This window comes from Ochotona princeps, chromosome 5 (genome assembly GCF_030435755.1).
Source record: "Ochotona princeps isolate mOchPri1 chromosome 5, mOchPri1.hap1, whole genome shotgun sequence".
Lineage (NCBI taxonomy): Eukaryota > Metazoa > Chordata > Mammalia > Lagomorpha > Ochotonidae > Ochotona > Ochotona princeps.
Window position 1 is genome coordinate 6,180,324 of NC_080836.1, and position 72,089 is coordinate 6,252,412.

The window sequence follows — 72,089 nt, forward strand, 5'->3', positions numbered from 1 at the left end:
GAGAAGCCCCATAACTTGTACAGGAGAATTAACGACATTTCAGGATAATCACGAGCCTCCCTCTTCTAGAGGATGGGAATAGCATGTGTGAGAGTAGACTATCTCAGCTCACAGAGCCCCAGTGTTACAGCCCTTCTATGAGGTCTGTACAGCCCGAGTGTGTGCTCACCCAGGCCCTCATTTTGTTGCCTATGTGGACAGTTACATGTGGAGTTGATGCTGCTCTGGCTGAGATTTTCCTGGGAATCATAAATGTTCTGTTTCTACATTTTCCTGACTCAGGAATCTTGGGATTTGTGCACATATACACACGTATTCCTATGCATGTATGTGTGCTAGTGTGTATAGATGTTTGCCATCGGTCAACCATGTATTTTACCTTGATTATTGTTAAGAGAATTTTGGATTTCTGTGACAGAACTGTGATCCACTCCAAATCATGAATGTTTTTTAGATTCATGTATATATTATTTATTTATATTGGAAAGGTAGATTTACAGAGAGAAGGAGAGACAGAGATAGATGTTCCCTCTGCTGCTTCACTCCCCCAAGTAGCTGCAATGGAGCTTAACCTACCCAAAGTCAGGAGGAAGGAGTTTCTTCCCAGTCTCCCATGGGGGTACAGTTCCAAAGACTTTGGGCCAACCCCTACTTCTTTCCCAGGCCACAAGCAAGAAGCTGGAAGGGAAGGGGAGCAGTTGGGACACAAACTGATGCCCATATACAATACTGTTGTGTGCAAAATAAAGATTATAGGCACTAAGCTACCACACTAGGCCCCCTAATCTGAAATCTTACCTTCTTGAACCTCAGAACTAGGGTTGATACAAATGCCATTTTGAGGATGAGGTAGTAAGGTTGGGCTTTCATTCAACATGAGTGATGTACTTATTAGAAAGACAAGTTTGGGCACAAAGCATTCACCGATAGGAGGCGAAGAGAGAAATTAGAGTTTTCTACAAGCCAAGGGAGCCCAAGATTGGTTGCAAACACCATTGCTATTTCCAGTAGACAAGTGTGATCTGAATCTGTCAGAACCTACAGAAGGAACAGCCCCAGCCGCCAGCACCATGAGAACTACTTCAGCTACCTAGGTTACGGGGACTCTGTCACAACAGCCCTAGAACCCAGGTATTTGCATCGACAGCTGTTTGTGCTGTTCCTATGAGCCTGCATAACCCCTGTTTCAAAAAGGGATAATGTAATTCATTAAACAAGTCTGCTCCTCCCCCAACCATATGCCTCATATTCCCTCTGCCTCTATTCCCAACCCTCCATCACCAGCTGTTGCCGGTCAGGAGACAGAGTTGAATTTGTGGCAGGTTCATTGTTGAATATAGCATCTCAGAGGCCGTTTTTCATGTAACGTTGATGCTATATAAATGAGATTGTAATGCGCTCAATGCAGCATGTGTTGACTTAATCTCTCTGTCAATTCTATTTGCTCTCTTTTCCTAGCAACTGAAGCACAGTTAATTCTTCACTTCTGCAAGACAATAAATCACAAAGCGTTTGGGGAAAGTATTGAAAATGCCCTAGGCCAGCAGTTACTCAGTCATGAGTCTGAGCTCCAGTTTGGCTATTCCATTGTCCCTGTGCAAAATCGATTTACAGCTCGAAGTCTTCTGTCCATTTCTACTGATTGTTCAGACTCAAACAAGAGAAACCATATAAAAAAATGATGCAATGCAAATATGATCATTTAATGAATGTGTTTATACATTTCAATGTTTTTAAAGAGAAATATTTGCTAATAATTTTTGCCTTCTCACTGTGACTGACACTGCCGATTTCCCTTCCTCCTAACTGCAGCTCTTCCCTGGGTTTCTCTGACTCGGTGTGCTCCAGGCTTCATTATGCCACTTTGGTGACTCCTCTGGCCGCATTCACAGGCTTAGCCTCCTCTAGGCAGCTTGCACATTACATACTGATGCTTTATGCTTCGTATTTGCTGTCACTGTTCACAGCCCCAAGTCATCACTTCCGCCCTCAAGCCTTGCAAGTGGTTATGTCCACTCCAGGTCTCCTCCCTGAATTGTTGATGTGCTGCCCACTTCAAATCTTTTTATTATTATTATTCAAGGCATACAAAGATCCCAAATAGAGAATTATGATGTTCTTAACTAAACCTCACATTCTAGCACTTGTGTGTCAGGATACAGAGTCTTTTGTTACCAACGTAAAACTAAGTAGTCTGCTCTTTATTCCTCACATGAATTCCACAAAGTTCCATAGATTTCAGATTCTGTATTGCTGAAGATAGCTTTAGTTACATGTTACAGAAACAGATATTGTTTTAAATTTATTTAAACTTAAAAAAAATCATTTAATATATAGTAGTAAGAAGACAGAGTATCAGTGATGTCCAGGGTTGATTAGGTCAGAGACAATATTCTTCTTTGTGTTATTTTTAACTCATTGCTTTGTCCTTAGACAATCTGTGTTGTTATAATAAGACTGCTGCAACTTCTCAGTTTGACACACAGATTAAGTGAAGCTCATTAGGCAGGAGGCCATTGCTTCTTCAGCATCTCCTTTCAGATGAAAAAAATCACTTTCCAGACAGATCCCACTGACCTCTCCTTTACATACCATTCTCCTAAATTACATTACATGTTATGTGTAAATCAATTACTGGCAAGGGAATTGGAACCATCTTACCCTACAGCACAACCGAGGGGAACTGTGCGGATTTCAGTCTTTATTGCCAACATGATGTTGCATGATAACTTCAAGAAAAGTAGTATTTGAACTATGCTCAAAACTTCTCATTCTTCCATTACAATCCCAAATCACTGAGGTAGACATCCCTGCCACTGGCAGGTGGCATTTTTGCCATCAGGTGTAGTGACTCTGATCATCATACTTCCAAGATACAGTAGGCATCACCCTGCACAAACACATGCAGCATTCAGAAAGGATACAAGTCAGGCAAAGATGGAGCACTAGGGATCCAGCCTGCAGGTGTGGCTTCACTGCCCCAGCCCTGCTCCATCCTTATCATGAGAGATGATGCTGAGAGGGTATGGATGCCCTCACTTCAATTGTAATGTCTAATAATGTTTTCTATGCTAGGCACTTGGCTCTGGCAGGATCATATTAGTAGTGTCGTGTCACAGTGCACCTGAATCCAGTGGAGTCTGGTTCACTCAGTGCACTCTCTTAGAGAAAATGTACAACTTTATGCTTAGCTTGTCAGGAAACCACCTGTCGGTACACAAGGAAGAACTATGAGGAAGACTAAACCAACAAAGCATCACACTTTGATCTGTGCCACAGTGAGGCTTCTCCAACTCCACCCAGGTGACCAGAAAACTCTTGGGTCATAATGGTCCCATTTTGATACCTTGCACTGCTATTTATGAGTGTCAGTGACTCAGAGATCTCTACAGTAAATGGTGCGATAATAGAGTAAATATGACAGAAAAGATGGATTCCATGCAAGGAACTGACCACCGTGTCAGACCCTTCATCACTCTCGCTGCTACTCCTGCTGCTGCAAAGGCCTTTGCACACCTTCAAGGGAATGTGGTGACCACAGGGGATACACCGTGTTCATTAACAACTGTCTCTGGTGTTTCATGGCACCTGTACAAAAGGACACTACAGCAAGCATCTAATGCCTTTAGTGTTGGAGGGCCCCTAGGCCGCATCTGGGTATTGCATAGACTGCCACTCAGGCCAGGCACTCAGCTGGCAGACAGGGCTACCAAATATGCCCTAAATTCCCACCGGTGTGCCAGTATCATTGGGGTTTATAACACAGTCATTCCTGCCTGGAGTGATCCCAGGTGACATTCACATTTGTGAGCAACAAAAGAGCCAGACATGCCCCACTATCACTGTGTGTGTAGGATGAGTAGAGAAGGTGCTTCTTGCATATAGAACTCAGCATTTCCAGGGCCGTTTCTATGTCTGAATGGTTTCAGTCCCCAAGGAAACATTGCTTTTGAAGAGAACAGATGTCATTCCACTATAGGCAGGATGGACACACTGATAGGACTGCAACCCTTAAGTGGGGTCAATCCTACAGCTACACTATCCCGAGAGAAAGCAGGGTGGTGAGAGGTCATTGCACGCTGCTCTTTCTTTTTACCTAGCTTCTTGTCAGCATGTTAAGATGCTAGGTTCCACTTAATATGCCCAGCAATGTCACATAGGGGGTTAGTACTAACTCAAGGTGAAGAAAACAGAACACGAGTAAGTAAGGAGGATATTATTTTAATTCAGATTTAGTTTAGCTAACATTAAGATCTCAATAATTAGATGTAATCATTGAACAAAAGACGTGAAATGCTCATTTAGCACTGGATGTTCAAAATCACATTTGATTATAGATTAGCAAATTAGAAAATCACTCTCAGTTTTTCTTTTTTAGTTCTGTTGTTGCTTCATTTGTTTTTTGCTTCAGAGACAGAGACAAGTTCAGACAGAAAGATAGAGGGTTTCCATCCACTGGCTCACTCCCCAGTGCCTATAATGAGTGAGGCTTGGCTGGAACTGAAGCAAGGAGTGTAGAATTCAACCCAGGCTTCAGTGAAGATGGCAAGAGCTGTAACGGAGCCTTCACTGCCATCTCCTGGCATTTGCATTAAGAGAAAGCCAGAGTCCAGGGCCAAAGCCAGATCCAGGAACCCAATCATTTAGACGTGGGGTGATGACACCACAACCACCATCCTAAACACCTGCTCCCCATTTACAGCTACATGACATTTTTGGTTGATTTCAAGTTTCCTCAAAGAAGTAACTTTTCTGACCTGTGTAGATCTTTCCTGTTCTCTAGTCTGTATCCCAGAAACCCTCTGGATTGTTCCTGGGACCATCTAGCCTGGCGCTTCTTGGGGACTGCTGGACACTAGGTCTGGGCAGCCCAGCAGGTTGTGCATGCGTCTGAGGGTTGATCTTCATCCTGTAATCTGAAACTGAGCAGTGGCGTCTTCTTCCCTCTCAGGTTGGTACCGAAAGTGGGCATTCTTACCCTGCTTTGGGAATTACAGTACCTGAGCAATGCAGAGTGTCCTAACATCCCCTCATAGCTCCACCTGTTTATCATGAAAATGTTCCCCAGAAGAGCCACACTGAGGTCAAAAGTAAGCTCTTAGGGAGTCCCTGAGCCTAAGGAACTCTATCATAAGAAATAAAAAAAATAACATTTAAAAAGCCACCTGGCTGAGCGTCTGTGATGACTCAATAGGCTCATTTTGGAGCAGCTATAGCTGGCATCTCAAATGGACACTGGTTTTCATCCAAGCTTTTCCACTTGAAATCTAGCTCTCTGCTTACAACCTGGGAAAGCAGTGGATGATGACTCAGTCCCTTGGGTCTTGGCGCCCACATTGGAAGGATATGGAGAATGTCTTGGCTTCCTGCTTCAGACCAGCTCATCTGGCTGCTTTGCCAGTTTGGAGAGTGAATCTGCAAATATAAAGCCTCTAGCCTCTCTCTCTTTTTATCCCTCTCTCCTTTGTAAGCATAAGAGAACAAAACAAAAACAAACAACAACAATAAAACACACCACCAGACTCACAGGGAAGATATTGTACGTAAGGAATCCTCACATACCCAGACTCAGAGCAAGTCTTCACACTCAAGCTTTCAACTCTCACTAGCCGATCGATCGCCAATAAGAATCCAGGTCTCCAGATTTCTAGGCGTGCTATAAATTTCAGAATCTATGTTACATCGGTGGGCTGAAACACCCCTTTGAATGTCAGGTAAAAGGATGGCTATATTCTTTGCAATAGCTTTCAAACAGAACCTTTGGTAGCAGAAAAAGGAATGATGCTGCCGATTTACCCAAATCATACGGTTGGTACAGAGAACTGTTGACAAATCTATCTGAATCCAGAGATGAAGAGCAACAGCCGCAGGCTCTTCTTGGTGCATTGACAAGGAGCATTAGAGCTCTTGTGGAAAAATGGTCATGAAATTAAGGAGCAGGGCAAATCAGCATTTTGAATTGTATTTGATATACAGTACATTAATTACTGAGACAAACGTGAGCTGTAGTGTTAGTCATGCTTTATTTGTGACCAAACTCAAGTTCCTAGCAAATGGTGAAGTATGCAGGATAAAATCTATTCCCATTTTATTCTAAAGCTGATTAAAATTTTTACTCACAGAATCAATAGTTCAGTCTTTAAAGAAAATCTCTAAATTGAGACTCTTGGAGGTTTTTAAAGGCTGTGAAAACTAGTTTCAGATATTAGATACAAAAGAGGTGTATGCATTCTCAAATGTAGCTACTCCAAGCCCCATGCAGCTGCTTCTAACAACACCCCGTTTGAGCCTGTGTCTGTAACTTACGCAGAAAGTCTGCCTGGAAGCTGTGTCAATAGGAAACTACAGGGCAGTAGATCTCAGTAAATCACAGCTCCATTAATTTATTTCCAGGTGTCTCCTCTCTTATGAAAGGAGAACAAGGGATGTAAACCCAGAAGAATTCCAAGGGGAAATCCAGGAGTGAATACAGGAAAGCTTTTGGTATTTGTGTAATTTCACTTGATGTTCAATTTTTCCATTTATTGGACTGACAGTCACAATAATTCCCATAGGGTGGCCGTGAGCCATCATTCCTACAGTCAGAGCTTATGCATGACCTGACCCAGTGCCATCAAGGTCTTGGCAAGAAACACAAGTGTAGTCCATTTCTTGATTAGGAAGAATGGGGGCTTCAGAGCCAGAAAGACCTGAAGTTGTGTGAGATTTGCCCTTATTTGCAACTGAAAGTTAGATACATGGTATGTCATGATGAATCTCAGGCTTATCAAGGATAATACGGGTTTCAATTTCTATTTATACTATTTTTCTTAGATTATATCCTAGAACTATGAATCAATGCCATTGATAAAATCAAGCCATGCATCATGATACCTTCATGAACCAATCTTAAACAGAAACTGTCACGTTTTCTCAGAAGCAGAGCTTTAAAGATTTCTATTATTTCATTTTAGGAGAATTGTAGCAAGAATTCTTTAGAAAGAAAACAAAAATACAGTGTCACCCAAGGGAAACTCATCAGTCACTTTTAACCAGAATGCAGATATTATCAGTAAAGATGGTGCTTGAGTTGGCAATCATTGAAGGATCCAGTCTTAACAATAGTATTTATATTCAGAATTCTGCCTTTTTGCAGTGCTTTAAGGAAGAGTTATCCACAGTTTCCTTCTGATGGTGTTACTTTTTAGCTCATGGACCATCTACTACATGTTCTGAGGAAATTGGAATATGTAAAGTAATGAAATAGAACATGCAATAAATTATAATGTGAAAGTAATAAATTAATGTATTACAAATGCATGTTCAATATAATTCATTATTTATCATTTGCTTCTCATTTCATTTAATTATTCTTGCAAAATTGACTTAGAGCTTGCAGCTACAATTAGGAATTGTTCTTACTTCATTGCACTATGTCCATTACAACTAATGCTCCTTTCCCTCTTCTTTTAAAATATTTTTCCTGTATTAACTTTGCAGGTTTTATTTTTTACAATTTTCACTTCAACTTCTTATGGATACTTTTGTCAGGAGCTCTGATAATGCAACCCTTTTATCTTTCATTCTGAGCTCTGATCCATAGTTTATCATGGTCACTACTTACTGCAAATGCATTTGTCGACTGAAGTTCCTGGCCTCTGCCTAGCAAAGGCCTGGTTGTTATACCAGGAGGAGAGTGAGCTAGCAAATGGAAAAACTACCTCTGTCTTCCTCTCTGTTACTCTGCTTTTCAAATAAATAAATAGACACATAAATAATAAAACAATTTTTTTTTTACAAAGAGGGGATGCTCTTTAACGTGGTTCAAGAAGGTACCTGCACCAAAAAGAATTCTGGGAATCAGACTCATGCTAATCACATTGCTCTATATATACGTATCTATGTCACACATACATATAATCACATGGTATGTTTAGTTTTCCCATTATTATAGAGTAATTGTATGTATTTCAGAGTGTATTATAATTTCTTATCTTTTCTGGCATGCTGTCTAACTGCCATGGAATGCTATTTCACTATGGTATTGATTTGCATTTTCTGTACGGTTATTAATGTGGAAAATTATTCCATGTGACTATTGGAAGCGTCTGCCAGGGTTACTGGCCTTTACTAATATTTATTTATTTACCTTTGCTTATGACTTCCTTATATATTTTGGGCATTTGACAATAATTGAATAAATCTTTATAAATGTTTTCTCCCATCCTGTGTCAAGCATGATGGCTCTGTAGTGAAATGTATAAATTAAAAAAAAGAAAAGAAAAAAGAAAAATTCTTGCATCCTACAGCTGGTTGACTCTTCACTCTGCTGGCTGGTTTTTTTCTGTTGTTGTTGTTGTTTTGTTTTGTTTTGTTTTGTTTTTCTGTGAAGAAGCTTCTTAGTTGGATTTGTCCTATATGTGGATTTTTGCGTTTATTACCTGTGCTTTCAGTATTCTGTTTGCATAGAACGCATCCTAAACTATTTCTTCTGTGTTTTATTGTAATGGTTTCAGGGTTTGGGTCCTTACAATTAAGCCTTTGACCTTTCTGAGTTGATTTTTGTATATGTGGGGAACAGGAAGGTGTCAAATTTCTTTGTTCTCTTACTGATGCTGTTTTGCTGGCACCATTCATTAAAGAAATGTTCCATAATTAAATCATTATGACTATGAATATGAATTTCTGAGTTCTTTATTCAGTTCTGTTGATCCAACTGTGTCTTTCTAAGTCACTACTATGTCACTTTGGTTACAATAGCTTAAATGATTCCTTGACATCAAATCTTATAACGCTGCAGCTATGTTCTATTTGCTCAGTGTTGCTTTAGCTAATTAGGTTTCTATATATGTTTTAGGAATTGTCTTAGATTTCTTTGTCATTTTTACAGGGATTGCACTAAAACTATGGATCACTGTAGGGTGTATGAATATTTTAACAATGCTGATATTTTCAATACATGAACATGTATGGACCTGCCTAACTTTAGGTTCTTACATGTTTTATTCATGTTATTCATTGATGCTTGGCAGCTTTCATTTTACAGAGTTCATTCACTTCCTTGGTTGAGTTTATTTCTAGGTATTTTATTGTTATTTTTACTTATATGTTATTGAAAATTGGATTGCTTTCTTGATCCCTTTTTTGGCAATTCTGTTCTTGTATAAAAAGCTACTTATGTATGGATGTTAATTTTGTATCCTATAACTTGATGAATTTTAGTGGATATGGTGGAGTATAGATTTCGCCATATGAAAGAGTATATCATCTGCAATAGAGACAATGTGACTTCAATTTCTATTCTTATGCTCTTTTTTTCTTCGCTTTCCTTATTACTCTGGCTGAAATTTTCGATACCATGTTGAGTGAGAACAGCTGCCAACTCTGACTTGGTCTTGACTTCAGAGAAGGAGATTTCAGCAGTTCCGCATTTGGCAGAGAGTTGTCTATGGGTTGTTATATTTTTATCAATGAGGTACAAAGTGCAATGCAAGTAGCTTCTGGAAAAAGTTAGGATATTGATGTAACATGATCATGCACAATGATATTGATCTTAGTTTGGATTGATGACAGAGATGAAATAGCATAATGGAAGTAAGAAGAACAAATAATGAAAATCAGGGTACCTGGGTCATAATTATTGAATTCTAAAAGTTAGTTGTGCAACAATTAGAGGATTCTAAGACAAAACAAATCACACATATATGACAAAACAAAAGTGCATGACAAGTGTAGTTGACGTATGATAATTATAGACACAATTGAGATAAAATGTCATTTTCAATACTTGTGATCTTTGTGAGATTGGGCAGAACTCCGCCCCTTGCATGGTCTTGGTTACCTGTTTGTGAAGAGATTCATTATAGAGTTGTGAGAATTCACTGAGATGTGCTCTGAAAAACATCTAGCAAAAATACTTATGATTCATTTTTTTGGGTTACTTGACTCAGGTGAGCTGAAGCCTGCTGCTGCTCATTTGGGAGAAAGTGATCAAGATACAGACAGACTGGGAAAACTCTTTTATTGGATGCTTGGAGGGGAAGGGGAGTTTTACCTCTAGGAAGAGGCCACACATGGGAAGAAAAACAGACTGAGAATGTGAAATGTGATATATCTATACGTAAGATATATGATTATACTATAATATACAATATATTAACATATACTTTTCATAGAAGGAAAAGACTTATTCTCTACTACTATGAAGATCATGTAAGTTATACAAGAAAATAACTTTGGTTTAATATAAAAAAATCTGGCAGCTATTAAAAATATATAGAAATTGAAAAGGTGCCTTATAACGTAGTAAGCTCCAACTTGGGAGCTATTAAGTCTCTTATTTTATCAGCTGTTTTCTCTCTTGAATATCCTTCCTTCTAACTTTCGTTTAGTCAATTTATATTAAGATTCAACTAGTACCCCTTGGGCGGGGGGAGCAGGATCTATATTATGTGGTAAACTCATTGCATCTCCATTCCATGTTCTGCTGTTCAGACAAAGATCTGAAGTATACTCCAGGAAGAAAACAGGGAGGATTCTGTTTCATTGTGAGCAAAATAATTAGGTCAGTCGCCAGGGAAAGAGAAAGTTGACTTTGCGAAAGTGGAACTGAAGGTAGCACTCTGCTTTGATCTCCCCCAGCCAGCTAAAACTGAGAAATAGTCAATAGCATCCCATGCTTAATGATAGGCATTTGAGTTTTCCAAAAACAAATCAAACCCTTGGAGTGTACTGAGAATGGTAGTAGGTAAAGTTGTGAAGAATCAGTTTCAATGCTGCACAATTGTGCATGATTGTTCAATACATGCATGATACAACAGTTCTGTACTAAGTACAATGCCAAGCATGTACAAACATATCACAAAATTTTATTAGATATACAAAACTGAGTTTTATGACTGATTCAAATTTATTGAGTGCTGTGAAGTCACTGTACAGGGAAGTGTTTTAGGCAATGAAAGTTAACTTATCCTTTCTGATCATGTATTGGATGGAGTGAAGCAGAAAATAATTCTGATAAGCAAAAGGGCAGCATCTACTCCACCCTTGCAGAGGTGGCTCTTGCCTCACAACCCCTTCATTGAGGGAGGCATATGGTGACAAGTGTGTGGGGAGCAACTTCACAGGGGAGATCCCTGACAGATGCTGCTTCCACCAAATGGCCAAGGTCAGCATGAACAGTCATACATTCAGGGATCTGTGATACGACATGATGAAAATGTCACCTCAAAGCACCTCTTTGACTTACTTAATTTTATATGTAAACACCACTTTCATGGCCTTTCTCTCCCAAATGCCTGAAACTATGTACTCAAGAGAAAAACACCAGATTCCAAATTCCAAAAGAGGGACATTTTTCAAAATGCATGACCAGCACTCCTGAAGTCATCAACAAGAAATGTGTGAACAATTGTCTTGGCTAAGAGGAGCTGAAGGAAAGTGAATGTTGAGCGTGATGCCGTGTCCTGGAAGGGGAACACAAGGAAGCCCGGGGAAGTTGTGGTCAATTAGGCATCTCGGTGATTTTTGGTCCATCTAAAACTTTAGGAACTTGTATATGTATGTAATTAGAGATCAGTGAATATACACATTAATGTATATCTATATATCTGTATTTATATCTATATATAATATATTACTGAATATAAAAGTTTCAATGACTCTTTGCATGCACAAAGTATACACCTGCAGATTCCAAGAACATGGATGGAAAGTATTCAGAAAAAAAAGCATCTGTATTGAATGCTTTCATTCTTTTTTTATTGTCAATAATATCTAAACAATATTGTATACCAAATTCTTCCATAACATTAATATTAACCTAAGTATTCTATGAGATTTACAGGTATCTATGGTATATTGGTGGTGGTACATAGGTGATATGCAAATATCGTATCTATTTATATAAGGGACTTGAGCATCTAATGAGTTTGGGCTCACAAGGGATTCCAGAACCAATGTCCTTTGGGTATTGAGGGATCAATGGACAGAGTCAGCTTATGATGGATGCTATGAAACATAGCAAATCAAGAAAAAGGCTGGAATGGGAATCAGGAAAGGGGAATTTGTTGCAACGTGTTTAAGAAGAGTTTTCAGAAACAGTTTGATATTAGGAGAACTGAGTGTGAAAAAGAAACAAGCATGCCAGTGATGGGGCAGCGGCGCTGAACGTCTTGAGATTCCAACATGCTTGATGTGTTTAAGGACAGCAAGTAGGCATGCTTAGGGAACTTTCATTGGATGAGGTCAAACAGGAAGCTGGGGCCAGGCGATCCCAATCTTTGGAGTTCAGAATAGCAGATTTGCATTTTACTTGGAGAGAAATGGAACAGCATTCCATGCTTTGCCTTTTACAGTCGCAAGGTTTATCTGGCTGTGTCATGGACAGAACAGAAACAGGAGATTTAAGGAACTTAGTACACTGGAGTGAAAGAATGCTCATTGTTACCTGGGCCAGGATGGCATAGATGGTGTTAGTGGGAAGCTATTAGGACTCGTGATGATCTGGTGCAACAAACAGATTAATGGAAAAAGGAAAACAATGATGCTTAGGGCTAGTTTTATAGGTCAGCTGGCTAATCACCCACCTACAAGTTCCAGCATCCCATAAATGTGCTGGTTCATGTCCTAGCTGCTCCACTTCCCATCCATCTCCCTGCTTATGGCCAGAATAAGCAGTGGAGGATGATCCACGGTCTTGCAACTACCCACATTGGAGAACTGGGAGAAGTTCCTGGCTCTTGGGTTTGGATCAGCTCAGCACTACCACTGTGGTCATTTGGTGAATGAATCAGTGGATGGGAAATATTTCTCTGCTTTTCCTTCTCTTTGTAAATCTATCTTCCAAATAAAACTAGAATAAAACTTAAAAATTGAACTCTAAAATTTTCTGAGCAATTGGGTAGATTTGTATGCAAGTTACAACATTGTGCTTATAACTTTGGAGGGCAGAGGAGAAATAAGAGCTGAAATAGACCTTTGCTTAACCCATTTTCTTGGTTCCTCTCTCAGGCATGGATGGTGATTTCACAAAACGGATGTGATTACATTTTATTTAAGGTCATTTCTAATGATAACTACCTCTCCAAATCAAAGGATTAGAGAATAGAGATTTTAAGAAATTGTTACTGCACTAATGTATAAGGAAAAGCAGCAGTCATTGTAGTTCAGAAGCCAAGTGCATGAATGGTTTCCAGGTGTGTCAGAAGTGAGTAAGAGTTAATCAAATAAAATGAGGCACGGCAATCGAAAACTAAGTTCACCTCCTTGATGAAGGTGGTTTGGGGTCATGAGTGGGGAATAAAGGCTTGATTGGATTGGGTTCAAGCGAGTCTGAGTGGCGATAAAATGAAAGTAGCTGGTGTGAACAATGTTCTCTGTGAATTTGGTGATAGAGTTGGTGGAAAATACACGGAATCCAGTTGTGTTTTTTTTATTATTATTATTTTCTTTTCTGTTGGTTACCTAAAAACTTGGTAAGAATGAGAAGTTGTCATCATGGAAGGAAATGAGGGAAACAATACATGGGGACCCAGTCACAAGCACAGGAGTCCGCCTCAAAAGCAGTCCAGGACACTGAGTACAGGAAGAGCTCAGATGGGATGTTAGACTTGGTGACAGGAGACTGAAGAGATTATGATTGCTTCTGTTTCATCAGAAAACAACGAGAAGCAGAGCAGCAGCTGAAAATGAGGACAAAGTAGTGATTTGGTGTTTTTAAGGGGTAAAGAAAAAGAGAAACAGTTGTTTCTGAGAGATACAGAATGAATTGCCTGAACGAGTATAATGGGATTTCTGGACAGAGTTTAGTTCACAGACCGTGGTTTTCTATAGCTTCTAGTGCTTGTTGTTGATGCTGACGAGGGCAGTACAATACAGGGGAATAAACAAAGGCGAAAGATAAGTCCGGCAAATGAAGTGAGAGCAAATACCAACAGGCTTCCTGGAGGAAAGGGTATCCAGCTCAAACCTTAAGTAGCTATTTGCAGTTAAAGTGGACTCAAAATATTAATATTTTCCAATCAGTTTATGTTTTATTCATTCTCTTCCAATCCTTGATAGCTCTATTAAATGTGATTACTACTCGCAATGCTACCATTAATTAAAAGAAATATATGTCAGTCAACTACTACTAAAAGCCATGTAGCTTTTTGAATTGTAATTGTGTCTTCAACCCAATGTGCTGTACTATGATAGACTGAAAAAAAAAAAGGCCAAGGACTTGATGCTGCCTTTTGAAATATGCTTTTTAGTTTTCTTAATTGAGATTTATTTTATTTATCTGAAAGAGGAAGTTTCAGAGAAAGAGAAAGAAAGGGAGGGAAAGACAGAGGAAAATCATTTTTTGTTGGCTCACTTTCCAAACTGCTGCAGCAGCTGGAACTGAGCTAGGCTGAGATCAGGAACCAGGAGCTTCATTCAGGTCTCCCATGAAGCTGCAGGGGCCAAACACCTGGGCCCCCTTCTGCAGCTTTTTCAGGTGAATTAGAAAAAAGTAGAGTGGCTGGAATCCCAATGGGTACCCATAAATGATGCCCGCATAATACTTGGTAGATGAATCCATTATACCACAATGCAGGCCACTTGACTTCAACTTTTTTTTTTTTTTGCTGCATTTCAGACAAAAATAAATGATATACATTTATACAGTACTTGATTCTGAACTTGAGCCTCTGATGATGCAAACAGTTAGAAGAGGCAAAAGCATACATTGAAGGTCCTGGTGTAGTATTCTTAGATGTACATGCAAACAGACAGCGAGAGCCTCAGGAGATCACGTTTGACAGAAGAATGAGCTAGAGAGATACCTTATCACTACAAAGCTGTGCCTTCAGATCACTCAGACAGGTGAGGCTATTTAACCTTCTAACAATTCTGCGTCTCTTGGCACACCTTTAAATATCATCTTTATTAGCAATTCCTACAAGCTCTCCATCTAGGATGTTGGTATTCTCTTGTGGCATATCTTGAGCCCAAATGGTCATCATCAGTCATTTACTAGCCTCAGCTTTGTTTACATACTGCTCCAGTAAGCACAATATTCTCACATGGATTTAATGCGAGCTTTTGTAAGGGGTTATTATGCAATGTGTGACTTCTAACCTTCTCTCTGCCCTGTTGCACCTAATGAGAACTCATTCGACCAGAATTTACTGAGCACTTGCTACATGCCTGGAACCATGACATGTGCCTTGCATTTGCTGCATCCTATGATGCATTAGCCAGAGTCCATGTTGAATTGGATGAGCTCAGATCAGCCCTCTGATAAGGGATGCAGGCATCCGGAAGGGTTGCCAAACACATTTTGCCACAAATCCTCCCCTAAGTCTTTTGTTCAAAATGAGTATTATGTCTTCTGTCCTGATCTCACAGCTCAAGAGAAGCAGATAGTCCCTATTGCCCTCTCAAGGTGATATAGGCAAAGACTTAGCAATGAAATCTCTCTGATCCTTTTCAGGAGAGCCTGGATCAGGCTGTGTCACACAAAACTGCTGTGAGTTAACACAAGTAAGATATTTGTGTATGTGCAGCACTGTGTGGGAGGGGCTAGGCTGTGGTCCAGCCCATGAGTCCTCTTCCTAGGGCAGCCCATTGCAGTGAGCATCCTGTCTAGCCATCTGCTCCAGCTACCTGCTTGTAGTTAGGTCTTCTGATTGTTGTGCTAAAAGAGACTCCAAGATACATTGACTCATATTTCTATCTTCACATATTCCTCTTACATATATTTATATTTTCATAAAAATATGCAGAGGATTAAAAATCAGCTGAAGTGATTTTATATCAGCTCTATTTTTTTTAATGTCATTACATTTCAATAATGAAAATCTACATATCCAAGAGTATAAAGATCATTTAGTCACATATCCTGTATGGCTAAAGCTATCTTTGAGACATTCATTTCCAGCAAGAGCTGTCCTCCAGGGCACAAGTTAGCAGGAGGCTGCAATTGGGAACAGAGCTGGAATTCAACCTAAACATAGTCTAATATGAGATATGGGAATCCCAAGCAGCATGTCAGTCACTAACCCAGACACACACTCTCCAAGGATTTTGATGTGAGCATATAATGATGAAAAGGTTAAGGCAAAATTCTTGATCTACTCAGATTGTGGTTTTATGTACCGCATCACTAAATAATACAAGCTTTATAGGAAATAGAATTAAAATGACTATTTTTGACACAGTAGTATCTTGAAACCTATGAATACCCTTCTCATTAGACATTGAACTGAGGTTTTTAAGAACTCCTCATATAGTTGTAAAGTCATGGAAGTCAAAACTAAATTCGTAATGCTATACAGATATTCTCTTTACCAAGCATAGTTTAGAGTTCTTCTAGCCCCTGCTTAAAAATATGTAATCCCAATATAAGAGTCCATTATAAGTTTCCTTATTTTAACTACAAGGGATATTAATAGATTCAGTGCTCATGTGACAGATCTTGGGATTGCCTTACCTGTGGAGTCAGAAGCTCTGCTTGTTCTACTGTGCACTAATTGCAGCTGCCTTAACTATCTGCACGCTCATGGTTTGGGGTCATATTGACAGTCTCTAAAGCTGAAAAGGTATCTGTGTGGTATGTGCATGTCCATGTCTACAGGGAACAAATGGCATTCTTTGTTTGGAGGCTGTTCTAGTCACTTGCTTTGGCAATGCAATGAGGAGAGAAGTCCAGCGGTGTTATAGCCAGGAACCAAACTCCCTGGGTGCTAATCCTTTCTTCCCCATTGGGCACAGAAGGAACAACAACAAAATGGAACTCTGGAATCACAGTTTGTGCACAAGGCTTTGTCAACAGACAAGGCTGAAAAACACCACTTAGCCCAGAAGCTGAGCTGAACCCTCTTAATACTATCAGGATCTCATGTTCTGCAAAAAAGAAGGGCCTTGAGATAAGTTTGGATCTGCAGACAAATATCATTTGACAGAAAGCAAGCTGAGAGTGGATTTATCAGCCTATCCAAGTCATTGAATATCACATTCCATGCAGAGGAAGAGGCTAGGACAAAATTAGTATCAGCTACATAATCCAACAACATTATACCCCCAAAATGAGAGAGGAATCAACACCTCATCTGAAAAAGAGAGAGAGAGAGAGACAGAAACTGTTACTAGAAAATGGGTTCAGAGAGAATGACTAATGAAACCTTTCAAGGTGGGAAAGAAGAACACTGAACACTGAACAGTAATTTGAACTCAGATGTAAATAAATGACACCAATACAGATGAGTTTAGGTAAATGCAGAAGGCAACACCACTGCATGATTATGTCTGCAACTAATCTCCTCTCCTACAGAATTCAACTTTGTGTGAAATATTAATTATGCATTGTGAGTATGGACATACGGATATGATAAAATAAACATGGATTTCATGGTGATTATAGCACAAAGAGAAGGGAATGCCAATTAATCAGTGTTAACCTGCATCAAATTATTGTAATTTGGCATGTTAATTGTATTCTATGGGGAGTCATTGCTCTGATAAAATAACTTAAAATATCAGGCAGGAAGGCCTGGAGCAGCAGCCTAGTGGCTAAAATCCTCGACCTGCACATCCCAGGATCCCATACGGACACTGATTCTAAATTCAGCATCAGCGCTTCTCATCCAGCTTCCTGCTTGTGGCCTGGAAAAGCAGTCACGGACATTCAAAGCCATGGCACCCTGCACCCGTGTGGGAGACACAGAAGAAGCTCCTGGCTCCTTGCTTAGCATCGGTTGAGCTACGGTAATTGAGGCCACTTGGGGAGTGAATCAGCAGATGGAAGATTTTCTTCTCTGTCTCTCCATCTCTGTGTAAATCTGAATTTCCAATAAAAAAGAAATCTTTAAAAAATGAGTCATATAAGACAAAGATTTCTGCAACAATATAGAGAAAAGGGAACATAGGTAACAATCAAAGAATGGAAGATCAAAAAGACATGAAACATGACACAGGTAAACAGCAAAGCAGTAACTATAATTCAGTAACTGAATGAAACAAAATTGATTAAATACTGGAAGAGCAGACATTAACAGAACATTTAAACAAAAATTTAACTTTATTTTTACTGAAGACAAGAAATATTGCATATTATAGAAAAGTCAATTCCACCAAGATATAACATTTAGAAATATGAATATGTATGGCAAGTAGTTAAAAGAATGAGTGATAAAAACAAGACAGATTTGAAATGGAGAAATGGAGACTCAGTCACAGTCCTCATTTTTAATAGTAGTTAGGAAACAGCCAAGAATATCAAGACAGAGAAGCTCTGAAATACCCATAAACTAATTGAACTTATTGGATAGCAACAGAAACCTCCACTCAACAGTGCCAGAATATATCTTTCATCTTAGGAGCAGTATCAGCATACTATGTGTTGGGACTTACAGTACATCTTTGAATATGGTTTAGAAATTATGCAATACAAAATATGTTCTACAATGATGGGGAAATTAAAAATTGGTGAATTAATAAAATGTGGAAATTAAGCTATATTTTTTATTGGTATGTCAGATACACAGAGAGGAGAGACAAAATGGAAGACCCTCTGTCAACTGGTTCACTCATAATTGGCTGCAATGGCTAGAGCTGCACCAATTTGATGCCAGGAGCTTCCTCCAGGTCTCTCAGGTGGGTGCAGGGTCCCAAGGTTTTTGGTTGTCCTAGATCGCTTTACTAGGCCACAGACAGTGAGCTGGATGGGAAGTGGGGCTGCTGGGATTAGAACTGGTACCCATATGAGGTTCCAGCATGAGCAAGGTGAGGACTTTTCCTGCTAGTATATCACAAAAGGCCCATCAATCTTCTTTTTACATATGAACTGTTTATTTGAAAGTGAGAGTGAGATATCTTTCATCCATTGGTCCACACCCCAAATGATCACGATTTTCAGGAATGGGCCAGACCAAAAAGGTAGGTTCTAGGAACTCTATCCAACTCTACATGTGTGGGAAGGGGCTTAAGTCATTGGGCTGTCATCCATTACCTTCTGAGGTGTTTGGTCAGAAAACCAAGTTGCCAGATGTCTAAGAGTTTGATATGGGTAGCACTATCTCAGGTATTGGTTTAATCAACTGTACCACAACACTGGCCCATAGGGAATCTATTTTTAAACACTCATTGGAGCAAGAATAAAATCACAAGGAAATCACAAAATGTCTTAAAATATTAGAGGGAAAACACAGCATAACATTTATGAGACGTAGCTAATATTCATAAAGGAAATTTAGGTATTTATGCTATAAAAGAACTCAGTCACAGAATTTTCCAGCAAGAGTCTAAAAGAAAGCTAGGTTTGTGGTTCCTCAATTTAAGCCACTACTTGGGACACTCTGATTGTACTTGGAGTGCAGTTTTAATCTTAGTTGTTCTGCCTTTTATGTAGCTTGTCTTTGAAAGCAATGAACTATGGCTCAAGTGCCTGGATCCTTCGGACCAATGTAGGAGAGTGGACATCATTCATAGATCACAGATTCTGATTGGTGTGCCCATTCCTAGCAGTCATGGCTATCTGGAAGTTAGCTGGCACTGGGGACTAATTCTGTCAAGTCAAATCACAGGACCACCTAAAGAGTGCATAAACCGGGACAGAGAGACCTGGGAGGGGAAAAAGTGGGTTCCCCCTTCTTGGGTCACTATTCCCATGGGAGGGCATGAAAACTAGGATGGGGGCTGGGATGGCTAGATAGAGAGGCACTCAACAACATCTGTGAGGGCTGGATGGTTGAGTTGGTTAGGTAGAACTAAGCTTTAATACCCATTGACAAGTACCAGAGCCAAATGGGATGGGGGACAGACTGGTCTACTGCTATACATACTGGCAAACCAGGGTAGGGGGAGGGCCTGGTGGGGGTTATTGTGGGTCGCCCCGACTAGGCTGCAGCTCTCATTGGTTGATGTAAGGGCCAAGTATGTGCTAGGCAGAACCAGACTGGACTGCAACACCCATTGGTTCCAGTGCAACTCGGGACCGAAAACAGAACCAACCCAGCAATAACAACCACCAGCTGATCGGGGTGATGGACTGTGCCGGGCCCTGTGCTTGCTAGAACATACAAGAAACTAATCTGGGAATACCTCAAAGTATCTTTGGAGATCTCCCCAATCGAACTGCTGGACTCAGAACTCTAACCAAGAAAAGACAGAAGACAGAACAGGACAATCATTCATCTCAGCTATATGTTGGCAGCGAAATATGGGGCAAACGGAGACTTTATAATGGACCATATCAATCAGCAGATGACCTCATCGAGCGAAACTGGCAACGATTCATAGCTGGAGAACTATTAACACCACTTGAGCACATATCTCGGAGCATGCCCCACATCCGGGACTTGGGGTGGGCGGGAAACCGGGTGGGGCTTCTCCCTCAATATCCCCCTTTACCTCAGATACATGATGGAAACAATATTGACATAATAGCATTACCCACTTTCCTATCCCCCTGAACCTTTTTTTTTCTTTTCTTTTTTTTCTTCTTTTTCCGTTGACTGTAATTACCTATGTAAAGATTGTCAACAACAATACAATAAAATAGATTAAAAAAAAGCAATATGTATTTGTGTATGTATTCTATTTAGAATTTCAGTAAGAAATGCTTTGCATTAGCAAAAGTCCAGGCTGATGGATTCTCATGTTCAAAAAACAAAACTGTTATCGTTTCTAAACACTTTTAAAACCTAGAAGAGTAGGTAGTCTTTCTGGACTTATTCCTTAGACTAATGTTGTTTTGACACCAAAACTTTGACAAATTCATCACAATAAAACTACAGTGCATCCCTCTGAGAAACACAGATATATTCTCCGAAGAATACCAGCAAACTACGTTTGAAACCTTAAAAGCTCTTTAAAAAGTATGTATTTAACAAAATAAGATATGTCTCAGTAATGTAGTTTTAGTTAAAATGGAAGTCAATCAATATGGTCTTATTGACAAGAAGAGAAAAGGAGAGGAGAGGAGAGGAGAGGAGAGGAGAGGAGAGGAGAGGAGAGGAGAGGAGAGGAGAGGTGAAGGGGGAGAGGAGAGGCGAGGGGAGGGGAGGGGAGGGGAGGGGAGGGGAGGAGAGGAGAAGAGAGGTGAAGAGGGAGAGGGGAAGAGGAGAGGGAAGAGAGGAAAGGCGAGCCAAGGCAAGGAAGTGAGGGGAGGGGAAGGACAGGAGGAGAGGAAGCAGAAGGAGGGGAATATAACATGTGTTCTGTTACGAGGAAACAATGTATACCTATGACAAAAGACATTTATTTAAAAGCCTGTACCGAACAGTAGGCTTCACTTATACTCTGAACGCTCTTCTTCATGAGATCAGCAACAGGTCAAGTACAGCTGTCCCTGCAATTTTTATTTTACAATTGTGCTATATGGTTGGCTCATGGCAACTAGATAAAAGAAATAAGACATGTAGTTTGTGAGGGAGGTTTAAAGGTGATCTCTGCAGTGGGAGAGGTTTTCACAAAGGATATCTGCAGGGCCCAGCGGCGTGGCCTAGTGGCTAAAGTCCTCACCTTGAATGCCCGGGGATCCCATATGGGTGCCGGTTCTAATCCCGGTAGCTCCACTTCCCATCCAGCTCCCTGCTTGTGGTCTGGGAAAGCAGTCGTGGACGGCCCAGAGGTTCCAGGTTCCCGGCATCAGATTGGCGTGCACCGGCCCGTTGCGGCTCACTTGGGGAGTGAAACATCGGATGGAAGATCTTCCTCTCTGTCTCTCCTCCTCTCTGTATATCTGGCTTTCCAATAATAATGAATCTTAAAAAAAAAAACAAAGGATATTTGCAGTAATCCATGAACCCACATGCAAAGCCTGTGAAAGCTTATAAATGAACACATGCCTCAGGACACAATACTGAAGTAAATTTCAATTTTATTTCTTTAACTTATCATGGGCATCAGGGAAATTACATTCAGTTAAATTTACAACAACAGGTAAGGAACACAATTTTTAAATTAATTGCTTTCTATTTAGTTTTGATGATGTTTTCATGGTTGATCTGGGTGGGAGGGTTGAGCATTAAGGGAAATTCAGTGAGACCATTTTTTCCAAATTTTGCTTTTTCTTCCTCCTGCCTCTTTCTCTCTCAAGCACACACATACACACATAACTTTTAATAGGCAAACACATGCAAGAATTCTTATAAATGGACCAGAAAACTGGATTGTTATATGACAAAATACAATTTATCTTAAAAATACAAGAATAATTCAAAATAAAATATAGATTACTGATGAAGAAACAAATATGGTCATCTCATCCATACAGAGAACATGTTTGACAAAATCTGCCTCACTTTCATTAAACAGAAGAATTCATAAAGCTATACATATTATCTACCTCAAAATGAAATTCATTTATATATGAAAAAAAAAAAAAAACAGAATAACATCAACCTCAATACCAAGAAGTTAGAAACTCTCCTGATTAGGAACAAGAAAAGAACAGTCAACTTCGATTTTTATTTAACACTTTCCTAAAAATTATAAAGAGAAAAATTCAGAAAGGAAATAAGGAAAAGATTTCCCAATAGCAAAGAAAAAAATGTATCTTAATTTGTAGATGTTGTGATCTTTACACAAAACATTGTAAAGATTCCAGGGAAAAAAATTAGACCTAAAAATATCTTGCAGCGGATCCACTTCTGATCCAGCTCCCTGGTTATGACCTGGGAAAGCAGGTGAGATTGGCTCTAGTCCTGGGAACTTACACATGTGGGAGACCCAGAAGGACTCTTGGTTCCTGACTTCAGATTAGCTCAGCTCTGGCCGGTGCAGCCAGATGGTGAGTGGATCAGCAGATGGAAGATCTTGTTTCTTTGTCTCTACTCTCCCCCTATAAAATCTGTCAAATAAAAATAAATGAATCTTTAAAAAAATGAACATGGTAAAATAAGAATTTAAAAGATTATCTTTGAAATAGTACACTAAAACATAAATTCCTCAGGCTTAATGATTATCTAACCTTTGTATACTGAGCATGACAACTATACTGAAAAGAACTGGGTAAAGAAGATTCAAATAAAAAGACATCCTATATGCATCGTGAAAATCATGAAACTGTTGTGATGATAAGGCTCTCCAAAGCAATTTAATGAAATCCTCATAAAAAAAATCTACTTTTTTTTCCTTTTCTGTTTTTTTTTCCAACATGGGAAATTCAAACCTAACATTTATGGAATTGCAAGAGATTTTGATTAGTTAAACAATTTTGATGAAGAAGGAGGAGAAATTGTACCCAATTTCAAAAGTAACACTCAGATTTCATAGTCAAAACAAGGTACAGCTGGTACAGAACAGACCAACGAAGTAGAACCAAGATTCCAACTTTCTTACCTGTCTACTTATCAGCAATGTTTCAAGATTGTCAAGCTATTTCCTTGAAAATAAAATAGCTCTTTAAGCAAATGAAGTCATAAACTGGGTATTTACTGGCTGAAGAATGAAGTTGAAGCCTCATATCATGTGTGGAATTAAAGTCTAAGTTAAATAAAATGCTAAATTTAAAAGCTGAAACTATAGAAAATGTTAGAGGAAAACCTTCAAGATTTTCAATACGACTGAATTTTTAGCTGTGATATTCAAATGAGAAGCAACCCAAGAAAAACAGATTTCGAAGCAGTTGTAAAACTTTTATTGAAAATCACTAACAAAAAAGTTAAAAGGAAACCCCAAGTTTGGGGAGGGGTGGGGAGAATCCCAGTACCTATGAAACTGTGTCACATAATACAGTGTAACTAATGACTAAATTTTAAAAATTAATTAATTAATTAATTAAAAAAGGAAACCCCAAGCATGAGAAAATATATTTTCAATTAAAAATTAATTGGCAGCTAATATTGAGAATATAAAAATAATTACTACTGATCCACAAATAAAATAAATAATTCCATTTTAAAATGCACAATTACAATGACATTTTCCCAAGAAATATGTACTGATCTCCATTAAGTGTGTCAACAATAATCTTCTTAATTGCCAGGGAAGCATGAATTAAATACCACAGTAGAATGCCACGTCAGTCCCACTAGGTTGAACAGAGTCAAAATCATGGAAAACAATAGGTATTGCCAATGACAGGGACCGGTCAGAAAACATGGCCGTTACTGGTAGAAATGTCAAAATGTGCGGCCACTGTGGTACTGTTTGACCACAAATAGCTAAGGCCTGAAAATGGTAAATGGCTATTTAAATGGAATGAATTTCCTTTTAGGAATAAAAAGAGAGTTCTGGAATTTGATACTAGGGAGGGTTGCGCATATTCAAAACCACTGAGTATCTTATATTTAAAATGGCAAATCTGGATCCAGTGTGTTGACTCAGCTGGCTAATCTTCCACTTCCAAGTGCCAACATTCCCTATGGGCGCTGGTTCAAGTGCCAGCTATTCTGCTTCCAATCCAGCTTCCAGCTTAAGGCCTGGGGAGCATCAGGGCATGACCCAAGTCATTTGAACATTGCATCAGTGTAAATATGCCTTTCCATTTGAAGAAATAAGTAAATATTTTTTTAATTAATTATTTTGCATTATGTGACAGTTTCATAGGTTCTGGGAATCCCCCCACCCCTCCCCCTCCCCTCCTCCCTGGTGGATTTCTCCACCTTGATGCAGTATTACAGTTCAAATTCAATCAAGATTCTTTCCTTGCAAATGTATACCAAGCATAGAGTCCAGCTACTTATTGTCCAGATGGGTTGAACAGTTTCTTGGGGAGACCATTTCTGGTCCGAAGTTAGAGCTGGTAGAATATCATCCCAGTCAATTAAGAGTCCCAATATAACATCAACAGCAATTTGCAATATTATGGAATTGACATGGTTTTGAGTAACCAGTATGTTAAAAAAAAAAAAAAAAGTCCTAACCACAATCTATGATTAGCTCATTGACATTTCAATTTTAGTTTATATTCAGGACCTGCTGCTATATACCTTAAAATGGCTAACAACCTGTATCCATTGCAATAAGATAACGCAATATAATCTATAAACCAATAATTAATGTCAGAATACTTAAGATCTACATTGAAAAACTGTAAAACCTACTATACCCTCAATATGCTATGTTAACCTGTAATGGGGAGGGAGTGCAGGGAAATCTTTCAGGACCATAAAAAGAGTGAGAAAAAAAGTACAATATAGCCTATCAAGTAAATATTTTTTAAATGGTGAATTTATGGTATGTGACCATTTATTAAAAAGAAGTAATGCAGATGTTAGGCGTAGGCCCTTGGCACAATGGTTGGAATACCATTTAGAACAACAGCATCTCAAGTTTGATTCCTGGCTGTGATCCCAATGCTAGCTTTGTCATGCACTCCCTGCAAGGTAACAGGTGGCTGGGGCCTTACTAGTCACCCTCAGAAATACCAAGGATAAGTTCTTATACCCTGACTTAGGTGTGGCACAACCCTAGCTGGTGAGAGAATCAGTGGGTGTGGGATCGTTGTTTCAAATTTCAGGTTAAACAAAAATGGGGAAATAGTATTTTAAAAATTGAAGACAACAAAACAATAAATAAGTTTCTGACCATTATTACCAAAAAAATAAGCAATAATCTATCAAATAATATATCAGAAAGAAAACATAGGTACTGAGTAGAGAGATAAAATAATAAAAAAAAAAGAGTTACTGAAAAAACTCTTAAGAATGAAAAGTTGTCAGTTACCTCGACTGGCATCTTCTAGACAGGACAACGCTTCTCAATGAAAAGAAACATTTATTTTTTGTCCTGCATGGTTAAAATTCAGTAGACATTGTTTCCCCGAAAGAGAGCCCTGTTATTGAGGTCACTAAGTCAGGATTAAGGGGACATCAATGACATTCTAAAGTCCTGATGTCACCAAGCCTGTTGCCAGGCCAACACAGGGAGAAAACTTGGAGACTGAGGGATGGTGGCTGAAGGCCTAGTGAGGCGTGAGGATCCAGGTAAGACAGCTAGGGAAAGCCCAATAATTACTGTATTTGGGAAAGTAACCACTTGGGCCAATACACGAGTAGAAGTTGAAACTTCCCACCTCACAAGGGCTGAGCTACAAATCGCAGTGAGCCACAGGGTCTTCTACTGAATCCTACCATCACATCACATGGCTGAATCTTACTATCATATCACAAGGGCTAAAGCACATGGTCTTCTGTTCTGAAAGGGCTGCTATTGATCTCCTTTGTGGGTCTTCCTCTTTGCTGTCCTCAAGTCATTAAAAGTCAATATCCTGGAACTGCTAGGAAAGGAAGTCACAGCTAGCACTTCAAGTACAACTCTCCTGGATGTGTGGTATTGGCAGCACCATCAACCAATGCAAAGCTTCACCACCACTATGTGCCTGTCTCACAGGTTGATGATGAAATCCTGGAAGAACTTCTGATGCCTGAGTCCAAGTCCCTAACAGTGGCTCTTCAGACTCCTCCTCAGCCAAAATAGCAAATGCAGCCAGAGTTTGAATCGGTAGGCTTACTCCTGATGCCTCAGTTTCAGACATCTTGAGTACCCGGGTAGTCCTTTGAGATGACTAATTAAAGACTCTCCAAGGAGAGTCACTTAGAAGAAGGTGGTCATGTGGGATGGCAGCAAGGTGATGTCAGAGAAGGAACAGTTTTTCATAGTGAGGGAGGAGGGAGTGGCTCCTATAGGCTGGATAAGAAAGAGACTGCTTCTCATTGGCTTTGAGGTAGTGAAAGCATTACACAGCAAGAACATTTGCTGAGGGTCTTCTGGGTATGTTGAAGTCTCCACAATGAGAGCAGTGATTGGCATAGAACACCATGACAGGGGCAGGAAATGTCTAAAGCTGTATGGCGGTGGGAAGCGGTGAAGAAGATGGTGGCAACTGACATGGGTTTAACAGGATTCTCCATGTAGATCAAGGAGTAACTGAATTAACAGAAAACATGCACAGGGAAGAAATAGGACAATAGGTTTTATAAGTTGAATAATGAAAATCTTGTTGTGATAACCTAGCAATCTCAAATAGATTTTGGCATCACAGAGAATAGGGGTACCATAATTAGTTAATACGTAAGACTGGCTTTGGGGCTATGTGTATCTAAATACCTAAACTACTTTCGAAGAGACTCTTGGTAGAAATATGGGTGTCAAACATGATCTAGTGAAGCTTCAGGAAGAAATGGAGGAAGGCTACTGAGCTGGGATTTTGCAGAATGGATATGAACTATGAACATATGTGTACAGAAAAATTAACTATCATCTTATAAATGTGTGCAGATTCTGACCCCATAATTGGTAGATATTTGAGCTTTAAAGATGCCTCTGCTAAGATCTCTGATGGAATTGAAGAGCACATTATTCAAAAGCAAGAGAACCTTGTTACAAAACTGAGAAGGACAGAGCTCAGTTAAACTTTCATTTCCATTGAAAGTAGACTTTGTGATGAATAATGAACAAAGGGGGTTTCTAGTGTGAGAGGAGAGGTACATTAAAGAATTGTTGAGCAAGAAGGAACTAGAAGTTAACGATCTGAAAAGCTCTCAGCCTGTCCATATAGGAAAAAATAATAAAGCGAGAAATTGTGTTCTCTAAAAATATCACCAGAACTAGACCATTTTGTATTAGATCTTACAGCTATGTAATTTATGGGCTTAATCGGCCATCTCACCAGGAGTGGTGACACAGCCAATTTGACAGTAAGGGGCAGGGAGGAAATGAATTGAAAACAATGTTGTTTTGGGGGTCTTACAAGATGATCATTAGAACGCATACCATCATTCACTAAGGGCTACGGATGACCTCAAAGGTGGTTCAAAGGTCAGCAGGGCAGACCCAGCCATAATGGACCCAGAAGACTTACGTCTGACTGTCTTGGGTTGAGGCCACTGCATGAGAAAGGGCTGTGAAGTCATGGCTGCCCCTCCATCGATGCTTGAGTACACACAAAGGCACATCTTCAGACAGTAAGGTGGGTCAGTGGTTTTGACTGGCCAGCATGGGGGCATGGTGGGGAACAGAAAGGAGTGCTAATGACCAGGGTAGTATTTGCTAAGTGATGAAAATATTTTGGAATTATATAGCATCAATAGTTGAACAATTTTTGTAACTTCACTAAAAACTGAAAACTTGCATATATTTTTAAAGAGTGAGCTTTATGACATGTGAATATATTCTAAGCAAAAATAAAATAAAAGCAAAGAATTTATAGTTTCAAAGTCCATGGAGCTTGTATCTCTTCTCCATAGACTTCTGCATGGTTTCAGCAAGAGGCGTGGCACCCAGCAAATAGACAGGGCTGTTTCTCCTATGTCAAATGAGAATATCTTCTTGGGAATATCCAAAACAGATTGGAGGCCTCACCTTGCAACTGTCCCATTTTGCAAAATCCTAGAGACTCCAAATGACATGCAATAATATATTAGAAATTCTCACCCAGGAAAGACTACTCTTCATGATGTTTCTAAAAACTGATTTATGTTACTTAAGTCCGCACTGCAGTTCCAAATCCCCATCAGTATTGGATCTTTACATGGAGATAATGTAGCAAGAACTTTGGCCACCTCCTGTCAAGCATTTTGACCCATGCATACGTGTGGTGCCTTAGATGAATCATTGGAACTGAGTGGAGCAAGTATCCAATTATGTATGTGGTTTCTGCACTCACAAAAGGTTTCCTTAACCCATACAAGTCAGGAACATTTTACCCTTTCCCTGCTAATAAGTCTTTGTCTCTATCTCTTTCACTCTCTCTCTCTCTCACTTTCCCTTTCCCCCTCATTTTGTCTTTTCCTCCTCTGTTTCTCATGACTTTACTCTAAATTAACTCAATATCTTTCTTGTTACCAGGTGCCTCTCTCCCTGCAGATAGCTAGACAGGAAATTCAAGTCTTTCTTATGCATTGGACATATTAACTGCAGATTAATTATGAATCTTTCAGAATTCTATACAGAGTTGTACAGATATTTTAATGAAACTTTGGCTTTTCAGCTTTGTAGGATAAAGCTCTTTCAGGGAAAAACTCAGTGACCCGTCATAATGAACAGAGTATCCGTAGTCCTTATTGGTTTTAAATTCACCCTTGAAATCTGGCTGGGGTCTAAGCTTCCAGACTCACTGAATGGAATCTCATTCAATAAATAGAATGAGAAATGTGAATGACAAAGGCAACAGAGAGATAAATTTTTTTAAAAATAAGTCCAAAATTTCAGAACTGAAAACATCAACAAAATTTAAAAAAATGAAAGATGTAATAAGAAAATAGGTTAAGAGAAATTTTTTATCTTGAAGATATGAAATAACACATTTAGACAAAAATGGAAAATAATGAAAAGGTATGAAACAAGCCTATAAAATTTGTGATGTCAATAAATGAACAAATATTCATGTTGTGGGGCATCTGAAGCAGAAGAGAAAGACATTAAAGGGATGTATAGGAACTGTGCAGTAGAGACTATTTTATCCAGATGTGAAAATGCAATACAGTATGCATCTCTATTTCCAAATCGAAAGTGGACTCCTAATGAAACTCTTAAATATGTCTTGACAGTAAGATGCTGGATTGTCTTCCATTGTCCATGCCTGCAATGCCAGGATACACTTAAATAGCAGGATGATGGAGTTAGGACTGTCTATGAAGAATTATACTGGTGTAGTATGTAGGGGAAATCATCACAGGGTAGGAGGAGAGAAACCCCAGAGCCTATGGAACTTAATCATAAAATAATAAAATATATAAGAACCCATGTAGTGAGTAATAGCTGGGAACTTTTAAAGTCAATAAAGAGATAGGGATGTCCAGAAATAAGTGGGCCAAGGACCCATGCAAACTGTCAGATGAGACCTTCTCAGAGCAACATTTGTGCTCCAGTTGATGATGCTCTCACTTGGGATGCCAATTTTACTCTCATCTCCTTTATTTCCCAAGCAAATCCCTACTAATTCTCTTGAAAAGGCAGTGGAATTCGGTCTATGTGTTTGGGCACTTTCTAACACTGTGAGGAACCAATAGGGAATTTCTGGTTCCTGATTTGCCTTGTTTTAGACATGGCTATTGTATTCATTGTGAAAATGAATCTGCCAAATGTTTCTCCCTTTGTCTTCTTGATTTGTACCTTTCAAATAAAATGAATAAATAAATGAACACTTCTTTAAAAATTAAGGCCTTCTCCAACACTTGTAACAATCAGTCAAAAAAGAGATATTACAACTGACACACAGAAATACAAAAAATCATAAGAAACCACTAAAAACAAATATGTTTTAAAAATGGGAAAGCCATTATGTGTTGGATAAATTTCTGGATAGATATATCTTATTCAGATTCACTTAAGAACATACTGAAAAGTCTAAGCAAACCACTGACAAGTAACTAGATTTAAGCAGTAATTATTTTTATTATCCTATCACAGAGCTAGGACCTGATGCCTTTAAAACTGAATTACCTGAGAAATTTAAGAAGAAAAATAATGTCAATATTTCTCCCAACTCATTCAAGAAACTTAAGAATGGAACTCTATAAAGCTTTTTATGAAAGATCAATATTAGTCTGATAACAAAATCAAAGATATAACCCTCCCCACAAAAACTAGACAACTGTAGCCTTAGTGAACAGAGATGCACAAATAGTTCAAAGCAAGTTGAGGAACATATTAAAAAGTTCATAAACCATGCTGTAATTGGATATATTTATTATCGGGATACAGGATGATAAATTATGTTGTCAAATGAATATACATATGTAGGTAGATACTATCTTCACTCCTACTACACATGAAATCAATTGAAGATGAATGCTAGACTGAAATGTAAGACTTGAAACCCTCAAAGCACTGGAAGGAAATGGAAAAAACACTTCAGGGCAGTACGGGCAGTAAGAACAGGTAACAAAACCAAACCAACAAAGCAGCTTCTGCACATAAAAGAAAAATTAAGTCTAAAAGATCTAATAGAATGGCAAAAAATATTTTAAAAATAGCTGCCTTACAATCGCTTTGTTACAGAATATAATAAGAACTCAAAAACAGAAAAAACCTCAGGGACAGTGTAAAAGCAACTAATCTACTGACAAAATGGATTAAGAATTTAATTTGAGAGTTCCCCAAAACAGCAATGAAAGTAAATATTAAATATATTAAACAAATTATCTCAATATTACTAGCCTTCTGGGAAAAGCAAATCAAAACCACAGCAGGATATCACCTCTCCTATTTAAGATGGCTATTACCCAAAGGAAGATAACAAACCTAGCTAGTATTGTGGAGAAAGGGGAACACATATTAAATCAGTATGGCCTCTCTGGGAGGAGCTATGGCAGTTTCTATCAATCAAGGAATAGTACTGCCATGTAATTCAGTAATTTCACACTAGCCTAGATGTGGAATCAGCCTATATGATGAATGGATAACAAAAACACAGTGTATATGCACATCTGAGTACTATTAGTATTCAGTCATAGAAAGAAAAAATGGGATCTTGTCATTTGCAGCAACAAGACGGAGCCAGAAATCATCATGTTAAGTGAAATAAGCCAGACATGGAGAGACAAATGGCACATGTTCTTCATCACGTGTGTAAGCCAAGAAATCTCAGTCTGAAGGAAGAAACTGATAACTGGAATCTGGGAGAATGGTTACAAGATGGGTAGAGGTAGTTTAGAAACCAAATTGGTGCTAAATGGAAGGAATAAGTTACTAGTCCAATATAGTACGATGTTTACAGTCTACAATACCTGTTATGTATTTTGTAAGCTGATAGACTGAGTGCTACCTCAGGGCCTCAAACATAAAGTAATATAAAAGGGGAAATGTTGTATGCTTATTCAGTCAGTGCACCTTGCCTCCACATATTGCAGTGTCACACTGTGGCCCTTGAATCTGTGTATGCTATTGTTAATAAAATTATGTTAAAAATTGGGAATAATATAAGAATATTTCAATTTTTCATTTAATGTAAATTGCTGACTTTCTGTTTATAATAGTATCACAACATTACACAAGTTGAGCAATTTCTGGTCTGCATTTTAAATACTCTACCCATAACTGTTCTCCATTTTGTCCTAGATAATTTTGAAAACAGAGAAACACAAGCAAAAGCAGACTCCAGCAACAATGGAAATTACAATAAGATGTACTGTGTGAGTGTATATATGTAGGAGTGTGAATTTCAAATTAGTGTTCCCTGAAAAATAACTAACACTCCAGAAATAAGCTCAGTATTTCTAATACATCAAGTAGGAATTCAGGAAAATTAGCAACCGCTGAGGAAAATTTAATCAGATGTCCAAAATATGGCCTTGAAGGTTCCCTAAAATTGCTCCAAAAAATCTTATGAATGACTAGTATAAAAAGCTTCCAAATGAGGATATCAAAGGTCAAAAATATTATCTGTAACTTAACAGAGCAATGTCAGCTTCTATGGAAGGACTAAGAAAGTGACCCACATCTGATGAAACCCTTCCAGTAACAGTGTGGCTGTTCCATGAAAGCTGATGAACTGTTTTAGTCTTTTAGGAGCCAGTACAGATTAGGAACAAATTTAAGTAAAACACCTATTTCTGTTCATTTGCACTTGCATTTTATTTATTTATTATTTATTTATTTATTTATTTATTTAAATAATCTCACTTAGTTGATTAGGGTATAAAGGGTCAAGGGCTACAGGAAAGTGGGTAATACCATTGTTTCCGCACTAATATTATGTTTTTCCCTGTATCTGGGGTCAGAGGAGAAAAAAAGGCAAAAACCCCACCGAGACTCCTACCCGTCCTACGTCCCCAATGTGAGGCATGCTCTGAGTTTCCTGCTCAAGCAGTTTTGATAGTTCAGCAGTTCTGAATTGCTGCCAATCTCGCTGTTCCAATTGCGATGAAACCTGTTCAGAATCCACTGGCTGACATAGTCTCTTCATGGTTGAGGTTCTGAGATCAGCAGTTCAGTTGGAGGGATCTCCAAAGAAACTTCATCTGATATGATCCCAAACCTGATTATTGTGTGAGTTTGCCAATATAGGGTCTGGCACAGTCTGTCGCCCCAGTCAACTTATGCAAATACTGGTTGTTGCAATTGCTGGGTCAGTTCTGTTTCCAGCCCTGTCTTCCAAGTGAACCAATGGGTGTTGTGGTCCAGCTCGATCCTACCCACTTCATACACGGTCCTCACACAAACCAGTGGGAACTGAAGCCTAGTTGGGGCAACTCCACATAACCCCCACCAGGCCTGCTCTCTACCCAGGTTTCCATGCATGTCAGCATGTACTGCAGGCTTGTTCACTCTGTCCCACATCCCATTTGGCTCTCAAACATGTCAGTGGGCATTGAAGCCTAGTTCAACCCACTAACCTACTATTCAGCCCACACATATACTAGCAGGTACCTTTCTGTCTAACCAACCCTGTCCCTGCCCTGGTTTTCATGTTGTCCAGTGGGAGTGGTTACCCATGAGGGAGGTGCCCACTATCTCCCTACTAGGCCACTCCAACTTCCTGATTATGCACTCTCCAGGTGGTTTTGGCATTTAACTTAACACAATTAGCCCTCAGTGCCAGCCTCTGCCATCTGATGATGTGGCAAAGCCCGACCAATCTTTACCCACTCTAATTTTTGCTTGTACCAATCAGAACAGTCAGCCCAATCTGCCCTTCCCCAATCTAACTCACATGAGGCCCACAGGTGTTATGGCCCTGCCTGGTCTGGTCTGACCCATACCAAATCATGCTGTCCAATGGGAGTGGTTATCCAGCAGGGGAACCCACTTTCCCCTGTCGGCTTTGCCTCCTCCTCCATGGTTCTCACGTGTGCTGTTTGGGCACTGCAACCATACCTGGTACAGCTCACCTCACCTTGGCATTCCTTAATGTGCACTGGTATGTGTTGTGACTGAAACTGGCCTAACCCACACTCTGTTCCGGTGCTCAGATTCGTCAGCAGGTGTTGTGAATGGCTTCAGCCTGGTCTGCCCTGCCCCCACACCTATGCCATATGTACAATGGTGGGTATCATCCTTTAGCCTAGTCTGGGTTGCTCCATATCATGGTTCTTGCGCTCACCTCTAGGGGCTGTGTTCCAACAGAGGAGGTTCCCAACCTCCTCCTTCAGAGCCTCTCCCATGCCAGGTCTTGCACATACTGGTTTTTCCATGGGCCAGCCCTTTTGGTTGGCCTGCCATCCATTCAAGTTCTTGGTGTTAGCTATTTCACCCCAACCAAGGCTTGTCCATACCAAGACACTGCTCACACATGGCTCAGTAGGGGCAGAACCCAGTCTAGTCCATCCTACATCTACCCAGGTTCTGCAGAGTGCCAAATGGTGCTGGCGTCTAGCTCAGCTTGGTGTGCCCAGCACCAGTTCACATTTGTGCCTAGGGAGATTGCAGTCATATGAAGACCAGAATGCAGCCCCTCACTCCATCTCTCTCCCATGGGAATCCCAAAACAACAAGGGTATTCTCTCACAGCTTCCCAACCGAGTCTATTCCCAGCCCTAGATTGTGCGCATGGCAGTGGGTGCTCTGACTCAGTTGGCTTAGCCCCTCACCTGTCTCAGCCTTTGCCTTTGATGCTGTGCTGTAGTATCCCTGCTTCATGAAGACCAGTTGGGGTAAGAGCCTAGGTCAGAATGACATGTTCCATCCTGATTTCTTTTTTTGTGAGATGAAGTTTGCTTGGCCCTGCCCAGTCTTCCCCCTTCCAGTTGCAGCTTGGCCCACCCCACATCCTATTTCAGGATGCACCTTCGGGTGGTGCTGCCTTCACCTGCCCAGACTGCCATCGGTTCCTCCACCCGTAAGTGATGGCAGATGCCATGGTCGCTCCTAGCTTAGCCCATTGCCATCCCAGCTCACGAACTAACCTGTGGGACTTGTATTTCCACAGGGTTGGGCCCACACTTCCCCCACAGAGTTTCCCCCAGACCAAGTTCTCTCGCATGCTGGTTAGTGTCTTGACCTTGCCAAATATGACCAGTCCACTACATCACCTCCCAGTAAAGTAATGATACCTAACCCTGTCAGAGAGGCCCTCCCATCCATAGCTTTGGTGTGAACTGGTATGTGGCAGTCAATGATGCTCTATGCTAACAGCCCATCTTAGGATTCCTAATTTGGCTAGTGAATCAGTCTGGTCCAAATAGATATTATGGACACTCCCCTCCAAATCATCAGGTCTCAGTCCCCATGCTTGCCCAAAAGTTTCATGAACCTGTTACTAGGAATCACCCAGAATCTCTTACCTGCACTAAAACTGGCCTTATTCATGGGTGTCCCTAAGCAGCAGTTTCATATCCTAAAAACCCAAGAGCTCGCTGCTGGGCAGCCAGCAGGCAGAGCATAGTACCATTTGGTGCACTGGCTGCCCAAAACCAAGGATTCAGTCACTGCCTTTCAGCAGTGGCTTTGGCCTGAGCCCACAGCATTTGATCCGGACTGGCAGGGGCACCCCCCACAGCTGCCACACTGCAGGGAGCTGCAAGCTGCCCCCAACCCCAAGGCCTGGACCCCTCCCAGACTCGGCCTGCTGCAAGGTATTAGCAGCAGGGTGGAGCTAGGACTTTAATCCAGTTCCCAAGTTCCCCTCATGGTGTACTAACCCTGAGGAAAGATTCCTCTTGGGCCTGGAGTAAGCCAAGGACTCAATCACTGTTTTTCAGCAGTGGCTTTGGCCTGAGTCCCCAACCTTGGATACGGCCCAGCAAGGGCACCCTCCCCCACAGCCACTACACTGTAGGGAGCTGCAAGCTACCCCTGTAGTTATATTTCAACATAGTTTGTAGAGATGGGAAACACATCTTATGTGTGCCTTGTAATTCACATGAAAGCATGTACACACACATGCATAGTTTTCTTTCAGCATAAAGATATTGACAGATTTATAAAATGTATCAGCCTTGCACTGTTAATCTCAGCAATACATTTTTACTTCATTTATTTTTTCACTGAATGGTAGCTCTGGCCACTATTAAGGATCTGTCAGCATTTCCATCATGACTATTTTCATGAATACTGGAGTACAAGTGCCAAATACATAATTACAGTTTATAGACAGTGGTAGCTTTGTCTTCCTTTTGAATCCACCTCTTTTTGATGCATCTTCATAAGGAATATTCTGGGGTGGCAGAGCCTACATGATAAGAAGCATCATATAAAATAAAAGAGCTCAGGAGATGTAGACATTGGGCGCAATGCTAAACTCAACCATGGGAATTGACTTGGTAACATTCAGTGCAGTTGTAGTAATCTTGAGAGGTAATTATCTCCAAGAAGCATGTCCTTTAGCAATTGCATAATGATTAGTATTTTAAAATATGTTTTCACTTGAACATGTCAGATATTTTAGTTTCAAATTATAAGCATTTATGATAACATGGTGGCAATTGGGGTTTAGGGATTTTTATCAGATCAGAAGTCCATAGCTAAGGTTTCTGACTTTCTGGAAGGGTCATCTTCCAAGATGGATGATCAAATATTTTTTAAGCAGTATTACTCTCATCTAGATGGCAAGTTTCAGTGTGTTTAGCAACCATTTAATACCTAAGGCATTTTTGGAAGTGTGCTTTGTGCAGTGAGAGGTGGTGACAGGATTCCAGTTCAGCAATGTGGACTAGAACGGGTTAGACATGCATTCTGAATGTGAAGTCAGTCAGACTGCATGAATGGAGATCTGTAGTCACAAACAAGACATACAAGTGTGTCCAACATGGCAGGGTGCAATGAAAAGAAATATCTCATTTATGCAAAAATGTGGTATAGCATTCATTCAAACCACTACAGACAAATCTGTTCCACAGATACCAGAAAAGTCCATAACTGACCAGAGAGAAGAGACAGCTCTCAGTGTAGTTCATGGAGGCTTATGAAGTTGCTTCATCCACATCACTCAGAAATTTCTGATGGTTTTAAAAGCATTGTGCCCGAGATACAAATAATGACTGAACATGTATTTCTTATTATACCACTGTAGAGCTGAAAACAAAATGGAGTAAATGTGTCTCATTGCTAACTGCAATACTTTTAGCTCTTGTAACGTCTGCTTTGCTTGCTTTGCTGAGAAACTGAGAACTTGCAGGCCAAGTAGCCTATGTGACCATTAACACTGATGGGCCCCAAGTTCCAGGATTCAAGGCCCAAGTCTGGTTATCTTACAGATGCTGCAAGGCCCAAGACTGGTTGTCTCACAGGTGGCTACAAGTAAGTAAGTGGTGACTATCTTAATTATTGGATCTGAGTAGAGCCAGGCATGGGCTGTCCAGCTAAGATAGGCAGGGAATGTATTACATTCTCTCACTCACCTTGCCAAGTTATTGTAAAGTGTCTCTTTTCAAGCTATTGTCAACTGCCCCTATAGAAACCCTGTGAATGTGCTGTTTGGTCTACAATCTGGTAAGGGATGTCTGTCCTGGCTGGCCAGCTGGTCAGTCAGTTGCTTTGTCTCTCATTTATAATAAAACTTTGGCTGTAACTGTCACTGGTGAATGTAATATTCTGTTTTAGTGGTCAAGTGGATGCAACATCAAAGTATCACCTCCAGTTTTTCTTAACTTTCCTTCAGAAGTGGATCCTTGAAAATCCCACTCCAATTCAGCAAACATGTCTCAGTACCAGAGATCAAACAAGCTACCCCAGGCATTTCAACTTTGCAGACCTTTTGGAAAAGCAACAAAACAAGAGAAAATTCTGTTCAATGCACTGTCTGCTCCCTGACACCTCTTTGCACTTGGCACTGCAAGCTATGCTCTGTGTGTTTTCCTTCATGCAAAAAGGACACCCAGAGCCTCTTGGCTCTAGGTGACCTTGCTCCTTTCTCATCCATCCCTCCCCAGCACACCAGTTCCTACTTCTCTTCTTGCCTTATCTTTAGGTACCAATCCTTTCTGGAAACCTTCACACACCCAACTCCTTTTGCCAAATGTGGGCATGTGGTCCCTCTCAGATGTTCTCAAGCTCTCTTTGTCTCATCAGGTGTTTACTATGCAAAGACCAGGTGTTAGGATTCTGTAAGTAAACAAAATGTGTGACCTTAGGGTCTATCTCATTAGATCCCAGCATTACATGTATCTCATTGGGATGCACTGTAGTTGGCACTTGACTCAGTTCCTGAACATATGTAGACGTTTAAACCCCAATTTCATAAGCTGTTGTGTGAGGGAAACAATGTGTTCATGATGGCCAGTATATAAGGTTATCAGGAGATGCTCCAGATACAGATGTGCCCACAGATGCTGCTCCCAAGAGGGTCAGTTGTATGCAGATGTGTCAGATCCAGCCACTCTGAATTCCCTGCTCCACTCTGATCTGCTTTCTGCAGCTGCTTGGCCATTGGCACGTGGCATTTCAGCAGATGCCAAATCAACAGGTCTGTCCTGTCTTATACTTGACATTGCTCAAACTATAAACCAACATGAAATTTTTCTTTTGTAAATTTTGTCTAGTGGGGTTGCCTAATGGTGCTGAAGATTAAGCCAGTGCTTGAATTGCTGATATATCATTTTGTAGTGCTGGTTTAAGTCCCGGTGCCCCACTTCCAATTTCTCCTAAAGTGCCTAGAAAGGCGATGCAGGATGACCCAAGTGCTCAGGTCCCTATTACCTATATGAGAGATCAGGATGGATTTCCTGGCTTCAACCAACCCTGCTCTGGCTGTTGCAGTTGTTTGGGCAGTCAATCACCATATGGAAGATACTTGTCTCTCTACTTCCTTGACTCCCTCTAGCCACACTGCCTTTCAAATAAATATTTGAACAGTAAAGCTAAGGGGTTGGAGTTTTGACATACTGAGTATGTACATCAGTTTAAGTTGTGAGCTTTCCTTCAGATCAAATTCCTGGTAATGTCTCTGGGATGATTTCCTCTATATGTCATAGGAGAAGGATCATGTATTTGGGTTCCTAAATCTACACCGGAAGACCCAAATGAAGTCACTGGATTCTGAATTTCGACCAGCCTATCTTCAGCCATTATAGTTATTTGGGATATAACTAGCAGATGGAAGATCTCTTTCATGTTTCTCTGTCTCTCTTTCTGATTCTGCATTTCAAGATAATGCATAAGTTTAAAAAATAACAATAAAATACCTTAGATAATGCTTTATAATGGTGAAAATCTTGCTAATATAAATTGAAAATAATTTACCCTCTTTGTCTGCCTTTCCAATAAAAGTGTGGCAGAGTGAACTATCCCACCTCAATTACACATCTTAGCAGATTGTGAACTGGTTATGCAGTAAATTGAACACTGCAGGTACCTGCATAGCCCTCAAAGTTAAAAAAATAAAGCAACAATTCGTACCCATTTACACGAGCAGAGGGAATAGAAACTGTTGGTAACAATAGTTGGCAAGGACTTTTACGTCTGAAAAAGCTTGACATAGGATGCAAGGAGCGACCAGCGAGGATCAGCCCTACTTGCTTCCTGTACAGCTCCTCAGTGCCCCTCACACAGCATGCATCACCTCACCTCCTCAGTGCCCCTCACACAGCATGTATCACCTCACCTCCTCAGTGCCCCTCACACAGCATGTATCACCTCACCTCCTCAGTGCCCCTCACACAGCATGCATCACCTCACCTCCTCAGTGCCCCTCACACAGTATGCATCACCTCACGTCCTCAGTGCCCCTCACACAGTATGTATCACCTCACCTCCTCAGTGCCCCTCACACAGCATATATCACCTCACCTCCTCAGTGCCCCTCACACAGTATGTATCACCTCACTTCCCCAAGACCCCTCACACAGCATGTATCACCTCACGTCCTCAGTGCCCCTCACACAGCATGCATCACCTCACCTCCCCCAGGAGTTCAAGGCCCTGTTGCTTTAAGTTCTGCAAAATGGGCAGCCATTTCTCCTGACACTCAGACTGCAACTTCTATGGCTTTTCTGATTCACCACAAGATAAAATATATGTTCTTTTTCCTATTATCTATTTATTACTGGTTTATTTCATAGACTACTGTAGTTGAGTCTTCAGAGGGTGAAGAACACACTGAAAACTTTCCTGTAACATCAGCCATCCAATTATATTCAAGGTTTATTCCAAGTTCACAAATAGTTTTGTGTACAGCGTAGCCATTCAGTAAATTCTTACTGGAGCAGCTTATTGGTGAAGAATGATCACTTACTTTATTATTCATTTTGGTTTGTTTGTTTGTTTGCTGTGGCTTCATCTCTCAACATCTTGTATGAAAAACTTTATCTAATGGGTTGAAATAATTTGTGGTGCAAATGTGTTTGCTATCTTTCTGTAAAAACTGGAAAGCAGCTGCTGGGACTGTACTGATTCCTCTTAACTACCCTTTACCTCAGACTACTATTTTCTTCAGTGAAAATGTACACTTCAATACATTAGAGTTTAGGGGCGGCTTTGTGGCACAGGGGGTTAAGCTGCATCCTGCAACCGCAGCAACCAAAATGAGCACTAGTTCATGTCTTGACTGCTCTGCTTCTGCTACAGCTGTCTGCTAACATGCCTGGAATAGTAGTGGGCCTCGACCCAAGATGTTGGCACGCTGCTATTCAAACAAGAGCTAAGAGACTGGATGGAGTTTCAGGTTTCTGACTTCAGCTTAGCCCAACCCTGATCACTGTAGTCATTTAGGGAATAAACCAGGGGGTAGAAGCTCTCTTGCATGCATCCTCTCTGTCTTTCTCCCTTTCATTCAAATTAATGAATAGATCTGGGGGAAAACAGGATTTGAACCTTCATATTAAAAGGTTTGCGAATAGGTCCTAAAATCACTGTCACCTTGAGCCATCCATCACCTTGAGCCAGGACAGAGTCCCAGCTTGGCCAATCTAAAGCTAGCCCTCTCCTGGTCTTGGTTGGATTCTGTGACTCTGGAAGGTTCCTGAGAATGCTTGGACCTTGTTCTCCTCAATGGTGAAGCAGGAGTAGTGCCTGGACCTCACAGGGTGCTGTGAACATGCTGAGACCAATGGATGTGAGATGTCTGCTATAGCAGCCTGACAGAGAGGAACCTGTGAGGGTGAGTTCCTTCCTTCCAGGAGAGTGAATTTCCTTGTATGAAAGTTTTGGTCAAAGAAGTATTAGGGGGCCCTGTGGCGTGGCCTAACGGCTAAAGTCCTCGCCTTGAATGCGTTGGGATCCCACATGGGCCCTGGTTCTAATCCCGGCAGCTCCATTTCTTATCCAGCTCCTTGCTTGTGGCCAGGGAAAGCAGTTGAGGACGTCCCAATGCATTGGGACCCTGCACCCACGTGGGAGACCCGGAAGAGGTTCCTGGTTCCCGGCATTGGATCGGCGCACACCGGCCGTTGCAGCTCACTTGGGGAGTGAATCATCGGACGGAAGATCTTCCTCTCTGTCTTTCCTCCTCTCTGTATATCTGACTTTGTAATAAAATAAATAAATCTTAAAAAAAAGAAGTATTAGGATATCAAATTCATGTGAGCCTGTGAAAGGGAGGCATTTAAGGGAGATCTGAGATCTCCCCTTATCTCAGCCTTAATTATTCAAATGACAGAGCTAGAATAACTGGAGGTAAATGCATCATTTTTAAAAATCACCTGCTACATCCACAGAAGCTCTTTCACTTGCTCCAGGCCTGTAATTAAGCCTTGTCTGGATAAGCAGCAGGAGTGTAATGGAGCTCTAAGAGGCAGAAGGTGAGATGCAGGCGGGACCGAGTCCCAGCTTTCTTCAGAGTGAATGATTGCTCACGTCTGAGAGCAGACAGAGCTCCAGAAAGGGCTTGCATTGGAGACATGTTACGATTTCTTTTTAACTACACAAATAACGTCAATGTGCTCCTTATTCTAAAATGGTTGGAAAAATTGCTGTATGGTTAGTCTTTATGAAATAGTTGAGCTCCGTTTAATAAAGAAATAAAGTGCTGAGGATCCATTCCTTCTAATTCATGTGTAACTGAAGCAAGGTCTAGCGCGCAGGATCCGAAGCACACACATTTTGGTTCATTTGTCCTTACTGCCATGGTCATTAAAGCAATGTGGAGAGGGGTAAACTCATAACTGTTATGAACTGTTTAAAGACACAAGATGATTTAAAAAGGTCTGCAGTCGTATAAGCACATCACCAAACAGTTAAACCCTTGTTTACTGTTTCTATAAACTCACCATCAATACAAGGATATTGCATGCAAAGCAAATCCTTGCTGGAGGGTAGATAATGGGACCTCATTTCCACTTCAGGAATGTGGCCTAAGATAAACAGGGCCATTTTTTCAATTATCCTTTGAGTAAAATTAGAAACATTTATTTGTATAGTGTCTTAATGAATAGGAGTCAATATCCTGTCATTTAAACATTTTAGATCAATCAAATGAAGAAGTGTTTCTGCTCTGAAACTCTTCTAAAAATGTTTCCACCAAATCACTATTGGACCCTGCTCCACCTTACGGAAAGCGTGGCATGATTACATCATCATGTGTTCCTCTCTGCTGATTTGATGTGAAGATCATCACAATAGTTGTCACCTAAAGATCAAACAGCACAGGCCACATGTGCTAGTTGTTGTGTATGTCTTATTCCTGCCCTGTTCCCGATCGCTCTAGATAATCATAGAAGTTCATGCTTCTTCAAACACCTGACAGACACCGACGAAGCAGTTAAGAGGCTAGGGATGCATTTTGCAGGTTTATTGGTGAAGGAATATATGCATGAAGAATTTACAGGCAGTAATTACAGTATTTTGCAAGTTCGTTGTGGCTGCGTTAATTCATCCTTATTCTAAGGTAAGAAAGTGCAAGTAATGAATCTGCCATTTGGGCACCATAGACTGAGAAAAAAATGAAGACACAGAGTTTCAGCCCAAGCCTTCCAGATGTAAGTGGCTTCTGTGCCACACTGTGCCGCAGCTGTGTCTTCCACCAGGCATGCCAGGCTGGACTGCAAAAGCTCAAAGCCATGAAGGGTTACTCCTGAGATCTGGGGCAACAGATCTTTCATCTGCTTCTAAATTTTATTGAGGTATGTTTTCGCGGAGTTGCGGTTTTTATTTGTAGTATTTGTGTTAACTACCATTTTCCTTACAGCAGTTACGCTTCGTATTTAAGGTTCTATTGATGGGAGTTTGAAAATTCTGAGGATTACATAGCAACATTGAGTTTTGAGACTCAGTCCTGTTTAACACAAGTGAATATCTTCTCCAATAACTGCACACAGAAGAGAAATTAAAATTGGTGCATCCAAAGTAAATGCTTAACTATGAAATCCAGCTTAAATAATCACATTTTCGAAGATTTACTACATTGGAGGGGAACATATCCCAAGTTAATTTATATGTTTTGGCGTCTCATAGCACTTCAACTATTAGCAACTCCTAGCACACCTACTTACCAGTGAAATGACTTTAGGACAATTTATCCTTCCCTGCTTCAATTGCTTGTATTATGAAACAGGGACAAAAATATGTTTTGCCGATTAGGTAAGGAAGAAAGATCGTCTAGGTGTGATGGATAGGGAGATAGTAACTAGACGACAATTTTTGTCTCTGACCTCTTGTTTTTATGTATGCAGTGTGAGTTTTTGCTTAATCTTACAGAAGTATATCACCTGGGATTATAACCGTACATAAGCATCGGCATGAACGTGGCAGAACTTGTGTGAAAGAGTCACACACAAACCCTATGTAACTGTCACAGCATCATTAGTGATCAGTCCCGCACTTGGCCTTTCTAAACTCTGTCTCTCTAACCCAGCAATTCCTGTCCCATTCGGGACTCTGATGAATCTCACACTTCGCTGCAGGATGATGGAATGGGGGCAGCACCTGCTGCTACAGGAGAGAAGTGTTCAGTCATGAATGGCCAACAAGAACTTGTCCCAGACTGGTTCTTACCTAGCTATCCATAGTAACTTAAGACAAGGCTACTCCCTCCCTGCCATGGAGAAGGGTTCACACATCTATTCATCAAGAGTGGGAAGAAAACTTCATGTCTAGGTTTTTCAACTCATGCATTCCAGTACCAGTTGCCAAGACTGTGAGAAACACAGTGATGCAGCTATGTCACTCATGGGGTGCCTGTGCCAGCTAAGAACCCCCTGGGGAGAAGAATACTGAATGGGTAAACTTGCCCAGGATCCCTGGAGTTATATCTGAACCTCAGGCACAGCTTTACACATGGGGAAGTTAGGAGTAGAAGTAAGCATCCCAGCAAATTGGGAATCAAAGCTGGCAGCTCATGCCTTGCTTTAGAATCTTTTCTTTTTTCTGGTAGATTAATGGCCACTGAGCATTGTTTTATTTTTTTTTTAAAGATTTATTCATTTTATTACAGCCAGATATACACAGATGAGGAGAGACAGAGAGGAAGATCTTCCGTCCGATGATTCACTCCCCAAGTGAGCTGCAACGGGCCAGTGCGCGTCGATCCAATCCCGGGAACCAGGAACCTCTTCCGGGTCTCCCACGCGGGTGCAGTGTCCCAAAGCTCTGGGCCATCCTCGACTGCTTTCCCAGGCCACAAGCAGGGAGCTGGATGGGAAGTGGAGCTGCCGGGATTAGAACCGGTGCCCATATGGGATTCTGGGGCTTTCAAGGTGAGGACTTTAGCCGCTAGGCCACGGCGCCGGGCCCCACTGAGCATTGTTTTAAACCACACTTGGACTAAGATATTAGATTCGCTTCCCAAGGCTATAAGCACATGATTATTTGGATGCTTTTATTAAAGGTTTAAAGGTAAAGTATCTCTAACCGTCATGCACTTAATAGACTCAGTCATACAAACTTAAGACTTTTTTCTCCATAATTTTATTAGTTTTATGAATTCAAACAAAAACATCTCCATTGCACCTTCCACTTAAAACCTAGGTTAGGATATTATTATTTATACTTGATAATAATAAAATGTTGAGCAGCCACCTTTTAGAAGCACACACTCACACAAACATAAGCCTAGATGACTCTAGATAATGTTCTTTTGCTTGAGTGTTGCTTAATAGCATAAAAGACCATTTCATTATCTCTGTGGATCACATAGTGTTGCTTTTCTGGTGCTGTTGTAGTTTTAATATGTCATTCCAAATTCATGTGTTACAAATGGAAACCCCAACACAGCAATATTGGGAGGATGTTCCTGATGCGAAGTGTCTGGGGGACAGGGCATCCACTCTCATGGGCTGCTGTTCCCTGTAGAAGAAACTTGTGTATTGTAGACCCTCGCTCTTCTAACCCTCCCTTTGCCTTCCATCTGCCTTCCTTCACACAGACTCAGCACCTTCATCTTGGACTCTTTCTGCCTCAGACACCATAAGGAACATATTTCTGTTCTCCATAAATGATCCAGGCTGTATTTTGTTAAAACAGACCAAACCGGTCCAAGACAGATGTATTGTGACTTATTTAAGCATTCTTTCACTGATGAACATCCAGACACATCATTGCTTGTTTTTTTTTTTTTTTTTTTTTTGGACAAGACTGACTACCCTGCAACATATTTTGTCATAAATATATATTTTTTAATAAGATTTTATTGTTATTGGAAAGCCGGATATACAGAGAGGAGGAGAGACAAAGAGGAAGATCTTCCATCCGATGTTTGACTCCCCAAGTGAGCCGCAACGGGCCGGTACGTGCCAATCCGATGCTGGGAACCAGGAACCTCTTCCAGGTCTCCCACATGGGTGCAGGGTCCCAAAGCTTTGGGCCGTCCTCAACTGCTTTCCCAGGCCACAAGCAGGGAGCTGGATGGGAAGTGGAGCTGCCGGGATTAGAACCGGTGCCCATATGGGATCACGGGGCTTTCAAGGCGAGGACTTTAGCTGCTAGGCCACGCCGTCGGGCCCCATAAATATATTTTTGCACATATACATGCATTCTGTGGGAGTTGTTGCATGAAGTTGTTACTAGCTGAGGGGTATCTACAGATTACCTATCAAATATGACCCCACATTAAAGTGCACATAGCCTCTTGCTATCATCAGCTATGGATGCTTTGTTTAAAGCTGTCAAGTTGAGAAGCTGAAGTGGCACCTTTTGTTAATCAGCCCTTGCCTTTCCCCAGTTGCTGGTGAGACTCAATATATTTTTAATGCTATGACAGCCAGGGAAATGGCTTCAATTCTAAGTGAGGTTTCCTCACTTTATGCCCACAGTTTTGAGCTCAGTGAGACAAGTGTAAAGCTAGAAATATGCTTGGGAGAAATTAAGGGCATTGTATAGTTGGTGTGTGTGTGTGCCTGTAGAACATTTGGAGATATCTTAAAGAATGTGGAGAACACAGTAATAGAAGACAAAAGGAAGAGTGCTTTGGATAGCACAGCCAATCGGGGCGAGGTGGCTCATGCAGAATTGCCAGTGTGTTAGCCAGTGTGGAGTTCCTAATGCGACAGCCAGCCTTCTCATTCTGGGGCGGAGAGAGAGAGAGAGAGAGAGAGACACCTTGCAAAGCAGGATTGCCTCTGTACATGTGATGTGCTGTTTATGAAATAGCAGTCTATACTGTATTTTCATGGCTTCTCCTATGTCTACTCTTTATCAACACAGTGAGCTCCAAATGACCTTTACGCCAAAGCGTCATGTTATGGGATGACCGACTCTGATCTCCTACGGTCATATTCTGTTAAAGCATATTTGCAACTTAACTTCTCCCTAACAGCTGTGAAGAGTTTCTAGGAAGAGAATCCCCATGTCTGCATGTGTGAGTGCACACAAACCAAATATTTTATTAAAGTCACTGATTTATGAAATATTTGACCTACTTCTACCCAACAGTTTGAATATAATTATATAATACTGAAGGTCAAAGCATTAAGAAATAGATGACACTGTACATCCTAAATCAATTAAACAACAATGGAAAAGAAAGGGATTTGAAATTTACAAAAGAATGTAGATGTTGCAACTGACAGAAAAGCAGACTTTTCCAGGTACCAGGGGTGAAGACACAAAGAATGACGTGGCTAGTTTGTTAGGGGCAAAGTAAGAAAAGCAGCACTAAGAATTGACCAAGATGATGATATTTGAAGGCCCTACTTTGAATTTCAACAATTCCCCATCAAAACTGCAAACTATTAATATGAATAGTCTGCTATTACACTAGTGCTTTCATGCATGCTTTGTTCCTGTGGCTTTAGGACATAGAATTACAAACGTAAAAGAAAAGATGGACTTTTCAAACACACATGCGCGCACACACACACACACACAGGCTAAGAAATGAAAAGTGCCAACAGTTTTTTTTTATTAATTATTTGCATTACGTGACAGTTTCATAAGCTCTGGGAATCCCCCCACGCCACCCCACGCCCCTCCCCCTGGTGGATTCCTTCACTTGATGCAGTATTACAGTTCAAATTCAATCAAGATTCTTTCCTTGCAAACGTATACCAAGCATAGAGTCCAGCTACTTATTGTCCAGATGGGTTGAACAGCTTTTTGGAGAGACCATTTCTGGTCCGAATTTACAGCTGGTAGAATATCATCCCAGTCAATTAAGAGTCCCAATATAACATCAACAGCAATTTAAAACATTATGGAATTGACATGGTTTTGCGTAACCAGTATGTTAAAAAAAAAAAAAAAAAAAAAACAAGTTCTTAACCACAACCTATGATTTGCTCATTGACATTTCAATTTTAGTTTGTATACAGGACCGGCTGCTGTATACCTTAAAATGGCTATAAAGTACTATTCAGCTGTCTCGTGTCTATTTCATTTTAGTATTTAGCCATTTGTTGTGTTGAAGTATAATTTTGCTGATCTTGGCAGATTTTAGGACAATCTATACTGGCTTGTAACTCTAACAAGACATTTGTCAACAATTAAGGTGCAGAACATTTTTTGGGGGGGTGTGCAGGAAAATCCCCAACACCATGGTGAGGAGTGACTAATCTTCGTGTCCCACCCAGCGAGGCATGAGCCAATCCACACCAGCTCTTTCCTGTCAGATTCCAAGCTCTACTTTCTGTTGTTTGTCTAATTATTTTAGTTTTTTTAGTTTGTATGATTGTTTGCTATGAGGGGTTTTCGGAGCCATCCTGATGGTCATTGCAAGGGAGGGTGGGGGTCCAGAGGTGGAGCCAGGTTCAGACCAGAGAAAGCTCTCCTCCCTAGTCCCGAAGGACGTTTGTTGTTCTTCTGTTTCTGCAGACCACTCATGGCTTCTGGTTGTCTTTCCGATGACGTTAGTTTCTGCACGGTAGTGTTTGGATTTCTTCCATCCCCTGCGGAAGCTCCAGTTGGGGGTGGGTGACCTCAGAGTACTCGGCCTCTGAGGGCATCCAATTCCCTGTGGCCTCCTTGGCAGTTGGGATATAGTCCTTGTTGCTCGTATTAATAGTTTGTGGTGAAGGTCTGGGAGTCTTCATGGTTGGGATCCCTGCTTTCTCCTTGCCACCTGCTCCACCCTGGAGTGCCCCCCTGCTCCACGCACATGACCTCCTGTTAAGAGGTTGTCAGGATCGCACCCGATTCCCCCCTCATGCATTGGTATAGTAGATTTACTATTGTTTAGTGCCGCTTTGAGTCTGTTGTCTATGAATTACCAGATTTGATCTTGATAGGCCATATTGTACTTTTTCCTCACTCTTTTTATGGTCTTGAAAGGCTTCCCTGCACTCCCCCCCCCATTACGGATTAACATAGCATATTGAGGGTATAGTAGGTTTTACAGTTTTTCGATGTAGATCTTAAGTATTCTGACATTAATTGTTGGTTTATAGATTATATCGCATTATCTTATTGCATTGGATACAGGTTGTTAGAGATTGCAATAATATTACAATATACAGGTACTATCTTCCAGGTTGTCATCTTTTCATCTCAAATTAAGGCAAACCTGTGGTATTTAACCTTTTGGGATTGGTTCATTTCTCTTAGCATGATGGATTCCAGTCGGGCCCATTTGTCCACAAAGAAATGCATTTCGTTTTTTTTTTTTTAATAGCTGAGTAGTATTCCATGGAGTAGATGAACCATAGCTTCCTTATCCAGTCTTCTATTGATGGGCATTTTGGTTGCTTCCAGGTTTTTGTGATTGCAGATTGTGCTGTTATGAACATAGGTGTGCCTGTTGGTTTCTTGTGTAGGAGATATTTTGGATATATCCCTAGGAGTGCTATTGCTGGATCATATGGTATGTTGATTTTCAGTTGCTTGAGTATTCGCCAAACTGATTCCCATAGAGGCTGTACCAGTCTTCAGTCCCAGCAGCAGTGGAGAAGGGTTCCCTTTTCCCCACATCCTCGCCAACAAGTGTTGGTGGCATTATGTATGTGTTCCATCCTTACTGGAGTTAGGTGGTACCTCATTGTTGTCTTCATTTGGATTTCCCTTATTGCCAGGGAACTTGAGCATTTTTTCATATGCTTGTTTGCCATTTGGGTTTGTTCCTTTGTGAAATGTCTGCCCATTTCCCATGCCCATTTCTTGAGTGGCTTGTTTGTTTTGACATTTTGGTTGTTTTGCAGTTCTTTGTATATTCTGGAAATTAGCCCTCTGTCACCTATGTCGTGCGCGAAGATCTTCTCCCATTCTGTGGGTTGCTTTTTTACTTTGTTGATTGTTTCTCTAGCTGTACAGAAGCTTCTTAGTTTGATGAGGTCCCACTTGTTTATTTTGGTCTTGATTTCTACTGCTTTTGGAGTCTTTTTTAGGAAGTGAGGGCCTACTCCTAAATGTTGCAGTGTGTTTCCAACATTTTCTTCCAAAAGTTTGAAGGTTTCTGGATGTAGGTTTAGGTCTTTTATCCATTTAGATTTGATCTTAGTGTATGGTGAGAGATGTGGGCCTATCTTTTTGTTTCTGCAGGCTATCAACCAATTGTCCCAACAGCATTTATTGAACAGACCTTTCCATTTGCTTGGATTGTTGTCTGTCTTTTTGCCAAAAATTAATTGACTGTATCTGTGTGGGTTCCCGTCTGGTGTTTCTATTCTGCTCCATTGATCTTCCTCTCTATCTTTGTGCCAGTACCAGGCTGTTTTGATAACCACTGCCCTATAGTATGTCCAGAGATCTGGAACTGTGATTCCCACTACTAACTTCCTGTTCTTCAGGATGGTTCTGGCTATTCGTGGTTTTTTGTGTTTCCAGATGAACCTTTGGATCATTGTTTCCAGTTCCATGAAGAATGTTTTGGGCAATTTGATTGGAATTGCGTTGAATGTATATATTGCTTTTGGCAATATAGACATTTTAATGATATTGATTTTACCTATCCAGGAGCATGGGATGTTACTCCATCTCTTGAGGTCTTCTTCAATTTCTTTTTTAAGTGGTTTGTAGTTTTCCTCAAATAGGTCTCCTATATTTTTGGTTAGGTTAGTTCCCAGATACTTCATACTTTTCTCTGTTATTTTGAATGGTATTTTGCTGGTTAGATCTTTTTCCAACTTGGGGCTGTTTGCATATGCTATGGCTGTTGATTTTTGTTCATTAATTTTGTACCCTGCCACTCTACCAAACTCTCGTATGAGTTCTAGGAGTCTTTGTGTTGAGCCTCTTGGCTCTTCCATATAAAGAATCATGTCATCTGCATATAGTGAAAGCTTGACTTCTTCATTTCCAATTTGGATTCCTTTGATTTTTTTTTTCTTGTCTTATGGCCTCAGCAAGTACCTCTAGGAGGACTATGTTGAATAGCAGTGGAGAAAGCAGACATCCCTGTCTTGTTCCAGATGTTAGTGGGAAGGGTTTCAGTTTTTCTCCATTCAGTATGATGCTGGCGTTGGGTTTTTCATATATTGCTTTGATTATGTTGTGGATTTTTCCATCTATGCCTACCTTGGTTAGGGTTTTTAGCAGGAAGTGGTGATGGACTTTGTCGAAAGCTTTTTCTGCGTCTATTGATACTATCATGTGATTCTTGTTTTTCAGTTTTTGGATGTGGTGTATCACTTTTATGGATTTCCTTATGTTGAACCACCCCTGCATTCCAGGGATGAATCCTACTTGATCCGGATGAATGATGTGTCAGATGATTTTTTGAATTCTGTTGGCTAGGATTTTGTTGAGTATCTTAGCATCAATGTTCATCATAGAGATAGGTCTATAGTTTACTTTCTCTGTAGGATCTCTGTCCGGTTTTGGGATTAAGGTAATGTTGGCTTCATAGAATGAGTTTGGAAGGGTTGCTTCCTTTTCTATTGTATTGAAGAGTTTGTAGAGGATTGGGGTTAGTTCTGTGCGGAATGTTTTGTAGAATTCTGTAGTGAAGCCATCTGGACCTGGGCTTTTCTTTGTTGGGAGGACTTTAATCACTGATTCAATCTCTGCTTCAGTTATGGGTTTGTTCAGGTCGTTTGTTGCCTCTGGGCTGTTTTGGCAGGTTGTGTGAGTCTAAGAACTTTTCATTTCTTGGTGGTCTTCTGATTTGTTGGAGTATAGTGCTTTGTAGTAATTTCTGATTATGTTCTTAATGGTTGTAATATCTGTTGTTATGTTGCCTTTTTCATCTTTGATGCTGTTAATTCTTGCTTTCTCTTGTTTTTTCTTTGTCGGTCAGGCCAGTGGGGTATCTATTTTGTTTATCTTTTCAAAAAACCAGCTTTTTGATTCATTGATTTTGTGTATTTTTTTTTTTATTTCTATCTGGTTGATTCCCTCACTTGTTTTGATGATTTCTTGTTTCCTGTTGTGTGTGGGGCTCATCTGCTGCTGCTTTTCCAATTCCTGGAGGTGTGTGTTTAGTTCCTGTATTTGTCGCCTCTCTTGGGCCTTGACATGAGCTCCAATTGCGATGAATTTGCCCCGTAGCACTGCTTTGGCAGTGTCCCCCAAGTTTTGGAATGTTGTGTCAGAGTTTTCATTGGTTTCCATAAATTTTTTGATCTCATCTTTAATTTCTTCCCTGACCCATTGTTCATTCAATAGCATATTTTTCAACCTCCAAGAGTTTCTGTATTTCCTTGGGCATTTTGAATTGCTGATTTCCAATTTCATTCCGTGGTGGTCTGAGAGGGTACATGGTATGATTCCTATCTTTTTGAAGTTATTTAGGTTTGCTTTGTGTCCTATCATGTGGTCGATCCTGGAGAAGGTGCCATGCACTGCTGAAAAAAATGTATAATCTGTGGTCTTAGGATAAAAAGTTCTATAAATGTCTACCAAGTCTAGTTGTTCTAATGTTTGCATTAGCTCTGTTGTTTCTTTGTTGAGTTTTTGTTTTGTTGATCTGTCTATAGTTGTTAGCGGAGTGTTAAGATCGCCCACTATTATTGTGTGTATATCTATGTCTCCCCTTAAGTCTGTAAGTAATTGCTTCACGTAGCTAGGTGCTTTGGTATTAAGTGCATATATGTTCACGATTGTAATTACTTCCTGATGGATCAATCCCTTCACCAATATATAATGTCCTTCTCTGTCCTTTTTGATTTCTGTAAGCTTGAAGTCTAGGTCATCTGAAATTAGGATAGCTACACCAGCCTTTTTTTCTTGTCCATTGGCATGAAATGTCTTTTTCCATCCCTTCACTTTGAATGTCTTAGAGGCTTTTCTGGTTAGATGTGTCTCTTGTAGGCAACAGCTAGTTGGGTGCTGTTTGGTGATCCATTCTGTTAATCTATGTCTTTTGATTGGTGAGTTTAGGCCATTTGTGTTTAGAGACAATATTGAGAGGTTGTGATTTTGGGCTGCCATGAGTGTGGGTAGGTGTGCAAGTATGTATTCGTGACTATTAGAGTTTCTGATTGGTTGACTTTCCTTGTATGGATTTTAGTGGGGAGGTCTTCCCATTTGCCATCTTTGATTTTGGTTTTCATTTTTTTTTCTGGGTTTAGCACCTTCCTGAGGAGATTTTCCAGAGCTGGTTTCGTGTTGGTGTATTCTTCGAGTTTCTCTTTACTGTTGAAGTATTTGATTTCATTCTCAAATACAAATGAGAGCTTTGCTGGGTACATTATTCTTGGTTGGCAGTTGTTTTGTTTCAGGATTTGATAGATTTTACCCCATTCTCTCCTTGCTTGGAGCGTTTCTTCTGATAGGTCAGCTATAATCCTGATTTGCCTTCCTCTGAAAGTAATCTTGTCCTTTTTTCTTACTTGTATTAGAATAGTTTCCTTGTATTCACTTGAAGGCAGCTTGAGGACCACATGTCTGGGTGACGATCTGTTTGGATCGAGCCTGCTGGGGGTTCTTTGTCCTTCCTGGATTTGTGCTGGATTTATATTTCCAGTGTTCTGGAAGTTCTCCTGTATTATCTCATTGAGCACCCATTGCAAGCCTGTCTCCTTTTCCACTCCTTCGGGAAGGCCTATTATTCTAATATTTGATTTTTTGAGGTTGTCTTTCATTTCCTGTATGGACCTATTGGCTTTCTCTAGATTTGTCTCCAACTGTTTGATGAGCTGCTGCCTTTCATTCTGATTGTCTTCCAATTCTGATATTCTGTCCTCTGCTGTGTTCATTCTGTTGGTTAGGCTTTCAATTTTGTGCTGTATATCGAGGATTCCCTTTTTTATTTGATTTATTTCTGCAGTGACATGGTTTTCGAATACCTTGGACTCTTCCCAGCGCTTCTCACTGTCTCTGATGAATTTCGTCACTAGTTTCTTAAATTCCCTATCTGGTATTTCCTCTATGTCTTCATCTTGCATCTCAGATATTGAGATTAGTTTTTGGTTGTGTTGGGAGGGAGTGCTTGATCTTTCTTCTGGGTCATTGCTTTTTCTGATACTTCTCCTCATTGTGTTTTGCCTCCTGTTGTTTTGGGATTTTAGCGTCTGACTTGTTTGTCCACAGCCTTTGCCCTCAATCCCCTGAAGCCTGCCTCCCAACTGCTCAGCAGCTCCCAGAGAGTGCAGAGGGAGCCACAGCGGCACCATGGGACTGGGGCTCGGAAATCCCCACACCAGCTCCGAACAGTGGAACGGCTGCTACAGAATCCAGTGGATCCTACCGCTGGGCTCAGTCTGAGCTCCAGAGGCCGGGCGACACTTGGCAGAAACCCACAACCTGGGCAGAAGAGCAAACCAGTAGGGGGCACGGCTGTGTACCCTCCAGAGCCCTGTGCCCTCCAGGGCTCTACTTCCACCATTGAGAAAGTGCAACTGAGAAAGTAGCTTCTCTCAGGCAGAATCCCCTGCTGGGCCCAGCAGGAAAGGCCAAACCAGAGCCGGCTCAGCAGAATAGGCCAGACACATTCTCCCAGCAGGATTCCGCCCAGAAAAGCCTGCCTGAGGTGGCGGGAGGTGGTGCAGTACCTCTCAGAGGAGTAGCACTTCTGAGTGGGAATTCCGGAGCAGCACTTTTGAGTGGGAAATCCGGAGAACAGAGTCCGGCATTGAGGCCCATGGAAATCTCCAACACAGCTCGGGGTTGGGGATCCCAAGCCCCGAACAGCAGAGGCCCCCGCGGAGACGAAAGTCCTCAGTGGGGCAACACCCCGAGACTGTAGAGAAAGTTAAGCTGCGCAAGTCTCCTGCGCTGCACCACTGGGGGACCAGCAGGAGCTCTACGCCCCGGCTCCCACACAAGTTGGAGTGTTCAGTTCTCGCACAGCCTCAGACTGGGAGAATTCTGGGGGAGAGGGGACACTGAGCAGGGTCAGTCTCAGTATGGTTCTCTCAGGGAGCGAAAAGCCCAAAAATCGAGGGGCTTTTTTTCACCCCTGGCGCACTCCACCTCTCTGGGTTCCTGTGCGTCCAGGCGTCACTGGTGCTAGTGCCACGGGGGCCCGTGTTGCTCGGAGCGCCAAGCAGTCTCACAGCTTTGGTTGCTGGAAGTTCCGCCAAGAGGGGAGGGGCCGCTGCTGCTGGTAGGGGCCTTCACAAAAGGCAACTGATCCCACTGTCTCCGGCTGCCCTGGGTCCTCTGGGCTTCCCGCTGATGCGCCCCTTTCCCGGGATGACTCACATGTTTTAACCGGGTCTTTGTGTTTCCTGCGTTCCTTCTCTGGATTTCTTCTGAGTTATGTGTTTCTTCTTGGATGCTCGATGTCCAGGGAGCTTCTGGCACTCCTTCCTGTGGTTCTTTGGTCAGCAGATCTCTCTCCAGCCGCGCCCTGTCTCTCTTTCAGCACTTCCCTTTCTATGCCCGTCCTCCCAGGTGGGCCATCTTTTTTCTCTCTGTGCCAACAGTTTTGTAACAACTCGTCCTTTCTCAATTTTTAAACCCAAGGTTTCCATGTAAATTAAGTAGGTAATGAGAGCGTGTCTTACCAGCATACTTGGGGTTCCTCTCAATACTCCCTCCAGTCACAGCCTGTATCCCACTGTTCCTTTCATTACTAGTCTGCTGTTCTGACTTAGAAATTTTTTATAGGAGCTTTGCACACTCAGAAAGACTGGAAAAAGGAATAGGTCAAGTTAACTCTAGCAGATGATATGTGCAAAAAGGAGTCTTAGCAGAAGGGTGCCAGGCTCTGAGAGGCAGCAAGAGTTGAAATAATAGATGGCAGAGTTTAAAGCTTCCTGAATAGGCTTTCACGCTCTCCATTAAAAGGGTGGTATTGTGGTGAGACACATCAGATGGAGGTTGAGGAGGCAACCTTAGACTAAATGTGGAAGGAGAATGGAGACCGTCACTCAATGGTTGGTAATTCTGTGCCGTACCATCGCTGAAAACATATTACAAGAAATATTTGACTTGATTTTATGGAAGTGAAAATGAAGAGCACAGACAGATCTATCCTCCATCCAATTACTCAATCTGTACTAGACTTGTATTGGCTGATTTGAGAAGGAAAAGTGATGAATCAGGGAGTTTTCATGCACCTAAACTTTTCACAAACTCTGCACAGGACTCCCTTGCGAACTAGCTCCCTGCATGCTGCCATATTTGCATTCCTAGGAAACAGTGCAGTGCTTACTACAGATGGAGCGGAGGGGGCTAAAAGAACAGAGGCTTCCTGTGTATGCATGGATGGGGAGAGTGTGGTTAAGTTACAAAGTGTCATCAATTGTTTTCGTAAAAATTTGTAGCGCAGTAACCTAGCAGCAAAAGTCCTTGCCTTGCACCTGCCAGGATCCCATACGGGCACAGGTTCCAGTACTGGTAGCCCCACTTCCCATCCATCTTCCTGACTGTGGCCCGGAGGGCTATTGAGGACAGCCCAAGGACTTGGGACCCTACACCCCTGTGGAAGGTTTAGCAGAAGCTCCTGGCTCCTTACTTCAGATCGGCTGAGCTCCAGGCATTGTGGCCACTTAGTGAGTGAATAAGTGTATGGAGTATCTTCCTTTTCTTCTCTGTTCTTCTCTGTATATCTGACTTCCCAATAAAAATAAATAATTTTTTTAAATTTTTATTAATATTTAGCAGTATGTGACAGTTTAATAGGCTCTGGGAATCCCACCACCTTTCCCCCTCCCCTCCGCCCTGGTGGATTCCTCCACCTTGGTGCAGCATTACAGTTCAAATTCAATCAAGATTCTTTCCTTGCAAACATATACCAAACATAGAGTCCAGCTACTTATTGTCCAGATGGGTTGAACAGTTTCTTGGGGAGACCATTTCTGGTCCGAAGTCAGAGCTGGTATAATATCCTCACTGTCAATTAAGAGTCCCAATATAACATCAACAGCAATTTGCAATATTATGGAATTGACATGGTTTTGAGTAACCAGTATATTAAAAAACAAAACAAAAAAAACCAAAAACCAACAAACAAACAAACAAACAAAAAAACAAGTCCTAACCACAACCTATGATTAGCTCATTGACATCTCAATTTTAGTTTGTATACAGGACCGGACCGGCTGCTATATACCTTGAAAAGGCTGTAGGGTACCATTCAGCTGTCTCGTGTCTATTTCATTTTAGTATTTAGCCATTTGTTGTGTTGAAGTATAATTTTGTTGATCTTGGCAGATTTTGGGGTAATCTAGACTGGCTTGTAACTCTAACAAGACATTTGTCAACATTTAAGGTGCAGAACATTTTTTTTTGGGGGGGGGTGTGCAGGAAAATCCCCAACACCATGGTGAGGAGTGACTAATCTTTGTGTCCCACCCAGCAAGGCATGAGCCAATCCATGCCAGCTCTTTCCTGTCATATTTCAAGCTCTACTTTCTGTTGTTTGTCTATTTATTTCAGGTTTTTTTTTTTTTAGTTCGTATGATTGTTTGTTTGCTCTGAGGGGTTTTCGAAGCGATCCCGATGGTCACTGCGAGGGAGGGTGGATGTCCAGAGGTGGAGCCAGGCTCGGACCAGAGAAAGCTCTCCTCCCTGGTCCCGAAGGACAAAAAATAAATAATTTTTTAATGTCACTTATTACTGATCCTGGACATACAGTGGAACATAGCAAGAAATGCAAATTTCTGGAAAGACACTGAATTCATTTAATCACCTGCTGCATGTAAAAACATATTTGGTGTTTCATAGAACTGTAATGAAGTCAAAGGCATCACACATGATGAGGAAAGTTGTGTTGCACATTAGGTATAAGAGAGAGAAGAACTGGACAGGCAGTACAGAAGATCAAACAGACTGAGTATGTGTAGGGATATAAATAGACATTGGGGTATATAGTTCAGTTGTAGCCCAAGTTTTTTAGGATTCACTCATTTGTAAAGCAGAGGGACAGAGACAGAGGACAAAACAGAGAAGGAAAGAGATCTTCTATCCATCAGATCTTGCCCCAAATGGCTACAACATCTGGGACTGAATGAGGCCAAAGCCTGGACAAAGCTCTGTTTGAGTCTCCCATATGAATGGCATGGGCCAAAGGGATTACAACATCACATTTTGTTTTCCCAGGCATCTTAGAAGGGAGGTGGATTGGAATCCAAGCAGTTAGGACACAAACTAGCTCTGATGTGGAATGCCAGCTTCACAAGCAATGGTTTTGCCCCCCTGTGCCAGAACACTGTTCCGCAGGAGACCGTTTTCATGTGATGTTAACTTGATGGCATGCAGTGATGATGATACAGGAACCAGGGCACTAGATATCAAGCACAGACATCCCACAAGGAGTCAGAGAGGTGGCGGTGTTCTCGAGTGTTTCTGTGTAGATTTTGAAATGTCACTTATTCATTTATATGTGCATGCCACAGCACTGAATGCTCTTGTTGGTGAATGAACCCGAGATTGTACTCAAGGAGTTTTTGCCAAATGAATGCTAGGTGTCTTAAGAAGTGTGAAAGAAAGACAGATTCAGACTGTATAAGGCCTGCAAAATTAATTTGGCCTGCCCTTGCCAAAGCAACCACAGGTGGGACCTGCAATTCAGAAAATCTATCCTAGGTTAATTTTAATTTGATAATTCTGTAAGACATAAAAATGATGTAGTGATATCCAAGTGTCCTTTGGCAAAAACAAACAAACAAAACAGTTCCTCACTCTGCAGAATATAAATATTTAGAAGGATGGAGGAGATATGCATTGATATGATTGAGAGTCCATTGATTTTAGCAGGATCCTCATGCAGAGTTGAAACAGATGGAGTTGGGGAAGAAAAAGGGTTGGCGAGAAATGTAGACATTAGGGAATGCAAGTAAGGATGTTTGTATTAGAAGTAAAACACTCATCTAAGAAAATAGTAGGAACCTAGCCTAGTGGAGTGTGGTAAGACCCGCAGATGGGCTGTTCCCGCCTCACCCCCAGGGACAGGCTGCTGCTGAGCGCAGTGATCATGCAGCAATTTCCTTCCTTTTTGAGTCTGTTTCTCTGTGAGATCAATCAGCTCTCAAATCCTTCCTGGCCTGAGTCACTTCATGGTTGCATCTGTCTTGTTTACATATGGTTGAAACACACAGAAAGAAGGAACGTCCCTGGGCCAAGACACCACCTTTAGCCAATCCTTTCACCTGGATGAATTACATTGCTGCATAGAAGCTGATTAAAAAGGTGAAAAAGCACGTGTAAAAGCAGGTGATCCCAGCAACCTGTGATTCTATAGGCTGGATAACAGAGGAGCAATCAAGTCCCATCACAGAACCCTCATGGGGATTCCTTTCTAAGCAAATGAAGCCAGCCCAAGTCATCAGACCATTAAGCTCCATTTTAAAGTGAGAAAATACACAAGTAATCATTTGAAAATATAATTACAAGGTGAATAAGTAAGGCTGCGTGCGTGTGTGTGTTACATTGCCCTTTTCAGAACAAATGTCTGTAGGAAACTGCTTCTGTGGAAGGAATTTTGTTCTGCAGAGGAAACTTCCTAACAAATGTGTTGAAATTTAGATGAAAAATAAACCAGTAAAAGTGTGTCTATCTATATAAGAAAGTACCCGAGATCAAAAGGTAACACGGATCTCATCTACTGTGCCCACACACTGTATTTGGTTCTCAAAGGTGACATATCTGGTTGTTCAGCTTATTAATGCAGATTGCACTGAAAAAAATAGATCTTTTTTTTAAAAGCTATTATGAAGTGCCCATGAAGTGATGCCAACCTGGGAAGCAGGTTGACTGAGCCTTCTCACTGACGGCATGCGGTCAAGGTTAATAGGACGGGTACCGTGTGGGTGTGCAGGTGGGCATACAGCAGGTAACAGGCAGCCTGCAGCGGATTCTGGCACACTGTGAGTGAGCGGCTGCAGAGTCCAGCTTCTGTTTTCACTGGTCCCATCATAATGTGTGCAAAGACAAAGCAGTGAGATCCATGCACTGCCATCTGTGATCCTGCCTCTCAAGTATGTTCGTACGAGACACAGGACAGCAGTCCCTGGGGAAAACCAATTATTTCATAGAAGCCTGCGTCTCCTTTCCAGATAACTTTGTCTTGGGAATTCCTCTTGCCCCTCTGAAAGAAAAAGATACCATTCTTTAAAACATGGGGGTGAGCAAGGCCCGGCACAATGGCCTAAAGTCCTCACCTTGAATGCACCCCGGGATCCCCATATGGGCGCCGGTTCTAATCCCGATAGCTCCACTTCCCATCCAGCTCCCTGCTTGTGGCCTGTGATAGCAGTCAAGGATGGCCCAATGCCGTGGGAACCTGCATCCAAGTAGGAGACACAGAAGAAGCCCCTGGCTCCTTGCTTAGGATCAGCTCAGCTCCAGCAGTTGCGGCCACTTCGAGAGTGAATCACTGGACAGAAAATCTTCCCCTCTGTCTCTTCTCCTCTCTGTATATCTGACTTTGCAATAGAAATAAGTAAATCTTTAACAAAAGAAAAGATGAAGGTGAGCAAATCATCAGTATTTTCCTCAGACATTGTAAGACGTAGACATGATTCTACAACTCAGACTTAACTCAAACATTTTTAGGAATATTTGAAAGCAGACAATTAAACATTTGTTAAAGTAAAAGTATATGGTTTGTATGAATTTTTTCCCTTTGGGTCCAAAAGCACCAATTGGTGAAAAGGTTCTTCCTAGCTATATGCATGTGGATATTTGAATGCCAAACATCCATTCATTCACTGATTCATTGTATCAATAGTTATTGAATGATGAAATACAACAAAGAACCAACAAATTCTTAATATTGTTAAGTTTGTATATAATAGATGATTGCCATTTCAGTGTTTTAATCATTTAAACGTTTTCTACACAGTCCTGTGCACATATATGCACTCCCTGTTTTCATCAGTGTTGTTTCTTGAAAAGGTAGAGTGAAAGATAAAGAACTTCCAGCTGCTACTTAACTCCCCTATGGCTAACCTTGCTAAGCATGAGTTGAGTTGAAGCCAGGAGGAAGGAGCTCCATCAGGGTCTCCCAGGTAAGCGACAGGGACCTGGGTGCTTGGGCCAGCTTCTGCTGATTTCCCAAGTGCATTAGCAGGAAGCTGGACTACCGATAGAACATCGGTGCTCAAATCAATACCCCATGTCACAAATGGGCAGCTTAACCTGCTGTGTCACAATGCTGGCCTAGAATAGGGTTCTCATACCAAGAATTGTTAATGTGCCAGTTGCTCCAATTCCCATCCATCTTTCTACTTTCACCCTTGGAAAGCAGTGAAGGATGACCCAAGTCCTTAGGACCCTGTACTCATTTGGAAGATCCAGAAGAAGATCCAGAAGAAGCTCCTCGCTCCTGGTTTTGAATAGCCTCAGCTCTGGCTGAAGTGGCCATTTGGGGAGTGAGCCATCAGATGCATGGTTTTTTCTGTCTCTATTTCTCTCCATAAATATAATCTGCTTTCCCAATAAAAATAAATACATCCTTTTTTAAAAAAAGAAAGAAAATTATGTCCCAAGGTGATAGCGCAGTGGCTAAATCCCTCCCTTTCATGTGTCAGGTTACGTGGCATTGGTTTGTATTGCAGCTGCTGCCCTTCCTTTCCAGATCCCTGCCAGTGGGCTGGGAAAGCAGTGGATGATGGCTCAAGGTCTTGTTTGCTACACCCTAGAGGGAGACTCAGGAAAGTTTGCTGGCTCCTGGCTTCAGATCAACTCAGTGCTGATAGTTGATCTGTGCTTGGGAAGTGAACAAGCGGAAAGAAGATCTTTGTCTGTTCAGTTACGTTGCCAATAAAAATGAACAAATGTTTTTAAAGATTTTAAAAGTGCTTCCACTTCCATCAAGTTGCATTCCTACATAAAAAGCCCATTGCTGAAGTAAATAAACAACAGGATCCTTGATATAACGCATACTTTATTTCTTTCAAATTAGAGCAATATAGGTGGATAAATACTAGATTTCAAGATGATGTTCTTTTTTTAAAACTTATTTTATATTTATTGGAAAGTCCAACATACAGAGAGGAAGAAAGACGCAGAGGAAGATCTTCGTTAGATGATTCACCCACGAAGCGGCCACAATAGCTGGAGCTTGAGCTGATCCGAAGTCAAGAGCAAAGGGCTTCTTCTGGGTCTCCCACATGGGTGCAGGGTCCCAAGCTTTGGGCCATCCTCCACTCCCTTCCTGGGCCGTAGGCAGGAAGCTGTTTGAGACACAGAGCTGCTAGGATTAGAACCAGCACCCATATAGGATGCTGGTACATGCAAGGCTAGGTCTTTTTATCTGCTAGGCTACCAGACTGAGCCCTCAAGATGATATTCTTGAAAGAATGTGATGCTATTTTGAGATAATTTACATTATAGACAAACCATGAAGCCCAGAAATAGGAACATTAAAGTTTATCCAAGTAATGAAAATGGATGCTTAATGAACATGGATGAAGTCAGAAGGGGCTATTGCCAATTATTAATTTAATGAAAAATAAAATGTTTGAACTAAAGCTTATGTGCAAAGCTGAGGACATGAAGTTACTTCTGTATTGTCATTTGTCCTAAGGAGCAATAACAATACAATCCAGGGTCCAAGAAACAGGAGCTGATGCAGTGTGGAACAGGAAAGCAGAACTGAGCTTTCGGTCAGGGACCTTATTGTTCATCTCCTTCTCATCGTACTAAGATCCGGGCATAAAGAAATGAATTTCTTTCCTGGTGGCCTCATTCACAGTTGTGGCCCTAAGAATTCTGCAGATGAAGATGAGCCACATGGAAACTGAGTCAGCTCATAGGAAACAGAGCACAAGAAACTGAGAAGTAAATAACACAAAACTTGGCCGTTCTGCTGCTGTTTTCTCAGGTGCATTAGCAAGGAGATAGATGGGAAGTGGAGTGACTGAGGCTGGCATGGGTTCCCATATGGGTTGCCCGCATCGTAGGCAGCTGCTTAACTTCCAGCGCAATGCCATTGGGGCTGGACTCTAGAGAATCTTTCAAATTCACACTTCCCAACTATTCCTGTGTCCATGGAGTCAGTGTCCAGAGCATGCGTATGGCTTGGCTGTCTTCTGCAACCTGGCATCACCTTGAAGGTTGGGCATGTCGCTTCTGTACCTTGGCATCACCTTGAAGGTTGGGCATGCTGCTTCTGTAACCTGGCATCACCTTGAAGGTTGGGCATGCTGCTTCTGTACCCTGGCATCGCCTTGAAGGTTGGGCATGTCGCTTCTGTACCCTGGCATCGCCTTGAAGGTTAAGGTGTGGCTTCTGTACCCTGGCATCACCTTGAAGGTTGGGAATGCCGATGCTGCTCCCACTGTTTTGCTGCCTGTTTCACGATCAGTCATTAAAGAGGAACTCAGTAATGTCAGCTGTCCTGTCTGCTCTCAAACAGGATGCACCTGCTGGCCATGGGGAAAGGACCTGGGAACAGGTTGATCGTCTTCCTTTCTGTTAGCTCCCAGCATTATAGATGTGCAGATTGTCATGAACTGAAGCCTCGGCAGTGGTCACTGTGACTTCAGCCACGTTAAAAAGGTGGGAATGATGTCATACCCCTTTCTTTGGGGCCATGGAGTTGAGTTTTCTTCTCCTTCAAATCTGGAAAGATTATTTTCCCTGCTCTTTTTCTCAAAAAAAAAAAAAAAAAAAAAAAGAAAAGAAAAGAAAAGAAAAGAAAAAGAAAGAAAAGAAAGAAACAAACAAGCTCTCATTTTTGATTTAAGGATCCAGATTCCAGATTGGCAGTTTACTGCATCAATCAATTTGCTAATTTACATTTTAATGGTTGATAAGTCTTATAATTAAAAGAAAAAAAGACTCCCTATGAAAGTTGTGTGTTCTGAGCAGAGGAAGTGGAGGGAAACCGAAACCCAAAACTTAAGCATCTTTTTAAAAAGGTTAAACGTAACACACATACAGACAAGTGCATAAAATTAGTATATCAGTCAGCAAGTTTTTGTATCATAAATACCAAACAAAAGATCAATGAAATCAAGAGATAAACTATTGCCAGCAATTAAAAGCTCATTTTCTTTTTATGTTCAGCTTTAGTGTGGCTTCATTGCTGAAATATGCCATTATGTCATGAATCAGAGAGCAGTGGCTTAGAGATCAAGTCTAGTCCACTAGCTGGTTTTATAAACAAAAGATCTTTCTCTAAGCGTTATTTGTAAATAGGAGTGAGTGAGCCCTTCCACTTGCTGCTTTACTTTCCAAATGTCTATAACATCTAGAATTGCGTCAGATAGTAGCCAGGAACCTATATCTCAGTCTGGGTTCTCTACATAGTTGGTCAATACCCAGCTACCTGAGGAAGCACCTACTGTCTCCAAGGGTATTCCTGGAATCAGAGCAGAGGAGTGAATAAAGAAACTGTGGTATATCTACTTCATGGAACACTACTCAGCCATTAAAAATGAATTAAATCCTACAGTTGCAACCAAACGATCCCAACTAGAGACCATTATGCTTGGCAAAACAAGTCAGTCTTCAAAGGATAAATATCATGTTCTCTCTGATATAAAAGAGCCTTCTTGCAACATACAAGACCAGTAGCTCTTTCAATAGTGTTTTTGCTATATCTCTTGAGTTCTGATATTTCTCTTTTTATTTTTCATCCACTCAGAAAAAGTTTTCTTTCTTATTAATTTCATCACTGACTCATACATCTCATATTAGCATCATTTGCTTCATGAAAGCTTTTTATTTTCATTTTTAGTGACACATTCATTTTTATGATGCTATTTAAATTAATGTTGTAAATTTCCTATTTTTTATACTATTGCTGGATTTTATGGCTTTTCATTTACTGGAATGTATAGTAACGATTTAATATGAACTATCATATGCAGATGTGAAGATATGATTCAGTGTGCATCTCTACTCCCAAGCAGAAAATGGGCTGCCAATGAAACTGTTAAACATAACTTGATAATAGGGAGGTGGAATTTCTACCATTGTCTAAGCCTACAAATTCGAAATTTGCTTGAAGAGCAGAATGGTGAAGTTAGGACTTGTTATGATGGAGTATAGTGTTTTAATGACTTGGAGGAAATTATTGGAGGGGACGGGTTTTGGGTATGGGAGGAGCGAAATCTCAGACTATGAAACTGTTTTATGGGATAATAAAATAAATAGATAAATATTTTTCATGACACCCATGAATGAGTGTGAGCAGAGCCCAGATGTGTGCCTTGGTTCTGGTCTTGGCATGTGACTGCATGTCCCGTTGCTTTTCATCAGCACAACTGCCAAGGGTCTTGACATGGAAGGACTAGGACATATGAATGCAGTTCCATCTCCAGGGCTGAGTCCGTGAGTATCAAGGCCTGACTGCATGATGAGAGTTCTTACAATGGTGCTTTCACATGCTACCAGAAGATGAAATTACTAGTTATTTTGTGTAAATAAAGTTTTCAAAAACCCAGGCCTATTTTTTAACATAATGAATATTTTCTATGAAGACACCCTCATATTCTCAAATTTCAAAATTTTTACACCACAATAAATTTCTTCTTAAAGTATCTTCATGAACAAATTTCCATACCAAACACACTATTTATTGATTGATTCATTTTTCATGTACATGTACCATTTGGAAACTCAACAGCAGTTATAACAAATGCTCTTAGTTCAGAACAACTTTAAAACAGTTTTTGGATGGGAGTATCGTCTCTTCTATCATACGTGAGGATCCCGTCTCTTTTCTATGTCAAGGACCATTTGTATATTTAATACTCTGCTCATGAATGACACAAAATTTTCAACTTAAAAATGAGTCTGCTACAGATTTGTGTAACTTTAAATCCCATCTTGCCTTTCCAGGACCTGATCAAATCCTTCTATCTCTTAAGGCCTTCAGGCTGGTTTTCTCCCACACCCCACTGGTTTCACTTTGTATATAATGGCTTCCATCATGTTCCCAATCTTTTTTATTAAATATTTTGTTTTTATTTGAAATCAGAATCACAGAGAGAAGGAGACATAGAGTCTTACATTTCTGGTTCACCACCGAAATGGCCACAATGATCAAAGGTGAACTTACCTAAATCTAGGAGCCTGGAGCTTCCTCTGAGTCTTCCAAGTGAGTGTAGGGCTCAAGGACTTGAGGTATCCTCTGCAGTTTCCCAGACCAGAAGCAGGAAGATGGATGGGAAATGGAGCTGCTGGGATGTAAGTCATGGAACCAGGCCTTTCTTTTTGCTTGTTTGTTGATAAATGAGATGGATACGATCTTCCATCTGTTTGCTTGCTTCCCAAATGGCTGCAGCACTGAAGGAAATGTCATGCAGATGCCTGATCCAAGAACTCCATCTGCACTTTCCACATAGTTTACGGGATCCCACACACTTGGGCATTTATAGATGCATTAGAAGGGAGGTAATTTTAAAGCGAAGCAGCCAGGATATGAACTAGTGCTTCTATATGCGATATAAGCATTGCAAACAGTGGCTTAACTAGCTTAGTCATAGTACTGGCCACAGGTTCACAACTCTAAGCACAATAATGTTAGAGCATCCTAAAGGCCACTGTGCATAAAGGCATCAAATATTAACAGCTCTCCAGACACACTAGTATCAAAGACTGCCAGACCTGTGTTGGGTACAGTATCAACAACAGACGACTCATTCTCTATGCTGCAGTGTGTTTGAGATGAGAGAAATGGATTCCTCTGCAAAGGGGAAGAGGGGAATCAGGGATGAGCAAGGGTCTGGCAGATGGCTAGGATGATCACTACACATATTAATTGGCCATTAAAATCTGACATCATGGGGGCATTGGACATTTTATGCGGTCATTAACGTACCCATACTTTGAATTCCAAGTCTACTTTTAATTCCATCTTCCTGCACATGCATACCCTGGAGACAGCAGGTGTGGATAAACAAACTGTGTTCCCGTCAATCACTTTGGAATCAGAGGTTGAGACCTGGTCTCCCAGCTTCTGCCTGCCCCAGACCTGTGGTGGAGCGGAGTCTGAGCTGGAGATAAAGAGGAAAGAATACGCCAGGTCTGTAGGTGAGGGTGTGGCTTGGATAGGAGACTGGGGTAGATGTGCCGATAATCCACAATGGTCTCAGTCGCTAAGAGAGCTGGTGAGTATTGGCAGGACTTGGAACAGAGGAGGATGGGTATGATCAAAGAGTTAAGAATATAATTGACAAGTATACTGGAGTAAGTGCAGAGAAGCAAAGATGGGAGACAGGAGATCAATGATGAGGTTGTTGCAATAGTCCCTGTGTGCACTGATGATAATCCCCGATGGTGAAAAGGGATAAAACACTGGTTATATTCTGAAGATTGAGCTGATGGGATTTACACAGGGTTAAGCAGTGGCGGACGACAAGCAAACAAAAAGGAGTGATGTCCAGAATTCTGACTGAGCCTAGAAAGCTTCCTTGCTGTGTATTGAGGTTGGGGGATATTATTAGTCATGATATTCAGGAAATCTTTCTCATTGGGTGAGGATAGAGGCGAGTCTTTCCCAGCTGTCTATTCTGAGAAGCCCTTGCTGTTTAAAAAGTGTTCCATTTAAAGAAAATTACAGGGCCCGGTGGCATGGCCTAGCGGCTAAAGTCCTCGCCTTGAAAGCCCCGGGATCCCATATGGGCACCGGTTCTAATCCCGGTAGCTCCACTTCCCATCTAGCTCCCTGCTTGTGGCCTGGGAAAGCAGTTGAGGACGGCCCAAACCTTTGGGACCCTGCACCCGCTTGGGAGACCCGGAAGAGGTTCCTGGTTCCCGGGATTGGATCGACGCGCACTGGCCCGTTGCGGCTCACTTGGGGAGTGAAACATCGGACGGAAGATCTTCCTCTCTGTCTCTCCTCCTCTGTGTATATCTGGCTGTAATAAAATGAATAAATCTTTAGAAAAAAAAAGAAAGAAAATTACAGTGTGCTAGCAAAGGAAGTCATGTCTACCTTGAATTTGGGTGTACTTTGATTGCAGAAGTAATGAGAAAAGGTCACTAGACAGAAATATTTCATGGAAACCACATCATCAAGGTAGTTCTAAAAAGTAGTATGTCATTAAGACATGGATTTGACAATAGCTCAATTTTATCTTTTAATTAATTGTTCAGAAGTAATAGCTGACAATTGTCCTTGGTCAGGTCAAGTGCAATATTTAAATACCTGGTAGTTTTTAAGGCTGTTATGGAAATCAATGGGAACAATTTGGTAAAATGTTCTAGTTGCTTATATCTTTCCATTCCATTTTTAATAATGAGAATCACGACTTTGAAAGTTAACTTGCTAGCTCAAGTTATCTATTATGTCTTTTTAAAAAAATTTGTTTTTTCATTTTTATTGCAAAGTCAGATATACAGAGAGGAGGAGCGACAGAGAGACAAGCAGGGAGCTGGATGGGAAGCGGGTCTGCGGGTTTAGAACCAGCACCCATATGGGATCCCAGCACATTCAAGGAGAGGACTTTAGCCACTAGACCACCATGCTGTGTTGTATCTATTTTGTCTTTAACAAATTCTCAGAGGGCATTGATTGCCCTGGTATCGTCCCCACAATATCCAATCCCAATTCACAGATTCCCATTTATTTTACTCTAGCTGTGCATTTACTACATAAAGCATACTTGCTGCATTTAAAGATTCTGTCTTCAGCCCTTATTTTAAAGTGATATTTTGCATGTAAATCACATTTAATGAAGATTTCAGAAAAAAGAAAACTCGGACAGCTATTGTAAGAAAACTAGTACTATTTCATACTTTTGTTTTCAATTTTTATTTTATTCCCTTTCTTTTCAGTCACTCCTGGAATTAGTATCCTGGAGTGGATGTGTGACAAGTCTGTGATTCTCATGGATCCTAATTAGTCTGTAATGTTAATACTCTGGGCAACTCTAAATGGGATGCAGGGACTGGATGTGGCATCAAGGATGGCAGCCTGGCTTGTTTGTATCGAGTGTGGTCCTGGCATAACATGGGGAGGAGTAGTAATTGAGCACACAGCAAATCTTACTGCATGAAATTAATAAGAAGCTGAGTTGTGGATAGAGAGAAATCTAGGCCAAGCTAGCACTCCTTACTAATGCACTACTCATGGTTGGACAGTTAAGCACAACACACCAACCAGAAGCATCAGTGAGTGCCATTGCAGGGCAGACCGTAACATCAGGAGCTCTGTACCCTCGTGGCATGCTCAGCCACCCAGCAGGGGTGTCAGGAGCAGAGGGTGAAATGCAAAGAAGTAGATCCCACCTCCTTCCATGCTTAGATGCTGGAGCTTCCAGATTTGCCACAGTTGAAAATAAGGAAAAAGACATGACACTGGGGTTTTATAAGTAAGCAGTGAGCCTTAAGCAGCAATGCTTCCTTGCCAATATGGTGGCACAGTGTGCTAACCTGCCAGCTGTGATGCTGGCATCCCTAATAAATATCATCAAATCCTGGCTGTTCCAATTCCCATCCGGCTTCTTATTGATGTGCTTGGGAAAGCAGTAGGGGGTGGCCAGAGTTCTACATGCAATAATGGAATTTCAAGATGTTATCTTCACCCATACACATTACAGTTTTGCTCCCTCTTTTGATTATATTAGGATGCTTCCTATATAGATCTTAAACACTTTAGCACAGACAACAACTTTCCAATGTTGATTAGACAAAAAAGATATTCTATTTGGCTATAAGTGAACAGAAGAAAACATAAGGACCAGTGTTGGCCCACAAGTTGAGAAGCCTCTTGAGATGCTCACATCTGTCTCAGAATGCCTGCAGTGGAGGCTTAGCTCCATGCCCCATTCCACATTCCTGCTCGTCAACATGCCAGGAGCCTGCATGTGATGGCTCATATCTATCTCAGAATGCCTACAGTGGAGGCTCAGCTCCATGTGCTATTCCATATTCCTGCCCGTGAACATGCCAGGAGCCTTCATGTGGTGGCTCAAAGGTACTTTTGTCCAGCACCCGTTGTAGGAGACCTAAACTCAGCTTCCAGCTCTGGCTCCTGGTTATCCCAGTGCTGAGTATTTCAGATAATGGGGGAGGAATCCAACAGACGGGGAATCTTCCTGTTTCTCCATCTCACTGCCTTTAAAATTATTAGGAAATTTCATCTCTGGGATTAATTTTAAGTTTGCCACTTTTGATCAAAATATTCTGGACACCTACCTGTGGAAGAGGAAGGTAACTTTCTATCTCTAGTAGTGCGAAAGTATCCCTTCATTATAGATCTCTGGAGGCTGTTTGGTACACACATATGCAGTCCTTGGGTCAGGCGTCACTGCCCTAGCATGGAAACCTGTCACTCAGAGAACCAACCAGCAACCCACACTGAACCTTTAGATCAACATTCTGGAGGAGGTACATCGAATTTCTTCGCTAGATCATAATACCATATGGGCATAAATGGAGCACAAGTGGCAGAAATGCAAGTGAAATTTGCTGATATATATAGATCTTTTAAAGACTCAGGATGAGTTTTTCTGAAGAATTGAGATCTGAGCAGTTTCACTAAAAGATGTGCAAGTCAAGTGAAATTCTACACTCACAGAAGGTGTTGTAGGGGGTTGGGAAAGCATGAGAGGGATTCCAGCTGGAATGTCTTTTCCATGCTTTGTTAACATTTCAGTGGATCTTGCCAATAAATCCATTTACTTGGGTGCATCTATAGCATTGGTCTTTCTAATGTGATCATTCTAATCCTAAAGCAATAGTTTGCCTTTCAATTAAACAAAAGGGTGTGGTTTAAGCTTAGGAATGCTGCAATAATTTTAGGAATTCCCTGTCTTCATCACACAACTTTGAGGTAAGATATGAATCTTCATCATTGTGTTCTGAAATGATACAATCTGTCTTTGAAGGGAAATGTGTTCTGAAAGTTGATTATATGCAGCAACCACTTTTTAAAGGTAATTTCTTTGCCACCTGCAACAAAGGAGATTTTCCTGTTGTATCAGCTGGTCAGAATCATTATCATGATTGAAAATAAAAAGTAAGACAAAATACTTGAGTTTCCTTTTCAAATATAACTAAGGAAATTGGATATTCTGTTGAGCACAGAACAGAGCAATCAGAATACAAAAGGTTGGAAAGATGATGCTTTATTGAAAAACATTTCGTTGATACTAAAACATCTGGTTAAAAAGAAAAATCTCTAGTGATACATCTGGGTGTTTGCTCCATAAATTGCCAAACAGGAGAATAATTGAAAATATAGAGCTTAGTTACTTAAATGTTAACTTGGCGTCCAGATGTTTGATACTGTGTTAAACCAAAGAAAGCATTACATGTGAAATATTAAAGCAAGCAAAAGTATCCAAGTAAAATAACATCTCTACTACAGATCTTTGGGGGTGGTTGTATAAACTTGCAGTTAGAGGCTATGTAAAAGCTTTGTGTCTTTTTCAAGTATTTCAACAGTAAGTAATACAACACAGAAACACAGAATGCATACACTTGGGTGGGAGCTTGGTCCAGTGGTTAAGGTGCTGGTGGGCACACCCACATCACATTAACCAAGTGTCTGGGTTCCAGATTTGGGTCTGTTCCCAATTCCAGCTTCCTGCCCAGGTGTGCCCTGAAAAGAGCAGGTGATGGTTCAGGTGTTCCTGTCTCCGCCTACCATGTGTCGGATCTAGATTGCATTCCTGGATGCAGGCTTTGCTCTTGCCCAGCCTCAGAATTTTTTTATACAGCCTAGGTATCAATTTTTTTTCTTTTTCCTGTTCATCCTCAAAACATTAAAAAAGAAACCAAATATTATTTAAAGGATAAGTGGTCTGGTTAATTGACAAAAAATTAGTTTCATTTCCAAAATGATACTTTTTTATTTTATGTAAAATGCTGATTTTTTGGGTTATCAATGAGAGAATACAAGAGTTTGAGTTTTGGACATACTCAAGAGAAAGTGGGACAAAATTTTGAACAGCAATCCTTTAGCAATGTTTATTTATAACCAGTAATATCTAAATACACATACCTTGTATGGTAATTCACCCTTTATAATTTGTAGATTATGATGTCAGCATGGAGGTATAATAGGATAATTCTCTACCTGGTGCGCTGGCCTCCCACTTGGGCACCAGTTCATGTCCTGGCTGCTTAGTTTTCCACCCAAACTACTTTCTTATTGCCTGGGAAAGCAGCAGAGGACAGTTCATGTCCTTAGGCCACTGTACTCACATGGGAGACCCAAAAAAAATCTCCTGACTCCTGGCTTCAGATCAGTTCAGCTCTGGTCTTTGCAACTAATTGTGAATGAAAGATTTTCTCTTGCACATGCATGCTGAACTCCTCCCACCTCTGTATCTCCACCAAGTTAAATAAATGTATTTCTAAAAAAAAAAAAAAAAATCCTAGATGGCAGGACAGTGCAGTGGTATTTAAGCTAATCTGCTTGTGGAACCATCATCCCATATGGGTGTTATTTCATGCCATAATGGCTCCTCTTTTCATTCAGCTCCCATTTTATGACCTGGAAAAGCGGAGGAGGATGGTTCAAGTCTTTGGGCCCTTGTACCTACATGGAATACCTCAAAGAAGCACCTGACTCACACTCAGCTTCAGTCATTATCGCCTCTGGGGAATAGGTCAGTTGATAAAAGATCTCAATGTACCACCAGTGACATGGTTACTACTTCCTCCAGGGCAAAAGATCATTTATGTTCTGTTCCAATTTTGAATTGTTTTTGTCTGTTTTGATTGCATTAAATGTCTTTAATCAAAATATCTCATTCAAACCATTTGTAGCAAACATGGGCAGATCCATTAAG